The following is a 71,745-nucleotide window of genomic DNA, read 5'->3' as shown; positions in this document are numbered from 1 at the left end:
ACACACACACACACAGGGAGACAGACACACACACACACAGGGAGACAGACACACACACACAGGGAGACAGACACACACACACAGGGAGACAGACACACACACACACACACAGGGAGACAGACACACACACACACGGAGACAGACAGACACACACACAGGGATACACACACACAGGGAGACAGACACACACACAGGGATACAGACACACGCACACACACGGAGACACAGACACACATACACAAGGAGACACACACAGGGAAACAGACACACACACACCTTTCTTTCCCCCTCCTCCCCCCCCCCTCCCCCAACCCTCCCTCTTTCCTTCCCCTCCCTCTCTTTCCTCCCCCCCCCTCTCTTTCCTCACCCTCCCTCTTTTTCCTCACGCTTCCTCTTTCTCCCCTTTCTCCTTCAATCCCTTTCTACATTCCCTCCCCTGTCTCTCTTTGCCTCCATCCCTCCCTTTTTCTCTCTCTCTCTTTTCCCCCTCCCTCTCTTTCCCCAGCCGCCCAATGGGGAGTCTGGCGGGCACGGTGTAGTGTGGATTGGCGGCGCTGGCGCTGCCGTGTGAGTTGAAGGGCAGGAGGGAGGGAGGGATGGAGGGAGCGAGGTCGCCACGGTAGCCGGCAGCGCAACGCTCGCAGATGGCACACAAAAGCGCTGACACCCGCTGCCCGGGACCGACACGCTTCCCCAATCCGTGCAGATCGCTGTCATGTGGCACAAAGAGACAAACTGCAGCAAAGCTCCTATAGCTCCGCTATATAGCTCCGCTATAGGATCTTTGCTGTGCAGGGACTGAAGACAGCGTGTCAGCGTGAGAATTCTGTCTTCAGTGTGAGGGCGTGAGAATTGGCTGAAATGCGTGAGTGTCACGCTCTAAGCGTGAGAGTTGGCAGCCCTGGACTTTATTATACTTAAAAGTGTCTCCACTCCTTCTCTCCCCTTCTCTCTCCCCTACTGTCTCCCCTCCTCTCTCCCCTTCTCCCCCCTTCTCTCTCCTCCCTCCTTCTCTCTCCTTCTCTCCCCTCCCCCCACGCTCTCTAAAGGACTTACCTTACACTGTGGCAGCCGTTTTACCTTCCTCTTCATCGCGGGTGTGAATTTCAGACAGCGCTCCCCCGCTTTCCCTGGCCCCTGCCTTTGCGTTGTGTTTGTGCATGCGTGGACCCAATCATGTCCTCTGAGCAGGAGATCTGTTTGTTCTTGGTGTAAACACTCCCCAGGTCAGGTGAGTTTTTAAGAGCTGTCCATAGACCAAGGTGTCTGTAACTCCAGATAACACTGTTGGCTGACATCGCACCGGTAGATTACTTCCAGTCACACACCACGGTAACAGGCCCTTCGGCCCAACTTGCCCATGCCAACCAAGATTCACCATCAACGCTAATCCCACCTGCCCACATTTGGTCCATATCCCTTTAATCCTTCCCTATCCATGTACCTGTCCTAATGTATTTCAAGAGGAGTTATTGTAACTACCTCCTCTGAAGAAGGATCGTAACCCGAAACGTCACCTATTCCTTTTCTCCAGAGATGCTGCCTGACCCACTGAGTTACTCCAGCATTTTGTGTCTACCTCCACTAGCTGCTCGTTCCATACACCCACCACCCTCTGTGTGGAAGACGTTGCCCCTCAGGTTCCTATTAAATCTTTTCCCTCTCTATGCTATGCTATCTATGCTTACCTATGCTATCTGGTTCTTGATTCCCCGACCCTGGTAAAAGGCTGTATTAGCTACAGGTTAGTACGGATTTTAATTTAGATCTTAGTATTAGGTAATGAGTACAAATCTGTACTACAGGCTTCTATCATGGCAGACCATAGAACATATTCTACATCAGTGGCCTCCTCTGAAAAGGACTTTAGAAGCAGACCTTGAGCCTCTGTTCATGGCGGTGTCTTCCTTCTGCCACCAGTGGGTGACGCTTCGGGGTCGAGACCCTTCCTCCGACTCTCTGGAAAAGGGTCTTGACCCGAAACGTCACCCATTCCTTCTCTCCAGAGATGCTGCCTGTCCCGCTGAGTTACTCCAGCATTTTGTGTCTTTCTTTGGTATAAACCAGCATCTGCAGTTCCTTCCTAAAGTAAACTAATGTGGGTTGGGCAGCGAAGGTTGAGGCCTTGCATGAATGAATTGTCCTGTGCCACATTAACACAGAGAGACCTGCAGCCATCCAAGCGTAAAGCCAAACCAGATTCTAAAGGGGCTGCTCCTTGCCTTCTGGCTGCATTTCTCACCCACCATCCTCATCTTTGGATACCCTGTGTGTAGGGGAGAGGGTAGGGTTGAAGATGTCCTGGTTGGGTTGCTCCTGGGCCTGGCCAAGCCGGCCATCCACGAGTCACAGCGCCAGGTGGAAGAGGGCTCTGCCCGAGCCGGCTGCCCGCCCCTTTTCCGGGGTTATGTCCGCGCCTGGATGGTCCTAGAGAGGGACTTCGTGCTGTTCACGGGCACCCTGGGGGATTTCTGGGACCGCTGGGCACCACGGGGTGTGGAATGTATCCTGAATAAGGATGGGGAAATAGTTATTTGAGAATATTTGTTTTACTTGTACTATGGGTCATGCAGCATCTCTGGACCATGCAGCCCCTCAGCCATCAGGCTATTAAACCTGGCTCGGACAAAACTCTGATTATTAGCAACCACTTTCTGTTATTTGCACTACCAGTTTATTTATTCATGTGTGTATATATTTATATCATGGTATATGGACACATTTATCTGTTTTGTAGTAAATGTCTACTATTTTCTGTGTGCTTAAGCAAAGCAAGAATTTCATTGTCCTATACAGGGACACATGACAATAAACTCACTTGAACTTGAACTTGAACTTGGTGGTGGGATTGTATTGTAAATACTTGAATAAATCTATTTTTGGTTTAAAAAAAGCAGAAAATAATAAACACTGTTTGCTGTAACATTCTGTGCTAATTCACGGGTATCTCCCATCAACCACAAGCCTATTAAACACTGCAAACTACTAAACTCTGAATTACATAGACTTGGAGGGAATTGTTTTTATCTTTGTGCTATCATTGTTTGTTTTATATACTGTACTCTTTTTTTTGTTGTTTATTATGGTGTTTATAGAGTACTACATTTAAATCTCTACTAGAAACAAGGAAATGCAGATGCTGGTTTGTACCAAAGATAGACACACAAGTAACTCAGTGGATAGAAACATAGAAACATAGAAAATAGGTGCAGGAGTAGGTCATTCGGCCCTTCGAGCCTGCACCGCCATTCAATATGATCATGGCTGGTCAGGCAGCATCTCTGGAGAAAAAGGATAGACACTAGGTGCAGGAGGGGGTGGGAGATTGCAACCTTCACGTGGTCCACCCTGTTTCGACGAATGCAATCAACCCGGCGTGCACAATCAAGTAAGATCAAATAGAACAGGTTGCCCTACAACTTTAGGCTGTGCACGCCATACGCAAGAAGAAGATAGGTGCAGGTGTAGGCCATTTACCGCTTCGAGCCAGCACCGCCATTCAACGTGATCATGGCTGATCATCCACAACCAGTAACCTGTTCCTGCCTTTTCCCCATATCCCTTGACTCCGCTATCTTTAAGAGGTCTATCTAACTCTCTCTTGAAAGCGTCCAGAGAACCGGCCTCCGCCCTCTGAGGCAGAGAATTCCACACACTCACAACTCTCTGTGTGATAACGTTCAAGTTCAAGAGAGTTTATTGGCATGTGTCCCTGATAGGATAATGAACTTCTTGCTTTGCTTCAGCACACAGAACATAGTAGTCATTTACTACAAAACAGATCAGTGTGTCCATATACTGTAATATAAATATATTTATATTTGGTTATTAATAATCAGAGTTTCGTCCGAGCCAGGTTTAATAGCCTGATGGCTGTGGGGAAGTAGCTATTCCTGAACCTGGTTGTTGCAGTTGTCCTGTACCTTCTACCTGAAGGTAGCAGGGAGATGAGTGTGTGGCCAGGATGGTGTGGGTCTTTGATGATACTGCCAGCCTTTTTGAGGCAGCGACTGCGATAAATCCCCTCGATTGAAGGAAGGTCAGAGCCGATGATGGACTGGGCAGTTTTTACTACTTTTTGTAGTCTTTTCCTCTCCAGGGCGCTCAGGTTGCCGAACCAAGCCACGATGCAACCGGTCAGCATGCTCTCGACTGTGCACCTGTAGAAGTTAGAGAGAGTCCTCCTTGACAAACCGACTCTCTGTAATCTTCTCAGGAAGTAGAGGCGCTGATGAGCTTTCTTGATCATTGCATTAGTGTTCTCGGACCAGGAAAGATCTTCAGAGATGTGCACGCCCAGGAATTTGAAGCTCTTGACCCTTTCAACCATCGACCCGTTGATATAAACGGGACTGTGGGTCCCCATCCTACTCCTTCCAAAGTCCACAATCAGTTCCTTGGTTTTGCTGGTGTTGAGGGCCAGGTTATTGCACTGGCATCATATGGACAGTTGCTCGATCTCTCTTCTATACTCTGACTCATCCCCATCAGTGATATTGTATTGGTATTTCCTCGTCTCCGTATCGGGTGACGCTTTGGGTCGGGACCCTTCTTCAGTCCTGCTGTGTACGATACCATAGAACTTTATTTCTCCCAGGAAGGAAATTGGTCTGCCAACAGTCATAGAATACAACATGAAATTAAAGTGATGAGCGGAGAGTCCAGGATTGGGGATGTGAAAAGATTGGGGGGGGGGGGGGGGGTTGAGATGGGGGGTCAGTCTACCCCACGACAGAAGGGGGAGGAGTTGTACAGTTTGATAGCCACAGGGTAAAAGGATCTCCTGTGGCATTCCGTGCTGCATCTTGGTGGAACATCCTGTGGCTAAAGTTACTGCAAAGGTTGACCAGTGTGGAGGGTGAGCTGTATTGTCCAAGAGGCTCCGCAGTTTCAGAAGCATCCTCCCCTTCCAAGACCGCCTCCCATGAATCAAACTCTGCCGCCAGGACGCAGCCAACGTCCCTGATTGTTAATCCTATTGACGTCCGCGGCCTTCACTCTGCTGTCTCAGCACACGACAGGTATAGATCAAGGGTCGGCAACATGTGGCCCCAGGGCCGAATCCGGCCCATAACCCAAAATCATCCGGCCCGCAGGCGTTTTTGTTTCCTCAATCATCCGGCCCGCAGACATCTGTCATCTCCGGTACCTGGAATGTTTAAGAAAGATCTGCAGATGCTGGAAAAATCGACGGTAGAATAAAATGCTGGAGTGAGTGAGTTTCTCCAGCATTCTTTTCTGCCTCCAGTACCTGGAAGGTGATTTGGCTGTACGGCATCCTGTGCAAAGCCGCCGGCACGGCAGCGCACCTTCTGTGTCTGGGCTTCACTGTCGGGATCGGGGTTGTCATTAGGCCGGGGATGAGTGAGTGTGATATTTGTGTTCAGTGCTCCCGGTGGCATCCTCAAAGAGGCGGCATCTATGTGAACACGTGATTTGATGCCTGCCATCCGGCGCGGGATCCATGTGTACATGTGATAGATGTGGCCCGCCATCCGCTCACAGACATGCGTCCTGGCCCCTTTTGGAAGAAAAGGTTGCCGACCCCTGGCTTAGAAGATGGCACTGGCCACCACCGATTGATAGAACATCTGCAGCATCTTACTGCGGACGTTGAAAGAGCGGAGCCTCCTCAGAAAGTACAGCCATACATATTTGTGCAGGAAGGAGCTGTAGTTGGTGGTTTAAACCAAAGATAGGCACCACACATTGGAGTAACTCAGCAGGTTAGGCAGCATCTCTGGAGAAAAGGAGCAGGTGACGATTTGGGTTGAGACCCTTCTTCAGACTGAGAGTCGGGGGGAAAGGGAAATGAGAGATATGGACGGTGATGTAGAGAAAGAACAAAACAATGAAAGACGTGCAAAAAAGTAACGATGATCATGGAAAGGTGGAGCCCACAATGGTCCATTGTTGGCTGTGGGCTAGGCGATAACGAGTTATACAGACAATGAAACTCAACAGATGACAATGAAACTAGTACACTGGCCCGATCCCCAGACTCTATCTCCGCTTACACTGGACTCTAAGTTGGTGCAGCCACCCGCAGTTCACATGACTCCACACGCCAGTTGCAGCATTCACTCAATGTGTTGGCCTGCAGGATACACAGGCAAAGCCGGTCCAGCTACCGTGTGAGGCCACTTGCCAGAGGCCGCTGGGTCTCCTCCGCACCACGCCCAGACTACACCACCTCTGACAAGGGTGCAATTGTGCTCAACGCTGGAATCAAAACACAAAGTGGCTGCCTCTCGTGGTCAGTCCTGGGAGAAATCTTCCACTGGCCACACCTGGCCAACTGAACTGCTGTATTAACTCTTCACAGCAACTTGCTTTCACAACTCTGGAGGCAGGAAATGCTGGTTTAAACCAAAGATGGATATGGACACAGAGTGCTGGTGTAACTCAGCAGGTCAGGCAACATCTATGGAGAGCATGGATAGGTGACGTTTCACAGAGTGCTGGAGTAAGTCAGCAGGTCAGGTAGCATCTCTGGAGAACATGGATAGGTAAGGATTCACAGGGTGCTGGAGTAAGTCAGCGAGTCAGGAGCCATCTCTGGGGAACATGGATAGGTGACGTTTCTGGTCGGGACGCTTCATCAGACTGGCTGACATTACGGGTTGCGACCTATCTTCAGACTGATTCACCTAATTTCTGCTTCAGTGAGTGGTTCTTTGTTTTTAAAGAATGGGCCCTTGTTCTGGACTCACCCACAATGGGAAGCTTTGTCTCTCCATCTACCCTGCCCAGACCTGTCAGGGAGTTATTTGCGGATTAATGGGCTTAGAGAGTGTTAGCATTGTGCAGGAAAGGGTTAGCTGTGGAGTTGGAACAAGATTGAAAAGTGATCAATCTGCAGCAGCCAGGAATCTACAGGCTGCAAGTCCCGGCCTCACTGAGAGAGAAATAGGCTTTGTGGAATGGAATCAGAAGCTTTTGGAAAAGGTTAACAATTGCATGGTTAAATTATCTGTGAGTGACAGGGATTTCCCCACACATAAATAGTGCTGCGAGCTGAATAGTTGTTTACGCAGATGTAAACCAAAAGGAATTTAGCTTCACTTCAAAAATATGTCCCGATAATGAGCATGTCAAAGTTTTAAGTGTGCATTTTGACGTGTACGGGCCCAATTTGTATCTTTAACAAACCTGTGAAACCAAGTGTGGCAGGTCCAGGCACAATGTGTAGGAAGGAGCTGCAGAAGCTGGTTTAAACCAAAGATAGACACAAAATGCTGGAGTAACTCAGCGGGACAGGTAGCATCTCTGGATAGAAGGAATGGGGAAGAAGGGTCTCAACCAATTATTATTATTATTACTATTATTGTGCTATTATAGTTTTATTTTTGTTTGTTCTATGATCTATATATAAACTAGACTAAGTGGGACCCGTTGGGTCCCATGTTCACACGGGAGGGCTGGTCCCCCAACGCAATATTCCACCTCTCCACCAATTCCAATATTGGTGGCCAATGGGGGGGGTATGGGGCTGGTATGGGTGTTGTTGGCTGCAGGGACTACTGGTCTCCAGAGGGCTAGTATGGACATTGTGGGCCAAATGGATTCTTGGGGTGGCAGCTCAGTCCCTCAAGCCTGATGTGTTGGCAGCTCACTCACGGCTGGTGGGCTGGCAGTTGACTCACGGCTATTCCTTGAAATTCTATTTCAAGCGGAGTGAAAGGCCACCAAATTCAAATCCATTTCCCTACCATTTCAAGCAGGGTGCAAGGTCACCAAATTCAAGTGCAGTTTATTACCTCTTCGAGCAGGGTGCAAGGCCACCAAATTCAAGTGCAGTTTCCAACCACTTCAAGCAGGGTGCAAGACTACCAAATTCAAGTGCAGTTTCATACCACTTCAAGCAGGGTGCAAGGCCACCAAATTCAAGTGCAGTTTCATACCATTCAAGGAGGGTGCAAGGCCACCAAATTCAAATGCAGTTTCATATCGTTTCATACAGGGTGCAACAACACCACATTCAAATGCAGTTTGATACCATTTCATGCAAGGTGCAAGGCCACCATATTCAAATGCAGTTTCATGCCATTTCAAGCAAGGTGAAACTATCATAAAACCACCATAAAACCACACAAAACACCACACACAGTTCTGTAGACATTCAGTGTGTTCATTTGATTCACAGCTCAGACGGAGTTGTGACCTCTCCATCCCCCATCATACAGAGACTGAGCCACACCCACACTTCCGGATTTTATAATCCCTCACCCTTGAAAACGTGTGGCCTTCATGGTGTGATTGACAGGAGAGAGATTCTCAACATTTTTTAAACACTAACAACCATTAGCAGTGCATTTTACTTCACCCCAACCAACCATTAGCAGTGCATTTTTACTTCAACCCAAACAACCATTTGTAGTGCATTTTTACTTCATTAGCAGTGCATTTATTACTTCATTAGCAGTGCATTTTTTACTTCAACCTAAACAACCATTAGCAGTGCATTTTTACTTCATTAGCAGTGTATTTTTACTTCATCAGCAGTGCATTTTACTTCATTAGCAGTGCATTTTTACTTCATCAGCAGTACATTTTACTTCATTAGCAGTGTATTTTTACTTCATCAGCAGTGCATTTTACTTCATTAGCAGTGCATTTTTACTTCAACCCAAAGAACCATTAGCAGTGCATTTTTACTTCATAAGCTGTGCATTTTTACTTCATTAGCAGTGCATTTTTACTTCATTAGCAGTGCATTTTTACTTCATTAGCAGTGCATTTTTACTTCATTAGCAGTGCATTTTTACTTCATTAGCAGAGCATTTTTACTTCAAACCAACCATATTTTCATTTTAAAACCATATTAAGGGCACTCACAATTGAGTAGACATGTGTTCAGTGTTATTCAGAGCTCAGAGAGATGTGACCCTCTTGGTTCCTCCATCTTGCAGAGACTGAGTGAGGCACACCACTTCCGGGTATTATAGTCCCTCCCCCCTCCCACCAGCAGGGGCAGCTGAGAGAATGGCATTTTAAAAAAAAGCATTAATATCTCTCTGATTTTTCATTGATGGGAAAAATCTTCCGGTCCTGGAAGGCGGAGGGGGGCTCTGAGCGAGGTGGCCAAAAATGACAGCCGTTGGTGGCGGCGTTTTCTCGGAAATCACGCCACATCGAGCCAAAAGCGGTCAAGATCAGACTTTTAGTAATATAGATGTATTTGGAGTATGTGTATATATGCATTATATTACATTAAGTGGCTTTCACTCCAGCCTTTTAGGTTGAGTGGTGTCATCTGCATGTTGCAGTTTTGCTCAAGGGCAAGCTGGGTGGATGAGCAGTCCTCTCCCAGCAAGAAAGAAAGAACACTTAACACAGCAGATATTAAACATAAACATAAAACATCCACCACAGTGGGACCAGCACTTCCCGCTGTGATGGAAGGCACAAAAGTCCAGTCAGTCTTCCTCGTTCTGCGAACCCGTGGTCGGGGCCCTGAACCCTTCGCAGTCGCCGCTACGGGCGGCCCGATGTGCAGGCCCTCTCGCCGGGATGATGGAAACTCCGACCGGGAAGGATCGGAATACGCCTTCGGCTCGGAATTCCCGAATCGGCCACTTCCTACCGGAGTCCGCGGCTTCACGATACCACGTCCACAGGCCCAGCGGTCGGGGCACCTCTTCAGGCGATCCTCAGTGAAGGTCACAGGCAGCTCAACGATGGTAAAGTCCGTGCCGTGTCCACGGCTAGAAGCTCCATGGACCGAGCTCCACGATGTTAGAGCAGGCCCCCACGGTCGGAGATCCAACACTGGCGATCCTCGATGTTGAAGTCCAAGCTGCGCCTGCTTCTGAAGCCCTAGACTCTGGGCCGCTCTCTGGTTGGAAAGGCCTCATCAATCCAGTTGATAGGCCGCGAGGGGGGCGAAAATGCGACACGGAGAAAAGTCGTATCTCCAACGAGGTGGGTGACTGGAAACGGTTTCCCCCGTTCACACCGAGATATACTAGTACCTACATTAGCACACACAAAAATAACAATAGTGGATAAAAACACACGAGCTGCTGGTGGGGCTGCCGCACGCGGAGCCATCTTGGGAGGAGTTGGAAGTGTGTCTATATATACACACTGAATTTATTTTCTTTCTCTCGTTTATTATATTGTTTACAGTGTACTATGTTTACATATTCTGTTGTGCTGCTGCAAGTAAGAATGTCACTGTTCTATCTGAGACACATGACACTAAAACACTCTTGACTCATGAACCAGAAATGTCACCCATTCCTTCTCTCCAGAGATGCTGCCTGTCCCGCTGAGTTACTCCAGCATTTTGTGTCTATCTTCAGGGAATGGAGGGATACGAATCACGTGCAGGCAGAGGAGATCAGTTTGACTTGGTATCATGTTCGGCACAGTACATTGTGACATTTCGGGTCGAGACCCTTCTTCAGACCGAGAGTCCCCTATTCTTTTTCTCCAGGGATGCTGCCTGACCCGCTGAGTTGCTCCAGCTTTTTGTGGCAGGTCCAGCAACTAATGAACGGGGAGAAGGCTGAGATGTGCGTCGGCAACTCGATAAAGGCCCTTGGAGCAGAGTGACAAATGCAAAATCAAATGAGAAGTGGCCGGCGTCAGCTTTCTGGCAAGAAATACAAATAGACGAAAATCCATCGCATTATTCAAAACGTTGAATAAGTTAAAGACCTGGTTGGATCCATCTTTCTGCGGGTAAAGTTTACCAAAGATCCACATGTATTTATGTGTGTTTCTGATTTTTATTTTTAACTGGTTCATTTTCCGTGGATACAAAGAGCGAGCTAGCAGTTGGCGCTTATCCCAATGAGCTGGCAGCCTCTCTAACGTGCTACACTGACACGCCAGGACATTTGTGGGAAGGAACAGCAGATGCTGGTTTAAACAGAAGATAGACACAAATAGCTGGAGTAACCCAGCGGGTCACACCAGGACATGTGTCTGACACAGACCCTCAGTCATATTCTCACCCCTCCCACTCCCTCTCTCTCCCTCCCTCCATCCCTCCGCTCCCTCCCTCCCTCTTTTTCCCTCTCTCCCTTCCTCTCTCTCCCTCCCTCCATCCTGCTCCTTCCCTCCCTCTCTCCCTCCCTCTCTCCCTTCCTCCCGCTCCCTCTATCTCTCCCTCTCTCTCCTTCCCTCCCTCCCTCTCTCCCTCCCTCTCTCTTTCCCTCCCTCCCTCTCTCCGTCTCTCTCCCTCTCTTTCTCTCTCTTTCCCTCTTTCTCTCTCCCTCACTCTTTCTCCCTCCCTCCCTCCCTCCCTCTCTCCCTCCCTCTCTCCCTCCCTTTCTCTCTCCCTCCCTCCTTCTCCCTCCCTCCTTCTCCCTCCCTCTCCCTCCCTCCCTCCCGCTCTCTCGCTCTCTCCCCCTCCTTCCCTCCATCCCACACAGCTGCACCTGTGACCTCATCAGGAAGGCTGAGACTGTGCGCTGCTCAAACAGGGACAAGGCTCCACGATTGCACTTTGAGCGCCAGGGAATCATGGAGCTTTAGAGACCATAAACACTCTTAGGTTCAAACATTGCAGTCATGGAGCTGCAGAATGTGGAAACAGGCCCTGGAGGAACTCAGCAGGTCAGGCAACATCTGTGGAGGGCAACGTGTCTGAGCGTAGTTTAGACTTTAGAGAAACAGGCCCTTTGACTCACAGACCCTGTACACTAGCACTATCCTACACACTAGTGACAATTTACAATTTTAACAAAGCCAATTAACCTACAAACCGTACTATTTTTGGGGTGTGGGAGGAAACCGGAGCACCCGGAGAAAACCCACGCAGGTCACGGGGAGAACGTCCAAACTCCATACAGACAGCACCCGTAGATAGGATCGAACCTAGGTCTCTAGGGCTGTAAGTAGGTATGTTGCAAAGCCTACCTGAAGCGTCTTTGAAAATCTGTCGCTGAGGGTGTGCGCGATTTTGGCGCCGTTTAGAGGGGGCGGGTTTAAAACGCGATTTTCTCTAGGCTGTTCAAATCGAAGATGTTCAGCCTAGTTAATTATTAACGAAAAATCGCTGGAAGACCCCGTCGCAAAAGCTATTATTAGGTTTAAAGGCCTTGAATAATAGTTATAGTAGTTTAAAAATCAATCTTTAAACCCGCGACCGTCAGCAACCGCAGGGTCTCATAAAGAAAATAGCAGAAGGTAGGTTGTATATTTTTACATTCAAAAGGGCTTCTAAAGATCCTTTTATACAAAATTTAATATTGCGAGTAGCTCAATTTGGGCCCATTATATCGCGCAGTATTTTTCTCGGCATTTGAGGCACAAATCTACCGCAATGTGAACGTTCTAAACCAGCGCGTTCCACAGGGACCCACTGGAAAGCTGATTTAAATGGGCATTTATTTACAGCAATTAAACACTGAATTCCTTCCATTTGGCCTATAAATTAATGTAAATGAGATTTAAAAATCATGTTTTATTGTGAATTATTTGTGAATATTATTTGGACATTTAGGCTATTTAAAAATGTTAATCATTTATTAAGAAATGGATAGATGTTTAGATCTAGTAATTGAAGTCTGAAATTAGCTACAATTAGGTAACTAACTAATTATATGCTTTAATTTCAGGTCATCCAAGTAAGATTATTTTATATTTGTTTCAGAATGCTTCAATCTATGATAACTGAAAATTTCATTCAGTTCTCTTAATTTTTAAGAAAGTTATGGGCTTTTGACTGTTCACGATCACAACTTTTTTGTTATGTCCATAGAAAATCAATAGGGAACAAGATGCTCATTTCCGAGTATGAAAATGGCCATAACTTTTTAAATACTTGAGATATGAAAGTGAATTAGATGTCAAATTAAACTTATTTTTATGCTTTATCTGATGGGATAAATTACAGACTTGATTTTTAAAATCTCAAAATTTTGTAACATTGCTACTGTAAGGCAGCAACTCTACCGCTACGGCACTGTGCCTCGCCTAAGTTTAGTTTAGTTATTTATTATCACGTGAACCGAGGTACAGTGAACAGCTTTTTTGTTGCGTGCTAACCAATCAGCGGAAAGACTATAATGATCATAGACTATAAAGAATTACAATCGAGCCGACCACTAGAACGTGGGTAACATCACTTACTCCACCCATCTGCCAGACAACCCACCTCACCTGTATCCACCTATCACCTACCAGGCTTTGTCCCGCCCCCACCTCTCTTTGTCCCGCCCCCCCCCCCCCCCCCCCCTTCTCCATCAGACGACAGTCTTCATTTGTTTTGCCATCTGCAATTTTGTCCTGGCCAGAGTTCCTTTAGATTTCACTCACACAGCCCTAGATCTGAAGGGATGAACAAAGTTTCTGTGAGGCAATAAAGTTAGGGTGCACCGACAACTCTCCGCACCTCCGAGCTGGGGAAGGCTGAGGATGCCCACACTCGAAGCATCAACAGGGGGCGACACAGCGGGTAGACCCCTTGCCTCACAGCGCCAGAGACCCAGGTTCGATCCTGACTACAGGGGCTGTCTATACAGAGTTTGCACGTTCTCCCTGTGACCCCATGTGTTTTCTCCGGATGCTCCGGTTTTCTCCCACATTCCAAAGAGATGCGGGTTTGCAGGTTAATTGTCCCTCTGTGAATTCCCCCTGGATGAGAAAGTGGGATAACATGGAGTTAGTGTGGACGTGTGATCGATGGTCAGCGTGGACTCGGTGGGCCAAAGGGCCTGTTTCCATGCCGTAGCTCTGAACTAAACTGACAGCTTTCAGCACAACAACTATTCAGCCTGTTGCTGGAAAGATGGCACCACTCACTGTTGGATTGCTTAATCTTCCAAACTCTTAAATGACAGAAATGTTTCCCATTAAAGGAAATACAAGGAATGGCAGATGCTGATATTACCAAGGATAGACACAAAATTCTGGAGTAACTCAGCGGGTCAGGCAGTATCTCTGGAGAACATGGATAGGTGACGTTTCACAGAGTGCTGGAGTAACTCAGCGAGTCAGGCAGCATCTGTGGAGAACATGGATAGGTGATGTTTCGAGCCGGGACCCATCTTCAGACAGTTAAATTAAAGCAAAGGCTATAATCTATTCTTATTGGGAAGAGAGGCCGGGAGACAAGAGGGAGGTGGGGGAGGGGGAGCATCTGAAATTATTGTACAGTAACTGTTGTGGTGTGTTGAGCCATAAAAGACTCAGTGACTAGCGTTGTTACAAAACCTGCCATCAGTGGCGCTCCAGATCTGCCTGCTGCCTGTGCGTGTGATTCTGGAGGCTCTGTTGGGGGGGGGGGTGGATTAAAATGCAGGTTTATATTGGTTGTCGGAGAGGGATTTCCTCGGGCTGCTAGCTGATGAAGAAAAATCTATTTGCACTTCCGTTCCCGTTTTTTTTAAATTTGCTGGACAAATGCATCGCTGGATTGAAGTTAAACTCGACTTCTAACGCCTTCAACATCATGGATCTTCAACATCCATTCTCAAGATAATCAAATTCATTATTTTTTTTGTACAATCATGTCATAAGAACATCTAAATCATCTATATTTTGTGTTATTGTCTATCCATGATCAATATTTTCACACTAAATATCCACAGTACAGTTTTAGTCAGATGTGTTGTGCAAAAAATAATGATTTTGATTATCCTGAGAGTGGATGTTTCTGGATTAATTTATGGGAATTAAACATTAAATTCCTTCCATTTGGCATATAAATTCATGACAAAGTGAGATTTAAAAATCATGTCATATTGTGAATTCTTGTGTGAATGGGATCAGTTTGTTATTTGTTATTTGGAAATGGATAGATATTTAGATCTAGTAATTGAATTTAGATTAATTTAATTGATTAGATGAATTTAATTGATTTGATGAAACTGATGATTATGAATTTTTTGTTGGGTATTTACTATTGGTTTTAGCATTTAACTTTATCATTTCTACCTTTTTGTCTAAAACTGCAAATAATAACTTGTTTCTGTTAATGCTGTTCAGTGTTTTTTTCTTTACATTTTAAACGGATGTCTCCGAAGAAGAAATGCAAAATTGTCAATCCAAATGCCCAGCAAAAGGATTAGACAGCATTCGCAGAAATCATCCAGAAAAAGACCGATAAAAGATATTTGGAAGGTCGCCAATGAGGTAGATAGGAGGCGAGGAACGCTCTCTATTTGGTGCGAGGACAGTTCAGTTGCCTGATAACAGCTGGGCAGAAACTGTCCCTGAATCTGGTGGTATGTGACCAAGTTAGCCCAATGGGCTAGTCCCATTTGCCTGCATTTGTCCTATACCCCTCGAAACCCTTCCTATCCATATAAATGACCAAATGTCTATTAAAAATCATAATTGGTTCCTCTGGCAGTGCATTGCAGATACAGACAACCTTCTGAGTGAAAAAGTTGTCCCTGAGTTCCCTTTTAAATCTATCCCCTTTCGCCTTAATCCTGTGAGGTGTTGCCTTTGGCTTGCACCCCCTGGCTCTAAACACAACTTGATGCGGTCACACACAAATATAACCATCTGTAGGAAGACAACATTGGTCCCAATTCCATTCCTTTTCTCCGGAGGTTTGTACGTGGCTCCACTGTCGACACAGGCAGATATTTCTTTACAAAAGCTTGAACCTATCGGGTAAGGACCTTATTCCTTGCAGTGCAGGAGAATGAGAGGTGATCTTATCGAGGTGTACAAAATAGAGGAATAGATCGGGTTAATGCACAGTCTTTTGCCCAGAGTAGGGGAATCGAGAACCAGAGGATGTAGGTGTAAGGTGACGGGGGAAAGATTTAATAGGAACCCGAGGGGTAACTTTTTTTTTACACAAAGGCTGTTTTAAATTTTTTTTAAATTAAATTGCTGAAAACATTAGCAACGCAGTGGGGCTGGTTTCCGATGGACAAAAGGGTGGTGGGTGTATGGAACGAGCTGCCAGAGGAGGGAATTGAGACAGGGCCTATCATAACATTTAAAAGACATTTGGACAGGTACATGGATAGGACAAGTTTAGAAAGATATGGGCCAAACGCATGCAGGTGGGATTAATGTAGATGGGATGTGTTGGCATGGGTATGTTGGGCCAAAGGGCCTGCTTGAGTATGACTCTATGACTGTTGCAGCTTCCAATTGCCTTTGCTCTGCAGTTCTCAGTGCCTGCTGGGGATCAGTAAAGGGGGGTGAAGAATGGGGGTAGCCCAAGTGTCAACACACCCATATTTTTGCACTGATTAACGAGCTCACTAGGCTACTGAAAACTCGTCACAATGCTCATCGATTAGTGAAGTGGCGGTGCTGTTTTGCCTTCAGTTTTCGACCTGCAAACCCGCACGTCTTTGGGATGTGGGAGGAAACCCGGAGCACCCGGAGAAAACCCACGCGGTCACAGGGAGAACGTGCAAACAGATCGAACCTGGACTCTGGAGCAGTGAGGCAGCGGCTCTACCGACTGCACCACTGTGCCACCCGACTACAGTTTACGTCAGCGGACAAACCGGTATTTCTGCCTAAGCCGACCCTCCCTGTTACAACTTCAAATGGTATTTATGCACGGTCAACATTTTAATATGGTTAGAAAACCAAACTCAAACTAGAATAGTCGGTTTATTTCTCCCCAGAGGGAAAAGAATCACAAAAATAATAATTAGCGAAAGCAAGTCTTGCGCTTACTGTGTTTGTGGCAATCTGCAGTTAGAACCTAAATGAGTCCAGAAGTGCACTGACTAGACATTAAATTATGGTGCAGTGTGAGAGTGGTGATTTGTGCTGTGCTGGGATTGTTTGCTGCGTATCCAGTTCAGTGGGTGTGTTCCAATGGTCCCTCGCTGAAGCAACTCTTTGTACGCTTGCTGTGAAATCATCGCAGATACAGTAATTAATCTGATATGCAGAACAAGAAATCAGGAGCTGCATTTCAATTGAAGCCATTCAACTGACCACCTCACTGCTGTTTGCTCCCAGTCCCCACACAATGATGGCAATTTGGTTTCTGCTCACTCGACAAGGCCATTGTCAGGTTCTGCTGCTTTAGAATCACAGCAAAGTCCCCATGTTGTGGTTATAACAGGGAGGCCGAGTATGTGGGTCGGCTGAATGGAGACGGTGGCTGCATTCTTTGCTCTCCCATTGTCCAGTAAACTCGTTACTTGGCAAATGCTTCAAGAAGATTATCTTCAAATTATAGTTATTTTGTGAGGAGAAAAAAACTATTGTCCTGTGAAAATCATCGATACATATTCAACGGGTACAATTTAAAGAAGGCATTTCACGCGCACTCTCGCAGGTTTACAGAGGGTGATGTAGCGTATTGTGACTCATTAGTTTAGTTTAGCGATACAGCGTGGAAACAGGCCCTTCGGCCCACCGGGTCCGCGCCGACCAGTGATCCCCGCAAATTAACACTATCCTATACACACCAGGGATCATTTACATGTATACCAAGCCAATTAACCTACAAACCTGTACGTCTTTGGAGTGTGGGAGGAAACCGAAGATCTCAGAGAAAAACCCACGCAGGTCACAAGAACGTACAAACTCCGTAATCGGGTTTGAACCCGGGTCTCTGGCGCTGAGGCAGTAGCTCTACCTCTGCACCACCCGATAATAATGCAAATAGTCTCAAATATTCAGCAATCTGCCATTATGTTCCACGCCCTGATCAACTTACTTTTGGCCCAAGCCCAATTTTACTAATGTAAAAATATCAAATCCTCCCAATACTACCATCAGCTTGGTCTAATCTCCACTTCTGACAGTCTTGGGCTTAAAAATTCCTCGCAGAAATCGGCACAGTGCACTTGTAAGTAGCCTGACCCATGACAGAGCAACATTTCATCTCGGTTACGGCTGTCTTCACCTGCGTCGCTAACTAACTATCCTTAACTAACCCCAACTGACTATCCCTCACTAACTTGCCTGGTTGCAGGTTTGGTGGTTCTCTACTGGACTGTTTGAGAGGGAAATAATGTCACTGTGTTAAAAATTAATATATGTGATAATAAAAAGCACTGTTGGCACACTATTGACAATGGGAGCACATCCTAGCCTGAGGAATTCTCTCCAATAGTTTCCCTACCATTGATGTGAGGCTCACCGGCCTATAGTTCTCTGGATTCTCTCTACTACTCTTCCTCAACAAAGAAACAACACTAGCTGCTCTCCAGCCCTGTTGGACAATCCATAAGCCAATTTCTCTGAGTCTCAACATTCGTTTTTCTATCGTAACCCAGAACCTATCGTTCGACACACACTTGCTGTATGTAATTCTTTCAGTTCACTGAATAATCACCATCTATGACTAAGGACGGCACGATGGCGCAGCGGTAGAGTTGCTGCCTTACAGCATCAGAGACACGGGTTTGATCCCGACTACAGGTGCTGTCTGCACAGAGTTTTTACGTGAGATAGATAGATTCTTGATTAGTACGGGTGTCAGGGGTTATGTGGAGAATGCGGTTGGAGGGAGAGATAGATCAGCCATGATCGAATCAAGTCAAGTCAAGTCACATTTATTTATATAGCACATTTAAAAAAACAACTCTCGTTGGCCAAAATGCTTTACATTTGTTATAAGAATAGTATAAACAAGGAAACTACATATATCTATATTACTAAAAGTCTGTTCTTGACCGGTTTTGGCCATCTGTGCTGCGATTTCCGAGAGAACGCCGACACCTACAGCCGTAATTTTTGGCCACCTTGCTCAGAGCCCCCCTCCGCCGCATGTGTGCTGAGGATTTTTCCCGTCAATTAAACATGACAGAGATATTAATGTTTTTACAAAATTCCCCATTCTCTCTGCTGCCCCCGCTGGCGGCAGGGAGGAGGGACTATAAAACCAGGAAGTGGTGTGCTTCAAGATGCACATCTCTTCAAAATGGAGGAAGGCAGAGGGTCACGTTTCTCTGAGCTGTGAATAACACTGAACACATGTCTACTCAAATGTAAGTGCCCTTAATGGTTCTAAAATGCTTGCAGAATGTGTCTATTGGTTCTAAAGCTTGCAAAAAAGTGTCTATTGGTTCTAAAGCTTGCAAAAAAAATGTCTATTGGTTCTAAAGCTTGCAAAAAAATGTCTATTGGTTCTAAAGCTTTCAAAAAATGTCTATTGGTTCTAAAGCTTGCAAAAAGATGACTATTGGTTCTCAAGCTTGCAAAAAAATGTCTATTGGTTCTCAAGCTTGCAAAAAAAATGTCTATTGGTTCTAAAGCTTGCAAAAAAATGTCTATTGGTTCTAAAGCTTGCAAAAAAATGTCTATTGGTTCTAAAGCTTGCAAAAAATGACTATTGGTTCTAAAATGGTTCATACTAGCGCTCCAGAAAGCCCCCCCCCCCCTTCCCCCTTCCCTGGTTGGATTGGCTTGGGTGTGTCTTGAAATTGAACGGCACTACTTACTGCAAATGGTGGCATGAAGTTGAAAGGCACTACTTACTGCAAATGGTGGCTTGGGAGCTTTGGCTTGAAGTTGAAAGGCACAACTTACTGCAAATGGTGGCTTGGTTGCTTTGGCTTGAAGTTGAAAGGCACTACTTACTGCAAATGGTGGCTTGGGTGTGGCTTGAAGTTGAAAGACACCACTTACTGCAAATGGTGGCATGAAGTTGAAAGGCACTACTTACTGCAAATGGTGGATTGGTTGCTTTGGCTTGAAGTTGAAAGGCACTACTTACTGCAAATTGTGGCTTGGGAGCTTTGGCTTGAAGTTGAAAGGCACTACTTACTGCAAATGGTGGCTTGGTTGCTTTGGCTTGAAGTTGAAAGGCACTACTTACTGCAAATGGTGGCTTGGGTGTGGCTTGAAGTTGAAAGACACCACTTACTGCAAATGGTGGCATGAAGTTGAAAGGCACTACTTACTGCAAATGGTGGCTTAGTTGCTTTGGCTTGAAGTTGAAAGGCACTACTTACTGCAAATGGTGGCTTGGGAGCTTTGGCTTGAAGTTGAAAGGCACTACTTACTGCAAATGGTGGCATGAGGTCGACAGGCACTACTTACTGCAAATGGTGGCTTGGTTGCTTTGGCTTGAAGTTGAAAGGCACTACTTACTGCAAATGGTGGCTTGGGAGCTTTGAAGTTGAAAGGCACTACTTCCTGCAAATGATACTTGGGTGCTTTGGCTTGAAGTTGAAAGGCACTACTTACTGCAAATGGTGGGATGAGGTTGACAGGCACTACTTACTGCAAATGGTGGCTTGGGTGCATTGGCTTGAAGTTGAAAGGCACTATTTACTGCTAATGGTAGCATGAAGTTGAAAGGCACTATTACTGCAAATGGTGGCTTGGTTGCTTTGGCTTGAAGTTGAAAGGCACTACTTACTGCAAATGGTGGCTTGGGAGCTTTGACTTGAAATTGAAAGGCACCTCTTAAGCTAATGGTGGCTTGGGTGTGGCTTGGGTATGGCTTGAAGTTGAAAGGCACTACTTACTGCAAATGGTGGCTTGGATGCAATGGCTTGAAGTTGAAAGGCACCACTTACTGCAAATGGTGTCATGAAGTTGAAATGCACTACTTACTGCAAATGGTGGCTTGGGTGCTTTGGCTTGAAGTTAAAAGGCACTACTGTAAATGCACTTACTTCCTGTTTGCACATGTATATTGATTTTAGATAAAACGCTATCACTTACGGCTGTGATTTTTGGCCATCTTACTCAGTCCCCCTCCGCTGAGCAGGTGCAGAGAATTATTCCCATCAATGAAAAATAAAAGTGTTATAAGTTTTTTAAAAAACGTTGAGAATCTCTCTCCTGTCAATCACTCCATGAAAGCCACACCTTTTCCGGTGGGGGGGAGGGGTTATAAAACCCGGAAATGTGGTTGTGGCTCAGTCTCTGCAAGATGGAGGAGGGAGAGGTCACGACTCGCTGTCTTTAGTGGCTTTGCACCCTACTTCAAATGGTATGAAACTGCACTTGAATTTGGTGGCCTTGCACCCTGCTAGAAGTGGTAAGAAACTGCACTTGAATTTGGTGGCCTTATACCCTGCTTGAAATAGAATTTCAAGGATTAGCCGTGAGTCAACTACCAGCCCACCAGACGTGAGTGAGTGAGTTGCCAGCACAACAGGCTTGATTGACTGAGATTCCAGCCCAAGAATCCATTTGGCGCACAATTTGCATACTAGCCCTCTGGAAACCAGTCCCTTCAGCCCACAACACCCATAATAGCGCTCCAGAAAGCCCACCCCCCCCCCCAACTGGCCACCAATATTAGAATTGGTGGAGAGGTGGAATATTGCGTTGGATGACCAGCCCTCCTGTGTGATGCTGGGACCCAACGGGTCCCACTTAGTCTAGTATATACATATAGCCCTCGCTCAGTGGATGTCAGGAAAGGCTTGGGAGTATAGATACGATTTTAGTCTTGACTTAAAGGAGTCGATGGAGGGGGCAGTTCTGATGGGAAGAGGGATGCTGTTCCACAGTCTAGGAGCTGCAACCGCAAAGGCGCGGTCGCCCCTAAGCTTATGCCTAGACCGCGGGATATTCAGCAGCCCCAAGTCGGCCGATCTAAGCGACCTGGAGGTGGAGTGATGGGTGAGAAGACTTTGAATGTAGGAGGGGGCAAGCCCATTGAGGGCCTTGTAGACATAGAGGAGGGTCTTGAAATGTATACGGAACCGCACAGGGAGCCAGTGGAGAGAGGCCAGGATCGGGGTGATGTGGTCCCTTTTTCGGGTGTCAGGAGTCTCGCTGCGGCGTTTTGGACCAGTTGCAGGCGGGACAGGGAAGATTGGCTGATGCCAGTGTAAAGGGAGTTGCAGTAATCTAGGCGGGAGGAGATAAATGTGTGGATGATCTTTTCCAGGTCATCAAACTGGAGGAATTGTTTTATTTTAGCTATCGTCCGAAGCTGAAAGAAGCTAGCTTTTACCACGGCATTGACTTGTTTGTCAAATTTCAGTGCAATGGCAAAGTAGACTTGATGGGCCGAATGGCCTAATTCTACTCCTATCTCTTATGATCTTATGTTCTGATGACCAGCGTGGATTTTCTCCAAGATCTTCAGTTTCCTCCTACACTCCAAAGACGTACAGGTTTGTGGGTTAATTTGCTTGGTTATAAATGTAAAATAATAGTCCCTTGTGTGTGTGGGATAGTGTTCATGTGCGGGGATCCCTGGTCGGTGCGGACTCGGTGGGCCGAAGGGCCTGTTTCCATGCTGTATCTTGAAACTAAACTAATGGAATATATACTGTATCTAGTCGATGATGAATACCATGAAATGTTTATTGTTGTTGCTAGCTGGAAAAATACAAGTCATATCACTGGTAAACCAGGAGGACCCTGTAATGGTTCCATGGCACCATCGTGTGGGAGAAAGAGGAACTGCAATCCCACTGCAAATACGCTGCAATGGGCTTCAGATACAAAATTTGACTGTGTGAAAAAAGTAATAAAGGGGTAAACAGATATCCAAGAGAAAATTTTAAAATAAAAACAAGACAAAAAGTAGTGGATTAACTCAGCTGATCAGGCAGTATCCGTGGAGAACATGGATAGGTGACATTTTGGTTTGGGACCCTTCTTCAGACTGATTTTTTTGTCTTCACAATCAGTCTGAAGATGGGTCTCGACTTGAAACGTCACCTATCCATGTTCTCCACGGATACTGCCTGATCAGCTGAGTTACTCCAGCACTCTGTGAAACGTCACCTATCCATGTTCTCCAGAGATGCTGCCTGACCCGCTGAGTTACTCCAGCATTCTGTGAAACGTCACCTATCCATGTTCTCCAGAGATGCTGCCTGACCCGCTGAGTTACTCCAGCACTCGGTGAAACGTCACCTATCCATGTTCTCCAGAGATGCTGCCTGACCCGCTGAGTTACTCATTGTTCCGTTTCGGTACAAGCAACAATGGAATCCTCACTCTAGCATTTTGTGTCTTTGTTTGTAAGTTCCCCGTGTCTATATGCTACATTGCTTCATCTGATCTTAGAGCAAGACACCATTGTCTTGGCCTGCAGATTCAGGGATAGTTTATTCCAGGTGTTAGCAGGCAACTAAACCATCCTATCTAACTCTAGAGCGGTCCTGATCTCCCATCATTGGAGATGCTCAGACTATCTTTAATCGGACCTTATTTGCACTAAACGTTATGCTCCTTACACTTAATCTGTACACTGTGTATGAGTTGATTGTAACCGTGTATAATCTTTCCGTTAACTGGAGAGCATGCAACAAAAAGCTTTTCCGTGTACCTCAGTATAGGAGGCAATAATAAATGAAACTAATAAAATCATGGTGGTAAAGGGGAAGGCAAAGATACGAGCAGCAGCAGTGAGGGTTGATAGACCATTAGATTATTATGCCATGGTGCATTTTGGTAGGTAACCCTTTGGAACCAAACCCCAACCTGTTTCCCTGTCCCCAGAATGTGGCTCTGCTGCTATTAGTCCCCAGCAAACAGTCTAAACAGTCGCCATCTGAACCATGAGACGGTTCTTAAACATTCTCACTCAGTTATGCCGAGTAGATAGGTACATGGATAGGACAGGTTTGGAGGGATATAGACCAAATGCGGTCAGGTGGGACTAGTACAGCTGGGACATGTTGGCCGGTGTGGGCAAGTTGGGCCGAAGGGCCTGTTTCCACACTGTATCACTCTGTGACTCTATGAGTTCCCAGTTCTCACAGCTAAGTGAGACTAACTGCCTGCACTGCTGTTGAAGGCACAAGGAACTGCAGGTGCTGGAATCTTGAACAAAACACAAAGTGCTGGAGGAACTCAGCGGGTCAGGTGGTGTGTCTGTGGATGGAATGGACACTACCCCAACTGTGAAAAAGAGTGGATGAGAAAATGGGATAATATAGAACTGGGGTGAACAGATAATCGATGGTCGGCGTGGACTCGATGGTCCGAAGGGCCTGTTGCCGTGCTGTATCTTTAAACCCAGTCCTGGAACCAGAACAGAGATGCCATGAAAAACACTCCTCAGCAGATGTACGGCAAAACCATCTAAACCACACGGCAAACAATCTAATCCATTCTGAGGACAAAGTGTTCCTCGGATTAAATACAGAAGAGGGAAAAGAAACAGCGAATAACAATGCTACAGAGAGGCACGCCACTGAATATTTCCTCACAAGTTTGAAACTACCACTCTCCCAATCACATTTGACTGGAGATAGACACAAAAAGCTGGAGTAACTCAGCGGGGCAGGCAGCATCTCTAGAGAGAAGGAATGGGTGACGTTTCGACCCGAAACGTCACCCATTCCTTCTCTCCAGAGATGCCGCCTGTCCCGCTGAGTTACTCCGGCTTTTTGTGCCTATCTTCGGTTTAAACCAGCATCTGCAGTTCCTTCTTACTCAGTTGAATGGAGCTGTTATCTGAAGCAATGTGACAAGCATCATTCCAAGATAGTTTAGAGATTAGTAAAATAAAACTCTGATTTGAACAGCTCCTTCACTGTAACATTTCTGAGTGAACCATTTCTCAGCCCAGGGAAAGCCAAGGTCATAATGCATGTTATAAATATCTCCAGGCTTGAAATTAATTTCATTCGGGTATTTTCAGCTTGTTTGACACAGGATATTGTTGAAGTTGGGCTGCCTGTGTGAGAGGTTAACTCTGGTCCAAACTGCAGCTGATAGGAATGTATACAGTGCTGCAGAGCCAGATAAACAATTGAACGTGTGAGGTCATGTAAGCACAGCTTGTAGTCTTGAGTCTTTGTATAGTTAATATAACACAGCTAAAAGGAAGCACAATATTTTACATCTGGACCACGCTCTGGTCCGACATATGTCAGTTCTACATGTGCCTCAGTTTACCGTCCACTTGGTGCATGCAGTCGACTCTCTAGGGTCCCGGATGGCATCTCTGGGAGCTGTTATCGTTAAGCATGTACATCGTTACGCATGTACATCATTAAGCGTGTACATATTCAAGTGCGTACATTGTTAAGTATGTACATCGTTAGTGTGTATATAATTAAGCATGTAAATAGTTAGGTGTGTACATCGTTAAGTGTGTACATAGTTACGTGTACATAGTTACGTGTGTACATAGTTAGGTGTGTACATCAAGTGTATACATAGTTATGTGTGTACATAGTTAGGTGTGTACATCGTTAAGTGTGTACATAGTTAGGTGTGTACATCGTTAAGTGTGTACATAGTTAGGTGTGTACATCGTTAAGTGTGTACATAGTTAGGTGTGTACATCGTTAAGTGTGTACATAGTTAGGTGTGTACATCATTGAGTGTACATCGTTAAGTGTGTACATAGTTACGTGTGTACATAGTTAGGTGTGTATCGTTAAGCGTTTATATCATTAAGCGTGTATCATTAAGCATGTATCAATAAGTGTACATCATTCAGCGTGTATATAGTTAAGTGTGTATATAGTTAACTGTGTATATCGTTAAGGTGTACATCGTTAAGTGTGTATATAGTTAAGTGTGTATATAGTTAGGTGTGTATAGTTAAAATTTATAGGTAGGTATACATAGTTAGGTGTACATATTTAGGTGTATATGATTAAGTGTGTATATCGTGAATATATATATATCTAGTGTTTTTACGATGGCGCAGCGGTAGAGTTGCTGCCTTACAGCGAATGCAGTGCCGGGTTCGATCCTGACTACCGGTGCTCTGTACGGAGTGTGTACGTTCTCCCCGTGACCGCGTGGGTTTTCGCCAACATCTTCGATTTCCTTCCACTCCAAAGACGTACAGGTATGTAGGTTAATTGGCTTGGTAAATTAAAAATTGTCCCTAGTGGGCATAGGATAGTGTTTGTGTGCGGGGATTGCTGGTCAGCGTGGACCCAGTGGGCTGAGGGGCCTGTTTCCGCGCTGTATCGCTAAACTAAACTATGTTAAGTGTGTATATAGTGAAGTGTGTATATAGTGAAGTGTGTATATAGTGAAGTATGTATATAGTGAAGTGTATATATAGTGAAGTGTATATATAGTGAAGTGTGTATATAGTGAAGTGTGTATATAGTGAAGTGTGTATATAGTGAAGTGTGTATATTGTTAAGTGTGTATATAGTTACGTGTGAAAAAAGTTAAGTGTGCATATAATTAAGTGTGTATATAGTTAGGTTACATGTATATAGTTAAGTGTAACACAGCTAAAAGGAAGAACGATATTTTACATCTGAACTACGTTCTATTCAAGCGGGTCGGACAGTATCTCTGGAAAAAAGGAATGGGTGACGTTTCGGGTCGAGACCCTTCTTCAGACTGAGAGTCAGGGGAAAGGGAAACGAGAGATATAGATGGTGATATAGAGAGATACAGAACAAATTAATGAAAGACATGCAAAAGAGTAACATTGCTAAAGGAAACAGGCCATTGTTAGCTGTGGGGTAGGTAAAAACGAGTTATAGACAATGGGAATCAACAACACGACTTTGAACACAGTACGATGACTTGGGTGAGGGATGGAGAGAGAGAGAGGGGATGCAAGAGTTACTTGAAATTAGAGAAATCAATATCTCCAGGGCCTGATCAGATATATCCGAGGACATTGTGGGAAACTAGAGAGGAAATTGCGGGAGCCCTGGTTGAAATTTACGAGTCGCCCTTAAATACAGGAGAGGTGCCGGAAGACTGGAGGGTGGCAGATGTTGTGCCTCCATTCAAAAAGGGCTGCAGGGAAAATACTGGGAACTATAGGCCGGTGAGCTTAACATCTGAGGTTGGAAAGTTGCTGGAGACTATTCTGAGGGAAAGGATATACAGGCATTTGGATGGGCAAGGCTGATGAGGGGGAGTCAGCATGATTTTGTACGTGGAAGATTGTGTCTCACAAATCTGATTGATATTTATGAAGATGTGACCAAAAAGGTTGATGAAGGCAGAGCTGTAGATGTTGTATACATGGACTTCAGTAAGGCGTTCAACAAGGTTCAACGTGATAGGCTGCTCAGGAAGGTTAGGTTGCATGGAGAGATAGCTGAATGGATAGCAAATTGGCTCCATGCAAGGATGATGGTGGAAGGTTGCTTCTCCGACTGGAGGCCTGTGACTAGTGGTGTGCCTCAGGGTTCGGTGCTGGGCCCGCTACTGTTTGTCATCTACATCAATGATTTGGATGAGAACATACAGGGCAAGATTAGCAAGTTTGCTGATGATACAAAAGTTAGTGGTTTTGCAGATAGTGAAGATGGTTGTGAACGATTGCAGCAGGATCTGGATCAATTGGCCAAGTGGGCAGAGGAATGGTTGAAAGTATTTAATACAGAGAAGTGTGAGGTGTTGCATTTTGGGCTGTCTAACAAGGGCAGGACCTACACAGTGAATGGTAGGCCTCTGGGTAGTGTTGTAGAACAGAGGGATCTAGGAGTACAGGTGCATGGTTCCTTGAAGTTCATGTTGCAGGTAGATAAGGTGGTCAAAAAATATTTTGGCACTTTGGCCTTCATCAGTCAGAGTATTGAGTATAGAAGTTGGGAGGTCATGTTGCAGTTGTATAAGACGTTGGTGAGACCGCATTTAGAATATTGCGTTCAGTTCTGGGCACCATGTTATGGGAAAGATATTGTCAAGTTTGAAAGGGTTCAGAAAAGATTTACGAGGATGTTGCCAGAACTAGAGGGTGTGAGCTAAAGGGAGAGACTGAGTCTCTATTCCATCGAGCGCAGGAGGATAAGGGGTGATCTTATAGAGGTGTATAAGATCATGAGAGGAATAGATTGTGTATTTGCACAGAGTCTTTTGCCCAGAGTAGGGGAATTGAGGACCAGAGGACATAGGTAGGATTTAATAGGAATCCGAGGTGTAACTTTTTCACACAGAGGGTGGTGGGTGTATGGAATAAGCTGCCAGAGGAGGTAGTTGAGGCCAGGACTATCCCATCGTTTAAGAAACAGTTGGACAGGTACATGGATAGGACAGGTTTGGAGGGTTATGGACCAAGCGCAGGCAAGTGGGACATTGTTGGCTGATGTGGGCGAGTTGTGCTGAAGGGCCTGCTTCCACACTGTATCACTCTATGACTCTATACCGCAGGTGTGTAAGCTGCCCAAGCCAAATATGAGATGCTGTTCCTCCAATTTGCGTTTGGCCTTTCTCTGACAGTGGAAGAGGCCCAGGACAGAAAAGGCAGTGTGGGAATTGGTAGGGATAAAGTGTTAAGGGGATAATGATAAGGTGTTTGGCATCCGGGAGATCATGTAGGTCCAGGCGGACTGAACGAAGGTGTACAGCAAAAGAATCGCCCTGTCTACATTTGGTGTCGCCGATGTATAAGAATCCACACCTTGAACAATGGATACAGTAGATGAGGTTGGAGGAGGTGCAAGTGAACCTCTGCCTCACCTGAAAGGACTGTTGGGGTCCCTGGACACAGTCGAGGGAGGAGGTATAGGGACAGGTTTGCACCTCCTGCTGTTGCAGGGATGCAGGTATCTGGGAAGGGGGTGATTTGGATGGGAAGGGATGATGTTAACCAAGGAGTTGCGGAGGGAGTTGTCTCTGAGGAAGGTGGAAAGGGGTTGAGATGGGAAGATGTGAATAGTGGGGAGATCCCGTTGGAGGTGGCGAAAATTTCGGAGGATTATCTGTTGTATGCGACGGCTGATGAGGTGAAAGGTGAGGACTAGGTGGACTGTCTCTGTTGCGACTGAGGGGAAGGGGAGCAAGAGCGGAGCTGCGGGATACCGAGGAGACACGAGTGAGGGCCTCATCTATGATGGAAGAGGGGAACTCCCGTTCCTTAATGAATGAGGACATCTCCGATGCCTTGGTATGGAACACCTCATCTTGGACGCAGATGCGGCGTAGACAGAGGAATTGGGAGTAGAGGATAGAGCCTTTACAGGAGACAGGGTGGGAAGAAGAGTAGTCTAGATAGTTATGGGAGTCAGTATGTTTATAATAGACACCAGTCAATAGTCTATCTCCTGTGACGGTGAGATCAAGAAAGGGGAGGGAGGTGTCGGAGATGGCCCAAGTAAATTTGAGTGCAGGATTGAAATTGGTGGTGAAGTTAATGGTCCATGAGTTCTGCATGGGTGCAGGAAGTAGCATGGGTGCAGGAGGTAGCATGGGTGCAGGAGGTAGCACCGATGCAGTCGTTAATGTAACAGAGATAGAATTTGGGGATAGGGCCAAAGTACACCTAGAACAGGGATTGTTCGACGTATCCTACAAAGAGGCAGGCATAGCTGGGGCCCACGCGAGTGCCCATAGCTACACCTTGGATTTGGAGGAAGTGGGAGGAGTTGAAGGAGATGTTGTTGAGGGTGAGGACCAGCTCCACTCAGCGGAGGAGAGTGTTGGACGAGGGAAATTGGCTGGTTCTGCGGTCGAGGAAGAAACGATGGGCTTTAAGACCTTCCTGGTGGGGGATGAGATGTAGAGTGACTGAACATCCATCGTAAAGATGAGGGAGTGGGGACCCGGAAAGCAGAAGTCATTAAAGAGACAAAGGGCATGTGAGGAGTCTTGGTCATAAGTCGGGAGGGATTGGACTGGGGGGGATAGGATGGAGTCGAGGTATGTGGAAATTATATCAGTGGGACAGGAGCAAGCAGAAACAATGGGTCTGCTGGAGAGTTGTGTTTATGGATTTTGGGGAGAAGGTAAAACCGGGCCGTGCGGGGCTGGGGAACTGTGGTGGGCAGACAGCCGGAAGTGATAAAATCTGAGACATTATGGCTGATGTCATGCCGGCAGTTAGAAATGAAGAGGTCTAAAGAGGGTTGAGGCCGTTCGGGTGAGTCCAAGAGGAGGGGGTCAGGTGGAGATGGAAGACTGCTTAATTGGCTTCTGTGAATTGTTCCTCGTGTGTAGTCTAAAACATGTGTACGGAGGTAGCTGGTCGGCGTGAACTCGTTGGCCTGAAAGTCCTGTTTCCACACTGTATCTCTAAACTAAACTCAACTAAAATGGTTCACAAAACACTACTCAAATGTGGAATTCTTCAAAGTATTCAAAACACTTCTATTAGTAGCAAGGATAGCAGAAAAATACAAAGCAACATCAATGTTCATGACCTGTATCACTCCCTCTTCTCCCCTCTCCCATTAGGCACAAGGTGTGAAAACGCACACCTCCAGATTCAGGGACAGTTTCTTCCCAGCTGTTATCAGACACTGAATCATCCTACCACACCCAGAGAGCAGTGCTGAACTACTATCTACCTCATTGGTGACCCTCAGACTGTCCTTGATCAGAAGGTACAAAAAATCAGACTTGATCAGACTTAGCTGGATTTACCTTGCACTAAACGTTATTCCCTTATCATGTATCTGCACACTATAAATGGTTCAATTGTAATTATGTATTGTCTTTCTGCTGACTGGATAGCACTCGGTACACTTCACAATAAACTAAACTGAAACTAATGGCCCTGTCCCATGGTAAAAGTTCATTCAAAAGCTCTCCCGAGTTTAAAAAAGAAATCAAACTCGTGGTAAACTCGTAGAATGTACGTAGCGGGTACATCGGAGCTCGGGACGCCTCTTAGCGGCTCGTAACGCTAACGGCAGGTACTCGGGAAGACTCGTGAAGATTTTTCAACATGATGAAAAATATCCACGAGTGCCCCGAGTACCGACGAGCGGCCATTACCGTAAATCTCCGAGTTCGAATCAGAAACTCGGGAGAACTCTTTGAATGAACTCGTACCGTGGGATAGGGCTTTAAGACTAACACAAACCAAGATTTGCTTCATCCACCTGGCGCTCATTCCGTGAGACAACAAACTCGGTCTACAACGGTACTATGGTCCGCGGTACATAGAGCGGCACGGTGGCGCAGCGGTAGAGTTGCTGCCTTACAGCGCCAGAGACCCGGGCTCGATCCTGACTACGGGTGTTGTCTGTAGATAAGGGAGTTTGTACGTTCTCCCCGTAAATCACCGACCGCTGGCCTGCGGCCTACACAAATCTGAAGCCACGGTCTCCGGTGGGGGAGGCACCGATTCAGGACTTACCTTGACTTTTATCATCTGGACGCCCGCAGCGGTGACTGCGGAGGGTTGAGGACCCGACCACGGGGGGAAATGGAGGAGAACTGGCCAAATTTTGTGCCTTCCACCACAGTGATGAATGCTGTGGTGGATGTTTGTGTTAAAATGTTATTGTGTTTTTGTGTGTTCTTTCTCATTGTACCGCTGCTGGCAAATTCATTTCACTTGCACTTTATGTGCAATGTGACGAATAAAACTGATTGATTGATTGATGATTGATTGATTGACAGCGTGGGTTTTCTCCGAGATCTTCAGTTTCCTCCCACACTCCAAAGACGTACAGGTTTGTAGGTTAATTGGCTTGGTATAAATGCAAAAAAAAATTGTCCCTAGTGTGTGTAGGGAAGTGTTAATGTGCAGGGATCGCTGGTCAGTGCGGACTCGATGGGACAAGCTCACCCCACAGCTGGGAGGATCTTAGCTGGTCAGGCAGAATCTATGGAGGGAATGGACAGATGATGTTTCGGGTCAGGACCCTTCTTCAGATGATGGAGTGGGGGGGGGGGGGGGCGGGGGGGCACAAAGGTGGAAAAGAGAGGTGGAGGCGGGACAAAGCCTGGCAAGTGGTAGGTGGAGACAGGTGGTTGATTGGAAGATGGGTGGAGTGACAATGACTGGAGGTGAAAAGGAGACAAAAGGGTGGGGCAGTGGTGTCGGTGTGGTCTCACAGCGCCTGAGACCTGGGTTCAATCCTGACTGGGTGCCATTTGTGTGGAGTGTTTTCTCCCTGTCACCGCATGGATCTCCTTCAGTTTCCTCCCACATCCCAAGATGTGTGGGTTTGTAGGTTAGAAGAAACAAGGAACTGCTGATTGTGATTTATAACAAGGATAAATACAAAATGCTGGAGTAACTCAGCAGGCCAGTCAGCATCAGGGAGAAAAAGAATGGGTGACATTTGGATCGGGATCCTTTTTCAGTAAGTTAATTGGCCTCTATAAATTGTCCCTAGTGTGTAGGGACAATGAACATATAACTACTGTGAATGGTGATCAATGGTCAGCATGACTCAGTGGGCCGATGGGCCTGTTTCCATGGAGTATCTCTAAACCAAACATTTATCTATTAATTTAATGTTTTGATATTTTGCTATTTATATTGTAATCTATGAATGCTGTACTCCAGGCCTGCAATGGTGCAGCAGGTAAGAATTTCATTGTTCTGTTGTCAATTCATATGACAATTAAACATTCTTGACTCTTAGAAGAAATGAAATCTCTGAAGAAGGCTCCTGACCTGAAATGTTACCTATCCATGATCTCCACCAATGCTGCCTGGTCCACTGAGTTACTCCAGCACTTTGTGCTAACTTCGGTTCAAAGCATCATCTGCAATTCCTTCCTACACCGATGTTCACAGCGTTGCCACGCGGTTGTCTGGGAGTTGTAGTCCCCCGCCCTGCGGGTTAACCTGGGAATACAGGGCCGCGCGGTCCTCTGGGAGTTGTAGTCACCCGCCCTGCGGATTAACCTGGAATACAGGGCCGCGCGGTCCTCTGGGAGTTGTAGTCTCCCAATGTGGGTTAGCCTGGGAATACGAGGCCGCGCGGTCCTCTGGGAGATGTAGTCCACCGCCCTGCGGGGGAACCTGGGAATACAGGGCCGCGCGGTCCTCTGGGAGTTGTAGTCACCCGCCCTGCGGATTAACCTGGAATACAGGGCCGCGCGGTCCTCTGGGAGTTGTAGTCTCCCAATGTGGGTTAGCCTGGGAATACGGGGCATTTGGACTACACGTCCCAGCGGGCAGCGCGGGCGCCTGCGCACTGGCGTTCCCCAGGGTTGATATATATAGACGTCGGCAGCTCCGCGCCCCGTCTTGTCCTTGGCCGCGTCTGATTCCGCCATGTTGGGAGCTGTTGCCCGGTGCAGCCGGAGCGCACTGCAGGCCCTGCGGCCCGGCCACCCCCTCCCTGCTGCCGCCGCCGGCCTACACTCGCGTACGTACCGCACCGCACCGCGCTACCCACGACTCGCTACCTACGGCGGGCGGGGGCGGACTGTGCGGCCTCGGGAATCGGGCTCCGGACTGGCCGGGTAGCGGGCGGGACGCCCGGGTCACCCCCATCCCCCCCGCCCGGGCCGCAGCCGACGGGAGCTCCGCGGGTAGGGCCCGGGCCTCGGTGCAGCTGCTGGAGGAGGAGGGAGGAGGCGCGGTAACTTTGACCTCTGCCCGTCCTCGGCTCCGAGGCCTGGAGCGGTGGAGGCCGCAGCCCCGGCCTCTCCTCTTCCCTTACTCAGCCCGCAGTCGCTGTGTGCCGGGGCCGGGCCGGGCTTCTCTGCCGTCCCCATGCTCGGGCCTCTCACCTTAGGAGCCAACAGATTGTGACCTCAACCTCACAGTTCGACCTCTTGTCCACAAACATTTGCTAGTGATCAGATCTGACCATTATTTTTCGTACTGTGTGTGTGTGTGTGGCATTTGCGTATTGTAATCTTCGCTTGTCTGTTATATTGTGGAAAGCAAATCCTAAATTTTATGAGGTAACCTTCCCATGACAACCGGATAGAAACCCAGAATAAAATTAACTATCGGCTAAAGAGCAAGCAGTATCTGCATAATCGTGAATGCACAGGACGCCATTTGGCCCTCAGTATGTGCCAGGTCTTTATTATTGCTGTTAGCCCCGTTCTCCTGCTCCAGAAACCATTCCATTAGTTGCTTTTTGGGTGAAGTGCAAGAGTGGGCCCATCTTTCTGAATTTGTAGTCGGCAGGGCAGTACTCTGCATATCGTGCCTTTGCAGAAGGTCATGGGTTTTAACAGGCAAACAGAACAGAGCTTTAGACTGGAAGGTATTTTACAGTCGGGAGGAAATTGGGTAATGAACTATTTTTGATGTGCATTATTGGGCTGTGGACACTTTCAAAATAAGAAAGTGAGACTTGACTCTCTAGGTGGCAAAGATATTGGACAAAAAGGATGGGGGAATGGCCATCCTTTTAGTCAGCGAGGCTAACAAGTTTTTTTTTAATTCAGCAAGTTGCTGATTATCTGGCATCCTTTGGCATTTAGCATTAGTAGATGGGAAGATATTCCAGACCTGGATGTGTGGGAAGGAACTGCATATGCTGGTTTCAACCGAAGACGGCCTCAAAAAATTGCAGTAACTCAGCGGGTCCGACAGCATCTGGAGAAAACGAGTAGGTGACATTTCAGTCAAGAACTTGGTTATTGCTTCTATTAATACCCAGACATTTATTTCTATTTTTTGTTAACACCATATTGCAATTTTCCAGTCAGTTGAAAGGGAGGGGTGAATACACAAGCGCTCTAGGATTTGTCTGCTTTTGACACCTTTTACACAGGCACATGGATATGCAGGAAATGGAAGGATGTTAGTCATGTGCTGGCAGAGGGGATTAGTTTGACTTGGCATATGTTTTGCTGTGGACATTGTAGGTCAAAGGGCCTATTCTTGTGTGGTACTGCCCTATGTATGATGTAGTTCAAGGTTTGGTTCATGTGGCTATCTGCAGTTTTCTAAAATGTGGAATGATTGCTAAGCCTGGTGTTTTGCATTTTATTATCCACTACAGGACGAAACTATGTCGCTCAAGCAAATCCATCCGCCAAGGCAGGCCTGCCGAAGGGGCGGATTGTTGCAGTTATTGGAGCGGTTGTGGATGTCAAGTTTGATGAAGGGCTTCCCCCAATCCTGAACGCTCTGGATGTGTTGGGTCGCGAGAGCAGGCTGGTGCTGGAAGTGGCCCAGCATCTTGGTGAGCATGGCTTGGTTTAAACTATTCATGTTGGAACTCAGTGAGGAGAGATCATTGACTTTCGTTCTTCTGAAATGTCTGAAGACAAATTACTATCTGAGAGAGAAAACCACATAGAATCAAATCAGATTTTCCCTATGTTGTGACTAACAGACTTCACTCTCTGTAGGTGAGAGCACAGTGCGGACAATCGCTATGGATGGCACTGAGGGGTTGGTGCGTGGGCAACAGGTTCTCGACACGGGCGCGCCCATCAGGATTCCAGTCGGGCCAGAAACTCTCGGCCGAATTATGAATGTCATTGGTGCTCCCATTGATGAGAGGGGGCCAATCACCACAAAGCAGTAAGTAGGCTTATGCTGGTGTATAGGGTGATTTCACGAAAGGTCACTGGAGCGTAGATCCGCACCCACGTGACCGCAAAATTTAACTGGGGGACAAGCGTCACTTCCGGTACATGTTAGTGAATGGGAAAACACGCACTTTCACACCCGTTAAAAACATCGAAAACGGCACAGTTTTTGAGCTGCAATTAACTACCAGTCGGGGTGACCGTGAGGCACAGCTACCTAAATTTACAGTTTAAAAAAATATATATATTTCTCAATGTTTCTTGTTTAAAGCCTGCACAATCACCCAAACTACTTATTTATTTATGTCGCAATGTGAGTACAAACTTCCCCAAGCCCTGCCTTGCAATCACAGTGGGCACTACATTGAGAAATATATTTTGGCAAATAATAAAATCTCCTGATTTTGTCCAACTAACAGCTGACAATTATCCCATTCCTTAGCTTGCATCTGAGTAAAATTTATTTCCAAACGCATTGAGAGTTTACGATTATTTAAATGGTAAATGGAGCTTCAGAAGCGTTTTCATTTTGCATGTTAAAACCCACCTGAGAACAATGGGCGATTTTGCAATTTTACTGAAGGATTTCTAACTTTTAATACTTTTCATCTAACAAATAAATAAAGATAACAAAGCCAATAATGCCTTACTTTTGATGAAATGCAGCGAGCAAACGTGATAATTCCCGATATTTTAGATCTTTAAATCTCCATGACAAATGTCCGCTATCAACTTCCGCTGTTTTTGCACCTTCAGCTCCCTCTTGAATTTACCTTAGTTTCTATCTATTTTTTTACTGTAAATTTAGGTAGCTGTGCCTCACGGTCACCCCGACTGGTAGTTAATTGCAGCTCAAAAACTGGCCGTTTTCGATGTTTTTAATGGGTGTGAAAGTGCGTGTTTTCCCATTCACTAACATGTACCGGAAGCGACGCTTGTCCCCCAGTTAAATTTTGCGGTCACGTGGGTGCGGATCTACGCTCCAGTGACCTTTCGTGAAATCACCCTATGTGCTTGTGACTGTCTCTGGCTTTGTCCTTTAATTTCAATTTAGATTTGTGTGAATCCAGGTGCAGAACATATATATTAATGCATGTTTTTTGTTAAAGATGGACTAACTACTCCAAGAACTAAAGCTGAACCCAATTTTGAATTTTAACTTTGCATGCCAGAAATTGTCCTTGTCTACTCACTTAACATCTCAGTCTGGCTTAGAGCTAGCGAATAGTTCACTTTGATTACTGGCATTAAATTGAACATTAAATTGTCCCAAGTGATTGAGTAAATTGCACTGGTGCCTTGTTCTGTATTTTGGGTTTCACTTGCTTTGTGAAGCCAGGTTTAAAACTTGTTCATTGTCTGTTATCATTCCCCACAATGGCTGACTACACTAAAATGAAATCTGAAATCTAGTTATAGTACAAAAGTTAATTGCCCAAGAAGCAACATGAAAGATAAGTGCAAGTGACTGGATGTTTTTCATTTGGAATGATTGTGTTAATCCATCCACTGGTTTATATTAAAGATTGACATAAAGGTTTGGAGTAACTCAGCTGGTCTGGAGCATCTGGTGAACGTGGATAGGTGACGTTTAGGGTCGGTACCCTTCAGTCTGCCTATCAAATCACCTGTGTTCACCTATTGCCAGTCATGCTCTGCTCTTCTTTTCTCTCTTCTCCCTTCCCCACATCAGTCTGAAAAGGGTTCTGACCTGAATCGTCACCTGTCCATGTTCTCCAGGGATGCTGAGTTACTCTGGCATTTTGTGTCTATCTTTGGTATAAACCGGCATTTGCATTTCTTTTTTCTCACTCGTTTATATTGGTGTGTATTCTGTTTTTAATTCAGTGGATGGGTTTCATAGACATTTTTGACTCGTAGATATGCTGCAATTCATGCTGAAGCTCCTGCATTTGTGGAGATGAGTGTTGAGCAGGAGATCTTGGTGACTGGCATCAAAGTTGTGGACCTGTTGGCTCCCTATGCCAAAGGTGGAAAAATTGGTAAGTATGGTCTGAAAATGTAGCCTCACTTTTGGGCTCAATTTTTACTTTTTTAAAATGTTGGAGTCTTCTCCAAACCTGCAATCCCCTGAAATCTGTGCCCTTCCTTTGCATGGCCTTTGGATCACCCCAGTTTTAAATCAGTTTTTATTGACTACGTTCAACTCCAAGTTCTGGAGTTCCATTCAAACTCTTGCTGTTACCCAGCTGGTGTAATATCTCATGCTCTGGAAAGGTTTATTTCTGAGAAGCTTTTAGTTATTTTGGTCTGCTAATTTTTTTAATTGACCTAATTACTATTTAAACATTGCATACAAGGATGCAAGGAGTTACTAGCATGTATGTGCATATAACTAAATACATTAAGTGAAATGCTGATAGCCCTGTTTCTTGTTTGCATTAGCACTCCGGGTCTGCAATAATAAGTGTGCCTGGAGTATTAATCCATAGGATTTAGGAACCCAGTTAATTACATTGGAACAAATAATCTTAGTTTATTTTGGATTTATAAGGCTTCATAATTTAAAATGAACCTAGACAAGTAATATAACTTGTATTTTGCTGCAAATGGTATGGGTGAAAGATGATCAACAATATAAAAACGCATCTCCTTCCGTCTATTTGAAAATCTCCCTCCTGCTCTCTTCTTGCTTATTTCTGTTGCTCATTATCTCTTTTCCCTTTTTATTTACACACTACACTTTTCTCTATTCTTTACTATCTCTTTCTTTCTTATTTCTCTCTTTAAAAAAAATAAAAAATGAAGTTGTACAGAGAATGTATTATGTTAACATATATTTGGCACCTGTAAAAAGGTACCACTATTGTACTTCTAATAGAATAAATAAATAAAGTAATGTGACTTGTATTTTGCTGCAAAAAATTAGTATAGTCTTGGGCCTACCACTGTCCCTCCCTAGGTCTCTTTGGCGGTGCTGGTGTCGGGAAGACCGTACTGATCATGGAACTCATTAACAACGTGGCCAAAGCCCATGGTGGTTACTCTGTGTTTGCTGGAGTGGGGGAACGTACCCGTGAAGGAAACGATTTGTACCATGAAATGATTGAGTCCGGTGTCATCAATCTGAAGGACGCGACGTCCAAGGTAATCCGGTTCACAGTTGTACTAACATGTTGAGTCATAACTGTCCTTTGCTTTCAGGCTTCCTGCATGGGTATCAAAATGGAGATGTCTACCAGAGCTTTATGGATACCCAAAAACTAAGTGCTGCTGAAAAATCTTAAAAAATGTAGGGCCTTCTGGAAATACAGTTAGTGCAGCTCGTGTGAAGTTGAAAATGTTTAATGTCTCATCAAAACTGAATACTTGAGATATGTTAAAACCTGATGTGTGGAAAGTACTATGAACGTGTGGAGGTAAGTGTAATAAAATAGTGCAAGGAAGAAGGGGGTTTAAAGTGAGGCAAATAGCATAAATAACTGGAAACTTTGGTCTAGAATGCTATAAAGTGTCAAATTGCAACATGAGATGTTCCTTGCCCTTCTGAATTGGATCTGAACGTTATTAAGAGATAGAGGAAATAGAGTGGCTAGTGGGGTAGAGATTAAAGTCATGCTTTTACCATTAATATAGATGCTCTTAAATTAAGGAACTATAGGAACTATTTCTAAGTACAAGTGACACCATAGTTCCAGTAACAGAAGAAGACCCTTATGGAATTCATAAATCACCACCAAATACATCTGAGCGTTGGAATGCAAATTTGCTCTAAATTTGTGGAGAAAAAGCAAAACTACAGCACTTTGACTTCTAGCATTTCATGACGCATGCACAGATAGGGCTTGTGTTATGGACGTGTAGGGTTGAACTTGAGATTAAAGGAATATGGGTCGAGGGTACATGATACAAGGAAGAGAATTATGTATTAGCTAGCAAGAGATGAGGTGGGGGCTCGTGTTGAATATTGTTTTGCTGAATGGCCAGAACCGTAACAGAGTACAAACTTACCGTAAAATCTTGTGGTTTTGATTTCTTTGATAGTCATGCAAGTCTGTGCCTCACTTTTCCTGTTCCCATTAGGTAGCGCTGGTGTATGGGCAGATGAACGAGCCGCCTGGTGCCCGTGCTAGAGTGGCACTGTCTGGGCTAACAGTGGCTGAATATTTCCGTGATCAGGAAGGTCAGGATGTGTTGTTGTTCATTGACAACATCTTTAGGTTTACTCAGGCCGGTTCAGAGGTAAGCCTGCTACTAGTCGCTAGCAAGAGATGTTTTATTGTAACATACTTTACAGCTTTTGAGTGGTGTTTGAGCAAGTAGTACCATGTTCTCTTGTGCTGTGTAGGTATCTGCTCTGCTTGGACGTATTCCTTCTGCTGTCGGCTATCAGCCAACTCTGGCGACTGACATGGGTACCATGCAAGAACGGATCACCACCACAAAGAAAGGGTCGATCACATCAGTGCAGGTAGCTATAAAACCAGTGAACACCTGATCTATCTCATCAATTCCCCATGATGATGGAAAATTGACTTTCGTTCTACTGAGCGTAATGAAGCAAAATATAACTAATCTGAGGTGGTTTTGTAGATACCAGGACTTTTTTTTCCCTCCAGTAAATTAAGCTTCATACAGCCTGGCTGTTGTGTTCTTGCAGGCTATCTATGTGCCAGCTGATGACTTGACTGACCCTGCCCCTGCTACAACCTTTGCCCATTTGGATGCCACAACTGTGCTGTCACGTGCGATTGCTGAACTGGGCATTTACCCAGCTGTGGACCCTCTGGATTCGACTTCACGTATCATGGATCCCAACATTGTAGGAAATGAACACTATGAAGTGGCTCGTGGAGTGCAGAAAATCCTGCAGGTTGGTGTCCTTTTCTCTGAAGAAACAATTTAAATTTTACTGGTAATATTGGCCAGTTTGATTTTGGAGTTTAGATCTGGTTAAATGGGCTGAAAACTGCTAGAGGAACATGACCTGGCAGCATCTGTAAAGGGAAATGGACAGATGATTTTGCATTGGGACCCTTGAAGCTGACGAAGGGTGCCTGCAACTCATGAGTTCCAGTTTTTGCTTGATCTAGCATCTGCTGTCTCTTATCTCTAGTTGGGTCAGATTAATTTGAAACGGTCATGGAAGTATTGGTTTTGTTTGATATTTGAGTGACAAAGAATATTTGATCAGTGGAAAGTAAGGAGACAAGGCAGATTAATGGCATCTTTTGAGGAATATAGTAGGTGATAATTTAAGAAATTAGATGGGGGAAGCAGCCAGGAATTATCCTTGGCAAATAAAGTTGGAGAGAATGCCAGGGCATTCAGTATCCGGAGCAAGAGTGGGTCCTTTCCAGCACTAAAGGGTGACTGGTCCTAAAATCATTTTTCTCAACTTCAGACATGAAAAATGGTCGCGCAGCGGTAGAGTTGCTGCCTTACAGCATCAGAGACGTGGGTTCGATCCTGACTACAGGTGCTGCCTGTGAGGAGTTTGTACGTTCTCCCTGTGTCCTGCGTGGGTGATCCCTGGGAGCTCCGGTTCCTCCCACACTCCAAAGACGTACAGGTTTGTAGGCTAATTGGCTTGGTAAAATTGTGAATTGTCCCTAATGTGCGTAAGATAGTCTTAATGTGCGGGATCACTGTTCGGCGCGCATTCAATGGGCCGAATGGCCTGTCTCCACGCTGTATTTCCAAACTATACTAAAGGGATATGGAAAGTAGAAAATTCAGGGGGGGGGGGGGGATGCTGGGATAATTTGAAGCAGGGCAATTTCTTATGTCTTAGTTGTGCTGGTAATCCCCAAGAGCGGGTGAGGTCTATTCCTGGTGGATGTGAGAAACAAGGGAGGGGGTAGCAGGGTCTGTGACAGATTTTTGCATCTGTGTTAGCTACGTTGTGGAGCTGTAGTACTGGACAGACAGCAAGGTAGGGAATGCCTTGTGACTAACTGGTGTAAAAAGCTGTCAAAGCTGGATTTCAACCTAACCTAATATTCCACTTTTTTGTGATTGAGATGTAAAAAGAGATTACATTAATTTAGCTGCATTGGTAATGCCAAACGTAGAATCTCCCTTTGGTTTTAAATGTCACTAAGAAACATTCTTGAATTAATGTTGCATATTTTATTTCTCCAGTAATGGTATTTGACGAGGGCTGTGTTAGATGGCATGATTAGTTCAACACTTCTGTTAAGGTCTTAAGATTTCTTATGATAGTTAATTCCTAGCCTGCATGCAATAACTTAGTGAGATGCATTAATCAGAATTTCCCTACAGAGATCAGAAGCTGATGGGTAAACAATAATACTCCCCTTCAAACCAATTATTCATCAACATATATTGTGTTTTATTCTACCTGATCTGACTATTTGCAGCATTCATTTTACTTCTGTGTGTTTTTATTTGCTTTTTAATGAATGTTGTATCTTCATAACATTAGTTCTTCCTCATTAAAGTGATAGTACAGTGTTTATTTCCTTGACATGAAGTAAACTAAAAGCAGTATTTGTTTATCTTCAGGACTACAAGTCTCTGCAGGATATCATTGCCATCCTGGGCATGGATGAGTTGTCTGAGGAAGACAGGTTGACTGTGGCTCGTGCTCGTAAGATCCAGCGTTTCCTTTCTCAGCCTTTCCAGGTTGCTGAGGTGTTCACTGGACATCTGGGGAAACTTGTGCCCCTCAAAGAGACCATTAAGGGATTTCAGGATATCCTGAAAGGTAACCGCTTTGCTTGTTTGAATTACATTTTTAGTTGTTTGCCTCATTACTGTGGTGTAAATACTTGTTACGAGCTTTCCTTTTCACACTTTGCTTCGCCCATTTGCAGGTGAATATGATAATTTGCCCGAGCAATCCTTCTACATGGTTGGAGCTATTGAAGAAGCAGTTGCCAAGGCACAGAAGTTGGCTGAGGAACACTCGTAATGCTGTAACAATCATCTGGCTTTATTGTAACTTGTATGGAATGTCTTCAGATGTATTGTCTTCATAACATAGATTCAAAAGCTATTTAATGTTTCTACATCGGAAGAATAATAAAACTGTTCTGTCTGAATCTGAAATACATGTCTGAAGGAGTCATCATAAAAAGATAGTGATCACAGCACATGACCAAAATAAACTTATCAGCTGTAATACTTTTGTTATGGATCTTCTGTTGGCAAGTAAATTTAGCAGGTAGAATCTTACTGGTTTTGAATGCTTTGATTTTGGCCAATTCTGACCTGAAAATAAACAGATTATTTTGAACAAAAATCCAAATTGGATAGAATCTCCATTTAGATAAGCTGCATTCTGATTCTTACTGAAGTGCATGACCTCGCACTTGGGTGAACAAGAGGGGCTAAAGATGTACAAATGCCTTGGCCTGGGTGATTTACTTCCTTGAATCCTACTAAGTGGCTATTAAGGTAGTAGATCACCTTAAAAACCCTTAGATTCTGGAGATGTGTCTGGGAATTGTAAGAGTGAGTTAAAAAAAATGGGGGGGCTATATGCTAGTCAACCTGTTATTGGTTCAAACAAGTGTGTAGGATGGGACTGCAGATGCTGATTTAAACCAAAGACACAAAATGCTGGATGAGGAAGGTGACAACAAGGCATACAATCACTCAGATTAATCAGGAGGACAGTGAACCCAGTGGGAGAACTAGAACTGGGGAGGGAGAGAGAAAGCAAGGGCTACTTAAAGTTAGAGAAATCAATATATTGCTGGGTTGAAAGCTTGCTAAGCGAAATATAAATCTACTGCACGGAGGCCAGACTGCAGCTCATCTGCACTATGGATGTTCAGTCACTACACCTCCATCCCCCATCAGGAAGGGCTTAACCCCCTCTTATTTCTTCCTCGATCTCAGAACCAGCCAATTTCTTTCTACCAACACTCGCCTCTGCCATGGTCATCATCTGCTTTGATCTGTTGTTTTCACACTTTGCCTTACAATATCTCTAGAATCCCTCTCCTCTGAAGAAGGGTCATGACCTGAAATGTCTTCTATACCTTTTGCCTAATGGGAGTGGGGAAAAGTAGTGATACAGGTACTGAACATTGATGTTGCTTTGTTTTTTTCTGCTGTCCTTGCTACTAATGGAAGTGTTTTGAACACTGAAGAATTGCACATTTGAGTAGTGTTTTGTAAACCATTTTAGTTGAGTTTAGTTTAGAGATAGTGTGGCAACAGGACCAACATGCCACTGAGTTCACCCCGACCAGCTACCTCCGTACACAAGTTTTAGACGACACACGAGGAACAATTCACAGAAGCCAATTAACCTACAAATCTGTATGTCCTTTTGTGGTCTGTTATAGCCAGGGTTCACTGTAAGTAAAATTATGAGAGGCAATAGTAGAACAGGGGTAATGGACAACTGGAGGTTGTTATGAGGTAGTCCTTGGACGAGGTTTGTAGGTTTTAAAATGAGGAAGGCGGTGTCCTCCCAAACTCCAAAGATGTACAGGTTTGTATATTAATTGGCTTCTGTAAATTAATACAGAATTTATTGTAAATTGTCCCTAGTGTGTACGAAAGTGCTAGTGTGCAGGGTGATTGCTGGTCGGTGTAGAATCAGTGGGCCAAAAGGGATTGTTTTCATGCTGTATCTCTAAACTCCAGCGTGTGCAGGCCCAGTGCCGTCAAACACTCATCTTACGTTAACCCAATCCTTCCCGGGATCATTCTCGTAAACTTCTGGACCCTCTCCAACACCAGCACATCCTTCCTCAGATATGAATACACACAAAGTGCTTGAGTAACTCGGTGTTTAAGAAAGAACTGCAGATGCTGGAAAAATCAAAGATAGACAAATGCTGGCGAAACTCAGCGGGTGAGGCAGCATCTATAGAGTGAAGAACCTAAACGTCACCTATTCCTTCGCTCCATAGATGCTGTCTCACCCGTTGAGTAACTCAGTGGGTCAGGCAAAATGTAATAGCAAAACTGCAGATGCTGGTTTACACCGAAGATAGACACAAAATGGGAGTAAGAGGTCACCAACCCCCCCCCCCCGCTCTGATACGGAACGGTCTGTCCTCAACAGAGGCCTCACCTTCCTTCACCTCCACCCCCACCTCAACGAGTTCTGCTTCTGCCACGATGTAGAGCTTTTCTTCAGTCACCTCTGCCTCCGTGCCTTTTTCTATGGGAAGGAGTCCTCACCACCCAGTGATGACCCCTTCTTCCATCTCCACCGGACCCCCTCATCTTGGACTCACCTGAACGGCCTCTACCCTCTTTCGACCTTAATTTCTCACTGTCCGCATGACATCAACCATCTCAACTTCTCCACTCACTTACCCTAACCTCAAGGAGGGTCTCGACCCAAAACAAGATCAGCCTTGTTGCCATGATTTCTCCTTCTTTCCTTAATGGCCTGAGCACTTTTGATGAAAGTGATAAATTACCGGTACTTCAAAAGGAGGTGATTATAAATTCCTTTTATTTGCATCTTGATATAAAATCTTTTTTTGCAAATGTACAATACTAAATGCATACTGAAATTTGGCATCACTTAGTTAGGTGGCGCAGTTTGCCATTCAGTTCCCTCTCTTTTGTTAGTAGGTTATTGCTGTGCTTCTTAAATGCTTCAAATTCCTAGTAATGGGAAAAAATAGTTAGAAAGATAAAATAAGATTTTTAATGAACTACTTTTTGTATTCATACATGATGGAAGCTATGGATGGTTTGAGCAAGTAAACGGTTTGTGGAGGAGACCCATGTTAGTTGAAAATATATATTTGAGGCTCATTCAAGAGTTTGCATCTATTCAAGTGCATACCAGGTTTGTCAAGTGAGAAATGATGTGAAATAATGGGGCCCTACAGTGAAGGTTTGTTCCTGCCATGATTGTTAAAATGAGCTAACTGCATATTGTTACATGCATGTGCTTATTTACCATTTTCTGTAGAACGTTTAACTTCGCCATAGCATCTCAAAACCGTCCTTATTTATGTTTAAAAATTGCACACAAGTGTGTTTTTGCAAAAACTTGACTTGATTTGTGGATGGTTTGATTGTAATCATGCAGTCTTTCCGCTGACTGGTTAGCATACAACATAAAAGCTTTTCACTGTACCTCAGTACACGTGTCAATAAACTAAACTGCTTATTGCTGCAATTTAGCTTGAGATACAACAGGGATACAGACAGTATCTGGTACAAGTTCAAAGAAATGTCCAAAGGTTCTGCAGAGCCTTCTACCTGTAGAATAGAAATTAGTGAAGGGAGAAGAAAAACTACCAGTACCTTCCATTCATTCAAATTTTCAATTTCAGCAACGGAAAGAGAATATTGATTTGTTTGAAGCTATGTATAAATCATTTTATTCAACAGTTTAACAAGTTTGATGGCTAGAGGATGTCGTTTCATTTCTGCTTTAACAAGATCTGCTTTATCATACGTGTGCAAGCAGGAAAAACTGTTTGAATAGTGCATGATGCATCATAGCTCAAACGACAGAAGTGTGTTGTATTGATGGTCAGAATGAGAACTACTTACCATTTCCAAATCAGTGTAACCCTTTTGATATCTGTGATACTGCTGCTGTAACTCCTTGACCTTGGCACTTTCATTTACCATTGCAGCTTCATATTGAAATCTGAAATACAAAGCACATTCTGCATGAAATCTCCAAAGTACAAAACGGGTCTTGACCTGAAACGTCACCCATTCCTTCTCTCCGGAGATGATGCCCGTCCCGCTGAGTTACTCCAGCATTTTTGTGTCTACTGTACATCTAGAGGTTAGAAACATGAACTAATCACAACTGTTCCAAGGTTATCTTTATCCTGATACCCGAATCATGCCTGACACATCTGGTCTGGTTTAAGACAGCTAACATGGCTGTATTACCATTTACTGGCTACAGGTGCTTCTCGTTGCTTCTTGTCAGCCAGCTAAAGGAGATCATCTTCAAATAGCCCAGCTATCAGTGCCTGTATCCTTAATGCAACTACTCCAAGACTAAAATAGCCGCCTGCACGGGATTAACTGAGCTGACCACAGCTCAATGTAAGCAAAAGAAGCAGGTGGAGGAGGGGAAATGCACTAGGATCAAGGTAGGGCGAGAGAAACAAAGAAGCAGGATGCAGAAATTTATGTGGGAAGGAACTGCAGATGCTGGTTTACACCGAAGATAGACACTCAGCGGGACAGACAGACAGACAAATGTAGAATAGATCATTGTTAGCTTGCAAAAGGTGACAACAAAGCAAACAGGTTGCAGCTCCATGCAAAGTGCAGATTTAAAAAATGTGCAAGGACTGCAACAAGGCAGATTGGGATATCAGGAATTTATCCTAGGCATGCAAGAGTTCCGCTCAGTAGTCTGATAATAGCGGGGAAGAAGCAGTTCTTAAATCTAGTGGCTTTCAAGCAGGAGAAGGGAGCAGAGGGAATGAGCAGGGTGTGAATAAATGGTCCTTGATTATGTTGACTGCTTTCCTGAGGCAGAATGAAGTGTGGATGGTCGAGGGTGGGGAGGCTGCTCGGTGCGCTAGACTGGGCTGTGTTCACAACTCTGCGATTTCTTCATATATGAAATGTTTGCAAACTGATTTATTCAACTTCTGGGATAAGTTGAGTTAACATTTATAACTATTTCTTGAAGAGTTGCAGCTTTAAACTTTGGATGTCAATGATCGAATATTTGCACTAGAGATCCACTTTGTCTGTATCGACAATAAACAATAGGTGCAGGAGTAGGCCATTCGGCCCCTCGAGCCAACACCGCCATTCAATGTGATCATTGCTGATCATCCCCAATCAGTGCCCCGTTCCTGCCTTCTCCCCATATCCCCTGACTCCGCTATTTTTAAGAGCCCTATCTAACTCTCTTGAAAGCATCCAGAGAACCCGCCTCCACCGCCCTCTGAGGCAGAGAATTACACAGTCCAATTGATATATCGATGCTTGCATCTCCAATTGCAAGAAGCAAATGCAAAGCTGCACCATATTTCATTCTGAAGGGCCTCGACCCGAAACGTTGCCTATTTCCTTCTTTCCATAGATGCTGCCTCACCCGCTGAGTTTCTCCAGCAATTTTGTCTACCTTCCATTTTACAGCATCTGCAGATCCTTCTTAAATATTTAATGAACTGTTCTCCTTTTTTGTTTTACCTGTCTTCTGCATCTTTCTTTGCTTTCTCTGTTAATTTTAGTTTCTCCTCCACAAGCTGTATCTCTTTTTGTTTGTCCTACATTTTAAAAAGTCATAGAAGTCATAGTTAGGAATTTGCAAACAATAGAACTCTTCACTGTATCCACAATATAATTGAAAACGTTATACCTAGAGCCAAGAAAATTTGGTGAATTGATTAGTTAAAAACCCTTGACTGCCGCTAAAATGACCAACGCTGCCTTACGTGGTATAGAAGCATGAATCCAATTCAAATAGACACAGTGGTGGAGTAAATCACCGGGACAGGCAGCATCTCCGAAGAAAACGGATGGGTGATGTTTCAGTTTGGGACCCTTCTTCAGACTGAAGGGTAGGGGAAGGTGAAGAGCTGGTATAAATCAGGACCTGATCTTTTCTCACCTCCAGCTCTTCACCGACCCCTCTCTCCCCTACCCCCTACTTTCAGACTGAAGGGTCCCGACCTGAAACGTTTCTCCATCCTTTTTTTCCAAAGATGCTGCCTGACCCACTGAGTTAATTCCAGCACTTTGTGTCTAGCTTTGGTATAAACCAGCATCTGCAATTCCTTGTTTCTACAATCCAACTCTGAGGTTGGTGGCACAAGTGGTGAGTTCTGCTGTAAGATATTCATTCCGCCGGTATAATTGCCATTTTTACCCATGGATATTGCCTGGTCTACTCGGAGTGTTTTCCTTTGTATCAGTTTTCCAGCAAATAGAACATAGAAACATAGAAAATAGGTGCAGGAGGAGGCCATTCGGCCCTTCGAGCCAGCACCGCCATTCATTGTGATCATGGCTGATCGTCCCCTATCAATAACCCGTGCCTGCCTTCTCCCCATATCCCTTAACTCCACTAGCCCCTAGAGCTCTATCTAACATGTTCCAACATGTTATTTATTTTTCCTCAGTAATTACCCTCGCTCATTTTATCAACACAGCTCAGATGCAATGCACAAAATTTAGCAGCGTAGTGAACTGCAAACATGATAGTGATAAATCAGAGCTGGGTGTGTGCACACTGGTAGTATGGGCAGGTGACGTTTAATGCAGAGAAATATGAGGTGATGAAATTTGGTTGGAGACACAATGAAAAATAAAGGACATTGTTCTAAAAGTGGTACAACATCATAGGGGAGACCCAAGGGACCACAAATGTTAGTTTACAAAAAAAGGCACAAAATGCTGGAGTCGGACAGAAAGTCTGAAGAAAGGTCCTGAGGTAAAATGTCACCTATTCATGTAGTTCTGAACTACTGTTTGACCTGCTGAGTTACTTTGCGCCTTTTTTTAGAACTAAAGGAATAAAACAGGAACTTTTGGGCACAGAGAAGAGAATATGATAAATAATTTAGAAAGTAGAGAATTAAAAGGCACACGAAGGGGCAATGTTATCACACAGAGAGTGGTTGGAACAAGGAACGAGCTGCCAGAGGAGGTAGATGAGAAAGGTACAATAACAACATTTACAAAACATTTGTACAGGTATGTGTAAGAAAGAACTGCAGATGTTGGTTTAAATTGAAGGTAGACACAAAATACTGGAGTAACTCAGCAGGACAGGCAGCATCTCTGGAGATAAGGAATAGAAACATAGAAAATAGGTGCAGGAGTAGGCCATTCGGCCCTTCGAGCCTGCACCGCCATTCAATATGATCATGGCTGATCATCCAACTCAGTATCCTGTACCTGCCTTCTCTCCATACCCCTGATCCCTTTAGCCACAAGGGCCACATCTAACTCCCTCTTAAATATAGCCAATGAACTACCTTCTGCGGGAGAGAATTCCACAGATTCACCACTCTCTGTGTGAAAAAAGTTTTCCTCATCTCGGTCCTAAAAGATTTCCCCTTTATCCTTAAACTGTGACCCCTTGTTCTGGACTTCCCCAACATCGGGAACAATCTTCCTGCATCTAGCCTGTCCAACCCCTTAAGAATTTTGTACGTTTCTATAAGATCCCCCCTCAACCTTCTAAATTCTAGCGAGTATGGGTGATGTTTCGGGTCGAGTCTGAAAAAGAGTCTCGGCCCGAAATGTCACCGATTCCTTCTCTGCAAGTACATGAATATGAAAAGTTTAGAGGGATACGGGCTAAATGTGGGCAATGGGAGTAGCTTAGATGGGGCATCTTGGTCGGCATTGACGAGTTGGGCCGAAGGGTTTGCTGCCATGTTGTATGTCTCTATAATTTGGTTTGAGGGAAAAGACAAATTTAGTAATCTAGATGATGAGGTTGAGTACAAAGAAAATACATTGCAGATTTCTGTGAATGAGAAAATAACTGCTCATGAGTGATTTAAAAAAAAAGCAATGTCATTGTGAAAGGAGCAATGCTCAACTCCACAATGGGCAGAATGGAGATGGTGAACAGTTAACCTGAACAATGGGAAATTGAAAAAAATAACTCTCCTGTTGCAGATGTGAAGATATCTAACTTTGGAGGTGGGCTTAATAAGACCAACTTGTACAAGTGTGCACCATGTTACTGCTATAGGAGAATCCACATGTATTTTATTGCTGTTTATACTGTTTGTTTCTCCTAAATTGACTCACATCTGTTAATATAGTCGTTGATTCATGCAGCACAAAAACAGGCCCCACGGCCCAACTCAATCACACCAACCAAGATGCCCCATCCAAGCTAGTCTCATTTGCCCGATTTTGATACATATCCTGCCAAACCTTTCCTATCCATATACCTGTCCAAGCGTCTTTTAAATGTAGTCATAGTAGCGGCCCCAACTACCTCCTCTGGCAGGCATTTATTCTTTATAAGGTCCTTAGTGATAAGAGCAGAATTAGGCCATTCGACTCATCAAGTCTGCTCTGCAATTAAATCATGGCTGATCCTCCTCACCCCATCTCCTGCCTTCTCCCCATAACAGGGCTCTCACTTAACTTTTTTTCTCTGTTTCCAGCCGGGCAACCTAGGCAGCTTTTTAGGTTGCCAAATGACAGTTTAGGTGGTCATTTAAGACGGCTTGCATGACGTGTGCGATAATGTGCTCAGACGAAGTGCGTAGTTACCAGTCAGAATTATGCTCAATGAAACATTCACATATTATTTCTGCTTCAAATAAAGTCACAAACTAAACATATTCACCAATGATATATACCACAATGACATGCAGCAAAATTATAATACAGTATATACAGTATCTCAACTCCAATTACACGTTGCAATGAATGCAATTTCTATTATTTCTTTCCACTTCCAAAGAAAAATGAGACCAAGCGTAGGCTTGGCGATCGCTTCGCCGAACACCTCCACTCGGTTCGCAATAACCAACCTGATCTCCTGGTGGCTCTGCACTTCAACTCCCCCTCCCATTCCGAATCCGACCTGTCTGTCCTGGGCCTCCTCCATGGCCAGAGTGAGGACCACCGTAAATTGGAGGAGCAGCACCTCATATTTTGCTTGGGCAGTCTGCACCCTAGCGGTATGCACATTGACTTCTCCAATTTCAGCTAGTCCCTGCTTTCTCCTCCCCTTTCCTGCTCTCCCTCAGCTCACTGTCTCCGCCTCTTCCTTTCTTCTTCCCACCACCCACCCTCACATCAGTCTGAAGAAGGGTCTCGACCCGAAACGTCGCCTATTTCCTTCGCTCCATAGATGCTGCCTCACCCGCTGAGTTTTCTACCCATTCACACAAGTTCTGTTATCCCACTTTCCTCGCCCACTCCCGACACATTAGGGGCAATTTTACAGAGCCAACCTACAAAGCCAATGCGTCTTTTGGATGTAGGAGGAAACCCACACGCTTACAGGGCGAATGTGCAAATTCAACACAGACAGTGCCCGAGGACAGGTTCAAACACAGATCTCTGGCATGCGAGGCAGCAAGTCCACCAGCTGTGTCACTATATTTTGTTTTCCAACACACAAAAATTATACGTTGATAACTTTGGTTACGAAAAAAAAGTATCCATTTTCAGTCTTAAATCTCTAAGTGATGCTATGTCCCTCATTACAGCTATTGTATGTTTTAATTCAGTTCAAGACTATGGGGCAGTACATTGGCCATAAACTTGCTGCCTAAAAGTGTCAGACCGAGAATTGATCCTGAATATGGGTGCTGTCTGTATGGAGTTTCCTCCTTTTCCCTTGGGTTTTCGAATGGGTTTTCTCCAGGTGCTCTTGTTTCCTTCCACATTACAAAGGTGTGCAGGAATCTTTTTCAGACTCAACCCAAAACGTAATATTTTCCTTTTGTCCAGAGATTCTGTCTGACCTGTTGAGTTACTCCAGCTTTTTGTGTCTATCTTCAGTTTAAACCAGCATCTGCAGTTCCTTCCTACACACACAATTGAACTTTATTAATCCCAGGAGGGAAATTGTGTGTGTATGTGTGGGTATATATATTATACATACACACGCACACACAATATTTATATAGTTATATATTCATATATAAATATACACAGTTTTGTTTTCTTGTTTATAACATTGTTTACAGAGTACTATGTTTACATATTCTGTTGTGCTGCTGCAAGTAAGGATTTCATTGTTCTAACTGGGACATGAGAGAATAAAACACTCTTGATTCTTGACTTGCGTCGCTAATGTGTGGGATAGAACTAATGTACGGGTGATCGGTGGTCGGCGTGGACTCGGTGGGCTGAAGGGCCTGTATCCACGCTGTATCTTTAAAAAAACTAAAACACTAAAACCAGAGGAAATGTAAAGAAGGGTCTCTACCCGAAACGTCACCCAATTTCTTCTATCCAGAGATGCTGGCTGCTCCATGGAGTTCCCCCGCACAATTAAAGCATGGAATAGTCTTCACCCTACCATGGTTACCCAACCAGACACAACTAAATTTAAGGTAGCTCTTTTTTCCCAAGAACCCTTTTTTGCTGAAGTCCAAGTCAACACTCAAGTGAGTTTTATTATCATGTGTCCCAGATAGGACAATGAAATTCTTGCTTGCTGCAGCACAACAGAATATGTAAACATAATACAGAACAGGACATAAAAGTTCAGTGTGTTCATATACCATAAATATACACAATAAATAAACAGATAAAGTGCAATAGGCTGTTATTTTTCAGAGTTTGGAGTTTGGTGGTGGAGGGTTCACTCCAGTTTAAATACCATTTGGAATATTTTTGGAGTACAGAAAACTGTTTTAATTTTCTTGTAAAAAAAAAACATTGGTTATTTGCCTTCCTTTGTTTGTAATTTCTGTAACGTTTCTCTCCCTGCCCTAACTGTAAAACATTTGCATGTATAGTGGGTAGAGTTAGTCCGTTACTTTCTTTCATTATCATCTTGTCATTGTTTTCCTTTGCATTTGAGAAGATTGGTGTAACAAGTTGCATGTGGCTTTTTCTTGCGGTGCATCAAAGCTCTTCTCCACATTCAAAGCTACAAAAGGACATGTGGTTTAACGAGGGATCATCTGGATATGTTGCTATGAGGAAATGGCTGACACATGATGCATTGCTGTTAAAATGCAGAGTTATCACTGCATGGAATGAGGACAAAGCTTAAAATCTCTCAGCATTGCACTGCTGCAAAACGGGTGTATCATCCAGGTACTCGTACACTAAAACCTATTTTGTATTTGCTGTTCCATACAAGGAAGCATTCATGTTTTCTTACTATGCTTTCAAAATTTTGTTTAGCCATTGAGTTCTCTCTGAAATCTGCTTTGGCACAAAACATGCCTGAAATCCATTCCAAGTTGTATAATGTTTTCCAATAAAACTACAATTTACCCACAAAAAAAAATCCAAAAAAATCAGGCAATATGGGGAGGAGGCAGGAACGGGGTACTGATTGGGGATGATCAGCCATGATCACATTGAATGGTGGTGCTGGCTCAAAGGGCCAAATGGCCTGCTCTTGCACCTTTTGTCTACTGACCAGGAAACCAAGAAGGAAGAGTTACTCCAGCACCAGGGAGTGATTCTGCGTTGGTTTTCAGCGGTCGCGGCGAGGCGAGGCGGCGACCGTACAACAATGGTGGCCAGATCTCCCACAATGCAAAGGTAGGAAGAAAGTGCCTGGCGCCAACCATTTGCCATGGCAGTGCGCATGTGCAGGGCGGCACATGCGCACAACCACGGCCGATGATGTGCTGGCTGTGATTGTGCGCATGTGCAGGGGAGAATGTGCAAGCCGCGGCAGTGCGCATGTGCAAGGCGGCCGGCGGAGAGCGGAGAACCGGCGGCCCGCACACGGATATGGATGGCGGACGGAGACGGAGAGTGACAGAGAGAGAGAGATAGAGAGGGGGGCCCACTCAGAGTTGAACGATAGGTGTCCCGGGTGCTTGCCAAGCCGGGCAAAATGGCATGGCTTTTAGGTTACCCGGCGGGACTTTAGGTCACCATTGGTACCCGGGCAACCGTTAATTTCGAGCCCTGCATTACCCCTGACAACCGTACTAATCAAGAATCTATCTCTGCCTTACAAATATCCATTGATGGCATCCACAGCATTCTGAGGCAAAGAGTTCCACAGATCCACCACCCTCCTAAAGGAATGTCATTTAATTCTGAGGCTATGACCTCTACTCCTAGACTCTCCCACTAGTGGAAACATCCTCTCCTTATCCACTCTTTCCAAGCCTTTCACTATTTGGTAAGTTTCAATGAGGTCCCCCCTCATTCTTCTGCACTCCAGCGAGTACAGGCCCAGCGCCGTCAAACGCTCATCATATGTTAAACCACTCAATCCTGGAATCGTTCTTGTAAACCTCCTCCGGACCCTCTTCAGAGCCAGCACATCCTTCCTCAGATATGGTGCCCAAAATTGCTCACAATACTCCAATGCGGCCTTATTAGAGCCTCAACATGACAGCCCTGTTTTTGTATTTTAGCCCTGTTGGAAATAAATGTTAGCATTGCGTTTGCCTTCTTTACTACCGATTAGACTTGTAGATTAACCTTTTTGGAAATCATGCACTAGCACTCCCAAGTCCCTTTGTACCTCCGATTTCTGGATTCTCTCCCCAGTTAGATAATAGTTTACTTATATAGTGAATTGTTTATATTTCTCAACATAACCTGTATAATTTTCCCTCTCTCCATGGAAAGATGACAAAGCTCTTCCTTCTCTCGTGTCAGCAGAAGTATTTTATTCTGGGATTCTGTTTCCTCGTGATTTCTCACTTCTGTGGCTTCTTTCTGCTTCTTTACAGCAACTAAACAAAGGGGCAAGATATCTGATTTAGAAAGGAATGAATATTTAGTCACATTTCCAATCTAGCATCTAGATAGCAAGTACAAATGCACTGTACTTGCTGATAATATATCAATGAGAAATAATATTTTGAGTATAAAAATAACATCTTTTAATATTACCAGCAACATTTAAATCAATTGCTCAATTTTTAATCATTTGCTCAGATCTTAATAAAATTACTTTAGATTGTTATCCAATGTTATAACTTTGCTGTGGAATTTTCACTACGTGAACTATTACAAGTCTTTAAAATTAAGGAACTCCTAACCATGTGACGAAACCAATATTTTTAATTTACTAATGTTTAATTAATATCAGAAATATTGTTTATAATCTTTCATTCGATTGGAAATTGCTAGTGCTACTAAAGTGGACCTTTATTTGAATACATACCATTACGCCTATCCTCCGATTCTTTCAGTTTTACCTTCAGATGAAGCACTTCATCCTTATAAAGCTTTTCAGCGTTTGCTTGCTTTTCTAAAAACTCGCTCTCTTTTTGTCGTAGCTTCTGTGTTATTTGCCTGAAATAAAGGAATAAACAAATATTAAAGTGAGAACTAGCAGAAACATTACATGGTGCCTGAAGTAAAGGGCCTGTCCCACTTTCACGACCTTTTTTACTCGTGGACATTTTTCATCCGGCTAGAAAAACGCCCCGACCACTTGATGCCACGAGTACCTACAACTAGCATCACAACCTACCCACGACCTAGGTAGACAAAAGTGCTGGAGAAACTCAGCGGGTGCGGCAGCATCTATGGAACGAAGGAAATAGGCAACGTTTTTTGGGCCGAAGCCCTTCTACCTACGACCTACCTATGACCTCGTGATGATCATGCTGCGAGTATGAGTCAAGGGCAAACTCGGCAGAGGTTGTGAAAGTGGGACAGGCCCTTAACACTAATAGTAGATACAAAATGCTGCAGTAACTCAGCGGGACAGGCAGCATCTCTGGAGAGAAGGAATGGGTGACATTATGGGTTGAGACCCTTCTTCAAACTGATGTCAGGGGAGTGGGGGGGGGGGGGGGGCAGAGATAGAATGTAGTCAGAGACAGTAAGACTGGTGGGAGAACTGGGAAGGGGGAGGGGATGGAGACAGAGGGAATGCGAGGGCTATTTAAGGAAAGCAACACTTGTAGATATGTGTAGTACGTCCATTCCCTGCTGTTCATTATCAGCAATCATTAAATCATGATTCCAGGGATAGGGTGCTTGTGGGCAGGGGTATAATCCCTCTAGTGCTCACTGTTTTCACTGCTGAGATTCATGGGAGACCTTCATCCAAATCCACTTTGTCCAAATTAGGCTCCACATTTTCTCATTGTCTTAGCCTTCATCATAATGGGGATTCAATCTGGCTTTAGAACCACAGAATCATGTTTAATGAAGGACACAAGATGGCGATAGCACTGTGTTGGGGTTATGGTTAGGGATGCAGACACAAAAACTGCAGATGCTGGTTTACAAAAAGAGACGCAAAGTGCTGGAGTAACTCAGCGGGTCACGGGGCCACAGTTTAAGAATAAGAGGTCAGCCATTTAGAACGGAGACGAGGAAACACTTTTTCTCACAGAGAGTTGTGAGTGTGTGGAATTCTCTGCCTCAGAGGGCGGTGGAGGCCGGTTCTATGGATACTTTCAAGAGAGAGCTAGATAGGGCTCTTAAAGATAGCGGAGTCAGGGGATATGGGGGGAAGGCAGGAACGGGGTACTGATTGGGGATGATCAGCCATGATCACATTGATTATCGGTGCTGGCTCGAAGGGCCGAATGGTCTACTCCTGCACCTGTTGTCTATTGTTGGGACCCTTCTTTGGGCTGATTGTGGTAGGGGGGAGAAATCTGACCCTCTGAATTAATCCAGTTATGATTAGGGATTATGTTGTACAATTTGGGTCTAAAAATATTACACTAACAAATTGAATACTTGTTTGGTTGAATTGTTCGCCATTTTGGATTGTAAATATGTAATTTGTGTTGCTTACTTGCAATCTTGTTCAAGCATGTCGCGTTGTTTCAGATATTCTCCTAATTCACTGGACAGCTTCAGTATTTGAACTTCTTTTTCCTGCAGGGCTTTACTAAAGAGATTTTCGTTTTCTCTCTGAAGTTTTTCATTTTCTTCAATAAGCTCTGAATTCTGTCTCTTATATTCATCCTTAAATTTGATGATTTCTTGGTGATTGAATGCCAGATCCATGAAGCGTTCCTCCAGCCGGGCTGACAACTTCATTTCACCCTCGAGTTGTTGCCTCAAGTCCTCGCACTGGTTCTCCACCTCCTCGTTAATTGATTCCAAAGTTTGGCAGCGTCGGATGAAGTCATCAGCTCGCTGTTTGAGTACACAGATGAGCTGTGACTGCTCATCTATTCTAGATCGCAACAAGGCACCCTCTGTTTTATCTTCTTGGGACAATCCACGTAACTTCTCCAAAGTGACAGATAAAGAATCACTTTCCTGAACAATGCAAAGAAGCTCTGAATCAATTCGGCACAGTGATAGAACATACAACACAGAGCAGTAAAGCACAGGAACAGGCCCTTTGGCCCACTATATCCATGCTGAATATGATGCCACGTTAAACTAATCTCCTCTGCCAACACATGATCCAGATTCAGATTAGGGACAGTTTCGCCCCAGCTGTTATCAGGCACTGAACCATCCTCCTCCAACCTCATCTATTGCATCCGCTGCTCTAGATGTCAGCTGGCCCTCAACACCAGCAAAACCAAGGAACTGATTGTGGACTTTGGAAGGAGTAGGAGGGGGACCCACAGCCCCATCTATATCAACGGGTCGATGGTTGAAAGGGTCAAGAGCTTCAAATTCCTGGGCGTGCACATCTCTGAAGATCTCTCCTGTTCCGAGAACACTAATGCAATTATCAAGAAAGCTCATCAGCTCCTCTACATCCTGAGAAGATTACGGAGAGTCGGTTTGTCAAGGAAGACTCTCTCTAACTTCTACAGGTGCACAGTAGAGAGCATGCTGACTGGTTGCATCATGGCTTGGTTCGGCAATTTGAGCGCCCTGGAGAGGAAAAGACTACAAAAAGTAGTAAACACTGCCCAGTCCATCATTGGCTCTGACCTTCCTTCCATCGAGGGGCTTTATCGCAGTCGCTGCCTCAAAAAGGCTGGCAGCATCATCAAAGACCCACACCATCCTGGCCACACACTCATCTCCCTGCTACCTTCAGGTAGAAGGTACAGGAGCCTGAAGACTGCAACAACCAGGTTCAGGAATAGCTACTTCCCCACAGCCAACAGGCTATTAAACCTGGCTCAGACAAAACTCTGATTATTAAGTAACCCATTTTCTGTTATTTGCACTTTATCAGTTTATTTATTCATGTGTGTATATATTTATATTATGGTATATGGACACACTTATCTGTTTTGTAGTAAATGCCTACTATGTTCTGTGTGCTGAAGCAAAGCAAGAATTTCATTGTCCTATACAGGGACACATGACAATAAACTCACTTGAACTTGAACTTGATCTATATCGGTGAGACCAAGCGTAGGCTTGGCGATCATTTCGCCGAACACCTCCGCTCGGTCCGCACTAACCAACCAGACCTCCCGGTGGCTCAGCACTTCAAATCCCCCTCCCATTCCGTATCTGACCTCTCTGTCCTGGGCCTCCTCCACGGCCAGAGTGAGCAACACCGGAAATTGGAGGAACAGCTCCTCATATTCCGCTTGGGGAGTCTGCATCCTGGTGGCATGAACATTGAATTCTCCCAATTCTGTTAACCCTTGCTGTCTCCTCCCCTTCCTACCTCAGCCCTCGGGCTCCTCCTCCTCCTTTTTCCTTTCTTCTCCCCGCCTCCCCCCACCCCCTATCAGTCTGAAGAAGGGGTTTGGCCCGAAATGTTGCCTATCTTCTTCGCTCCATAGATGCTGTTGCACCCACTGAGTTTCTCCAGCATTTTTGTGTACATCCTACCAACAACTAGAGAGCAGTCCTGATCTACTATCTGCCTCATTGGAGACCCTCGGATTATCTTTGATTGGACTTTACTATCTTTATCTTGCACTAAACATTATTCCCTTCATTATGTATCTGTACACTTGGATGGCTCGATTATAATCATGTATTGTCTTTCTGCTGACTGATTAGCATGCAAACTAAACTCAAGTTCATATCCCTCCATTCCCCACATTTCCATGTGCCTTTTAAACGCCATTATCCTATCTGCCTCCACCACCACCCCTGGCCTGGGTTTTCTGATCATTATGGACACACTGATTCAGGTTAAGTTACCTATGTGAGTCCAGTGTCTCAGGTTAGTGCTCTGAATTCAGTAACCATTTCTTTCAGCTTCACTGAGCATTATGAGCACAATACCTTGGGCTAGACCCTGAATTAAGGATCATTGTGAACATATCTATCTGCAGGGGGCTGACTTTTATGATCGCTGCATGCACGATCATTGCATTCTCCCCATTCAAAGGTTATGGGGTGTAGGCAGGAGAATGGGGTTGAGAGGGAAAGATAAATCAGCCATGATTGAATGGCGGAATAGAGTTGATGGGCCGAATGGCCTAATTCCCGATCCTATGACGTGTCAGGTTAGAGCGCCAAGCTGTAATCAGTGTGAAGGCATGATCTCGGGAGCAGACACCATAGTGAGCACACTGTTTCGTATTTGGGCTCCAAGTGAAGCAATAATGGCTTGCAATCCAAGCCCAGTTCAGCGATCAGAATGAACACGCTGTCTCAAGTCACAGTTGTGAGTCCGCTGCAGACAGTGTTATACACTGGCATTGTGAGCCCTGTGCCTACGGGTCGGTGCCATGAGGTTAGGGAGTACCGTCCACATGTGGACCCGGCCTTGGGATCCCTGTGGACACATGGCCCAGCCCTGGCACAGGTTGTCGCGGTGAGCCAGGATCCATGCCAGGACGTGGTGACCACTCCCCCTTCACTGACACTGACAGGCTGGGCCCTGAGGACCCTGAGGTTCTTGACCCCTGAGAACCCTAGTCCCTGTCCCTGAGGTCCCAGTCCCTGACGCCTAAGGACCCTGAGATTCTTGACCCCTGAGAACCCTAGTCCCTGACCCTGAGGGTCTTGACCCCTGAGGACCCTAGTCCCTGAGGTTCTTGACCCCTGAGGAGCCTAGTCCCTGACCCCTGAAGCCCCAGTCCCTGACGCCTAAGGACTCTGAGATCCTTGACTCCTGAGGACCCTGACCCCTGAAGACCCCAACCCCAGTCCCTGAGGTCCCTGACCATGATGCCAGTCACTGAGTTCCTATACCCCAGTCTCTAATATCCCTGACCCCCAAGGACCCTGTTCCTGACTCCTGAGTTGACCCCAGTTCCTGTAGTATCTGACCCATGAGGACCCAGACCTCAGTTACTGACCCCTGAGGTCCTTAAACCCTGTCCTTGATGTCCCTGACCTCAGTCCCTGGAGACCCTGACCCCAGTCCCTGATGTCCCTAGACCCTGAGGTCGCTGACCATGACGCCAGTCTGTGATTTCCCTGTCCATAGTCCCACAGAGGACCCTGACCCGGGTCCGTGCCCCAGTGCTGAGGCCCCTGACCCCGCTCCTCACCTGCCGGCTCTGCTCCACCATCTGCCGCGGGGCCCGCTCCCGCCGCTCCATGGCCGCCGCCGCCGCCCGTTGCCAGTGGCGACCGAGAGAGAGGGAGAGGGAGAGGGAGCTACGGCGGCTCCCAGCGTCAAACACGGGGCGGCGGAGAGCGATTGGGGGGGGGGGGGGGTAGTAGGGGGTGGGAGGGGAGAGGAAAAGATAGAGGAGAGGGGGAAGGAGGAGAGAGAGGGAAGGATGGAGGAGAGAGGAGGAAGGATGGAGGAGGGAGGGAGAAGGAGGGTGGAGAGAGGGGGAAGGAGGGAGAAGGATGGAGGAGAGAGGGAAGGAGGGTGCAGAGGGAGGGAGGGAGGAGAGAGGGGAAAGGGTGGAGAAGAGAAAGTAGGAGGGAGGAGAGGGAGGGAGGATGGAGGAGAGAGAGGGAAGGAGGGAGGGAGAGAGGGAAGGAGGGAGGAGAGAGGGAAGGAAGGAGGGAGGAGAGAGGGGAGGAGGGGGAAGGATGGAGGAGAGAGGGAAGCAGAGAGGAGAGGGAAGGAGGGAGTTGAGAGGGAAGGAAGGAGGGAGAGAGGGAAGGATGGAGGAGAGAGGGAAGGTGGGAGGCAGGGGAAGAATTGTGAGAAGGGAAGGAGAGGTGGAGAGGGAGGGAGCAGGAGAAAGCGAGAGAAGAGAGAGGTAGGGAGGGAGAGGGCTCCTGCAACAGCTCTAGACTGGTAGACAAGTACACCTCCAAGCCGGTAGACCAAGACCAGTGAGTGTGTAGGAAGAAACTGCAGTTACTGGTTTACACCAAAGACAGGCACAAAGTGCTGGAGTAACGCAGCAGGTCAGGCAGCATCTCTGGAGAACATGGGTAGGTGTTGTTTCGGTCGGGACCCCTCTTCAGAGTGTGGTGTGAGTGGTGGTGTCATGGCAATGAGGTGGGGTGGGGAGAGGCTGGGCCTGCAGTCAGAGGCCCGTCCTCCACTCACCTGGCCATTATTTACTTCTCAAGAAATGATTTACTTTATTTTCCCCATTACAATTAGCCTCCGGTTAGTGTACCACATCTTGTCATCGACATTTTTCAATTGTGTCTTTCAGGTCATACTGACCATGCACATTGGGTACTCCAATTCTTTATAAGGTTGTGAGCATAATAACCAGACAAGCCCAGGCAGCGAGAGGTTGGCCCCTCAGTCACAATGTGGTCAGGAACTCTATACATGCCTGTACTTGCTTTTGCTTCTGTGGGGAGGTGAAGTCCATATGTGTGACCTTGTTGATGTATAGTTTGTACCTGGGTTGGCCTAAGTGTTATGTAGTTTGTTTACCTAAACCAATAACACATAATCTATCATTTCAAATACTTATGGTCAATATATGTGTTAGTTTTGTTTCCTTTTAATTGCAGCCCAAGAATAAACTGCATGTTTGACAGGGAGTTTCCATGAATTTCCTGCCCCCTTGGCAAATTTTGTGTTAGCTTTGCCATTTGGAGCCAACCACAACATCCAGCACCGTTTCATGAGGTAAAGTGCAGAATTAGATGTGGTAAGGGATCTGGCATTGCATTTTGGGACGTTTGTGCCACATTTGCTGCTATAGTGACATGAATGTGATTTATCTAATGGCGGTGCAGTTACCGAAGTGGAATGCGCTGCCAGAGGAAGTATTTGAGGCAGGTACTGTAGCAACATTTAAAGGACATTTGGACAGGCACATGGATAGGAAACATTCAGAGGGATATGGGCCTAACATGGGCAGGTGGGATTAGTGTAGATGGAGCATCTTGGCCGGCATGGGCAAGTTGGGCCAAGGACCTGTTTCCATGCTGTATGACTCCTAGTCAGAGGGTGGTGAATCTGTGGAATTCATTGCCAGAAGGCAATGGAGGAGAAGGCAATGGATATTTTCAAAACTGAGAAGTGCAGGTAGCTCTGGTGTAGTGGTATAGAATAAAGTATTCTGTTGTTCAAGGGATGTGGGTATGGCTGCACAGAACATTGTAGGTTGAGAAAATGATCAGTAAGGAATGCAACATTCTGGGCTTTATTAGTAATGCATTGAGGGTAACAAATAAGGGAATTAATGCTGAGGTTTTATAAATATCTGGAATATTGTGCTCAATTTGGATCACTACAGTACAAGAAGAATATGAAGGTTTTTGAGAAGGTCCAGACAAAAAAAACTGGGAATTGCTCTTAGTCATAGTCATACAGCGTGGAACAGGCCATTTGGCTAACTTGCCCTGTTGACCAACATGCCCTGTCAGCCAACATGCCCCGTCTACTCACCTGCCTGCCTTTGGCCCATATCCCTCTAAACCTGTCCTATCCATGTACATATGTAAATTCCTCTTAAATGTGTGATAGTACCTGCCTCACCTACCTCTGGCAGTTTATTCCATATTCCCACCATCCTTTGTGTGAAAAAGTTATCCCTCAGGTTCATTTTAAATCTTTCTCCCTTCACCTTAAACCTATGTCCTCTGGTTCTCAATTCCCCTCATTTTGGAAAAAAAATATCCGTTTACTTAAAGATAAACACAAATTGCTGGAGTAACTCAGCAGGGCAGGCAGCATCTCTGGAGAGAATGAATGGGTGATGTTTTGGGGGAGTCCCTACTTCAGACTGAGAGGAGAAAGGAAATGAGAGATATAGATGGCGATATAGAACAAAGAAATGAAAGATATGAAAAAAAGTAACGCTGATCAAGGGAGTGGTCCATTGTTGGCTGTTGGCTAGGTGATATGCAGACAATGAAACTCACCAGGAAGGGTCTCGACCCGAAACGTCACCCATTCCTTCTCTCCAGGGATGCTGCCTTTCCCGCTGAGTTACTCCAGCATTTCGGGTCTATCTTCGGTGTAGACCAGCATCTGCAGTTCCTTCCTACACTGTGTTTACCTGATCTATTCCTCTCATGATTTTGTACACCTCTTGTGATAAGAGTTGAAGTTACAATGATAAATGGAGAGTCTGGGGCTGTTTAGTTTGGATAAGAGAAGGTTGAAGAGAGGTATGATAGAAGTGAAGTCAAGAGAGAGTGGACCGTGGGAGAGTGTTCTCTCAGGCAGTGAAATTTAGGACCAGAGGTCACAGGTGTAAAATAAAGTGGAAGCAAGTTAATCTTGGTACAAGGAAAAAACATCTTTGCGCAGCAATTTTTTTTGGAATCTGGAATGCACAGCCTGCAGATAGACAAAATGCTGGAGTAACTCAGGAGGACAGGCAGCATCTCTGAATGGTGGAGGCAGATTTCTGTTAGTCTTCCAGCGCATGGGTCAAATATGTGCTCAAAACATTGTATGGATACGGAGAAAACGCCGGTGGGGGAAACTCAAGAGTTGTCCTGGTGGTGAGCTAATGTAATGGGCCGAGCTGTCTCTTTCTGTGCTCTAATTCTGTGACTGTTCATAAATAGCATAATGCTTTTAGTTCTAATTAAAAATCAGATAAAGCCAAGTAAATGTTATTAACAGATCAATAGAAACATTGTTTTAAGAAACAGTAAGATAGGTAGGTGGATACGATAGTTTTAGAGGATATGGGCCAAGCGCGAGCAGGTGGGACTAGTGTAGATGGGGCATGCAGGTCGACGTTGGTAAGTTGGGCCGAAGGGCCTGTTTCCATGCTGTATGACTTTATCAAGCTCCATGACCTTATTTATGTTTGTACAATCGTGGCTTTGATTTTCAGTTGCCTTTACAATGAGATGGCTACATAATATTTCAAATTGGAAAGTTGTCCGCTGGTTCGTAACATTGCACCAGTAAAAATATTTTCAACAGCAGCAAGTAGTTTCAAGGCAATAAGCAAGGAAGTTGTATAACCTCTGAAGCAGACCACGAAAGAAAAAAACATGGATCAGAAATTTTAAAAGTGGATATATTGTTCCTGGTTATTAGAAACTCTAGAAATACTGCCCCCATTTCTATAAAATGTTGATACAGAAATTAGTTACGTAATACTCACTAACCTAACTGTCTGCGAGGAACAACATTGCACAGTCGGTGAGCAGTCCAGGTGAGTGCAGAACAAACATTACCAGACTGGATTAAATTTACCAACTCGCAAGACTCTCAAACTGCAACAAGTAATTTTCTTGGCCACACCTCTCACATATTGGTACTATAGATCCTAGCATGATTTGACTTGTCACTTCTTTTATTTATTGCGTGAAAGGTCCCGACTCTTTACTTTTCGCAGCACATACCTCATTCTTAACTGTCAGTGTCCATGAGCTTATCAGTTTAAAAAAAAAAGAGAAGAGTTTACATAACACAGAGCAGTTACTCATGCAGCCTTTAAAACTAGGTAGCCCTCATCTGCGGACAATTTGGAGCACAGTTCTTGTTCTGTATATTACTACTTAACCTTGTTCATTTCACTGGCGGAGATGCCTGCTGAGGACCATTGTTCAAACCAAAACTATCCATTATAGGACCATAGGCCATATACAGTACATGTAAATGTGTGTGTGATAGGTCTTTCATGCTGTATATATAAGACAATCACATTAAAAGGACAGAAACTGTATTGGACCCTCATTTTAAATCTCTTTTACTCTTGCAAGGTTGTGCTCTTGACATTACAATTGGTATAAAAAGCTAGATTGTGAAACGTAATACGATCAACAGAGAAAGCAAACGTGCCTGTGTGGCAGGTGATTGAAGGCTGATGCTTGAGACAGAGGCTAAGAACTGTCGTAGAGTGAGGCCTGGTGTGAGGATGTTACACAGACCCTCCATTCTTTATCAGGAGCATCATTCTCAGACCCTCTGACTCCTCTTTGGCTTTTGAAAGCTCTTTATCTGCGTACACCACTCATTTCAGTTGTGTGAGCGGGGCATTAGTAACCCAGGAAGAATAGAGGGGGAATGGTTATAAGTTGACTGAAGGGTGATTTTCGCTGACGAGAAACAGGGAATTTGTTTTATTTGTTTAATTTAGTTTATTATTGTCACGTGTACAGAGGTAAAGTGAAAAGCCTTTTTGCTGCATGCTCAGTGAAAAGACAGCACATGATTACAATCTTGCCATCCACGGTACACAGATACAGGATAAGTGTAATCATGTTTAGTGCAAGTCCAATTAAAGATAGTTCAAAGGTCTCCACTGAGGTGGTTGAGAGGTCAGGACAGCACTCTAGCCGGTGAGAGGATGGTTCACTTGCCTGATAACAGCTAGGAAGAAAATGTCCCTGAATCTGGAGGTGTGTGTTTTCAAACTTCTGTACCCCTTGCTTAATGGGAGAGAGGAGAAGAGAGAGTGAACGGGGTGAGAGTGGTCCTTGATTATGCTGCTGGCCTTGCTGTGGCAGCGTGCAGTATAGATGGAGTCAATGGTGGCTTATATATTGTCGCCCCACCAAGAATAAACTTGATGTAGCAACTGCGTTAGTAAATAATAAACCGAAACAATTACAATAGACAATAGGTGCAGGAGTAGGCCATTCGGCCCTTCGTGCCAGCACCGCCATTCAATGTGATCATGGCTGATCATCCCCAATCAGTACGCCGTTCCTGCCTTCTCCCCCATCCCCTGACTCCGCTATTCTTAAGAGCCCTATCCAGCTCTCTCTTGAAAGCATCCAGAGAACCGGCCTCCACTGAGGCAGAGAATTCCACAGACTCACAACTCTCTGTGAGAAAAAGTGTTTCCTCGTCTCCGTTCTAAATGGCTTACCCCTTATTCTTAAACTGTGGCCCCTGGTTCTGGACTTCCCCAACATCGGGAACAAGTTTCCTGCCTCTAGCGTGTCCAAACCCTTAACAATCTTATATGTTTCAAGAAGATGACCTCTCATCCTTCTAAACTCCAGAGTGTACAAGCCCAGCTGCTCCATTCTCTCAGCATATGACAGTCCCGCCATTCCGGGAATTAACCTTGTAAACTTACGCTGCACTCCCTCAATAGCAAGAATGTCCTTCCTCAAATTAGGGGACCAAAACTGCACACAATACTCCAGGTGTGGTCTCACTAGGGCTCTGTACAACTGCAGAAGGACCTCTTTGCTACTACACTCGACTCCTCCTGTTATGAAGGCCAACATGCCATTTGCTTACAATTATTCGTTGCTGACTTACAAAATAAATATGCCAGTTTAGTTTAGAGAGAATGCCGTCATTTCTTCTTGGGATCTATCTTTATTAAAATACATACAATAAATATTGCAATACAGTGAGGTCGGCTTTTAGTTATTGTCAGGGATGATATAATATTTCGGGAGTCAACAGCAAATATATTAAGGGGATAGGATTATGGTGAGAGGGGAAAGATTTAATGGGAACCTGAGGGGTAACGTTTACACAGTGTATGGTGGGTGTATGGAACGGGCTGCCAAAGGAAGTGGGCAAAGCATGTAGAATATTAACATTTAAAAGATATTTTGACAGGCACTTGGATAGGAAAAACTTGGAGGGATATGGTTGAACACGGGCAAGTGGGGCGAGTTTAGATGGGGCATCTTGGTCGCTTGCCCCATATCCCTCTAAACCTATCCAATTCAGGTACTGTCAAAATGTTTCTTAAACATTTTGACAGTATCTGCCTCAGCTACCTCCTCCGGCAGCTTGTTCCATATACCTACCACCCTTTGTGTAAAAAAGTTGCCCCTGGGGTTCCTCGTAAACCCCCCCTGTACCTAATTGTATTGCTGCTGGCAAATTCATTTCACTGCACCTTCGGGTATATGTGACGAATAATATTGACTCACCTTAAACCTATGCCCTATTGGTTCTTGATTCCCCTTCTCTGGGTAAAGGACTCCGGGCATTTCCACGAACTATTCCACTCATAATCTTATACAACTATAAGATCACCCCTCGTCCTCCTGTGCTCCAAGGAATAAAGTCCTAGTTTGCTCTCTCTATAGCTCAGGCCCTCAAGTCCTGGCATCATCATCGTAAATCTTTTCTGCACCTTTTCCCAGTTAACAACATCTTTCCTATCTCAGAGTGACCAAAACTGAACACAATACTCTGAATGTGGCCTCGCCAATGTTTTGCACAACTGTAACATGACCACCCAACTTCTATACTCAGTACTCTGTCTAATGAAGGTCAATGTAGGCCGTTTTACCTGCCTCGGGAGTTTACTGTAGTTATCATCATGGCCATATACATCCCACCACAGGCTAATGCTAACCTAGCGCTAGCACAGCTGCACTCAGCCATCAGTAAACAGCAGGATGCTCACCCCGACGGTGCCCTCATTGTTGCAGGAGACTTTAATCAGGTCGACCTACGAGCTGCACTCCGCAAATTCCACCAGCATGTGCAGTGCCCTACCAGGGGCTCAAACATGCTGGATAAAGTGTACACCAACATCAAGGACGCTTACAGAGCTCTCCCCTGCCCATCCCTGGGACAATCCGATCACCTCTCACTGTTTCTACTGCCTGCATACAAACCCCTCATCTGCAAGACCAAACCTGTAATAAGGACGGTCAAAATATGGCCCGAGGACGCCACCCTACAACTCCAGGACTGCTTTGATCGCACCGACTGGGACCTGTTTGCACAACAGGCAACCAGTGGTACAGAGGTAGACTTGGAGGAGTACACATCCACTGTGCTCTCCTACATCAACTGCTGTGTGGAGACTGTCACAATGGACAAGCAAATAAAGATGTTCCCAAACCGGAAACCCAGGATGAACAAGGAGGTTCAGAATCTGCTAAGGGCACGCAACAATGCCTTTAAATCCAGGGACACTTCTGCCTACAGTGCTGCCAGGTCGAACCTGAACAAAGGTATAAAAAAGGCCAAAGACATCCACAGGCAAAGGGTGGAAGACCACTTCAATACCGCGGACACCAGAAGCATGTGGCAGGGTGTCAGGGACATCACTGACTACAAGAGCAGCCCAGCCTGCCCCCACAGTGATATCACACTGGCCAATGAACTAAACACCTTCTTTGCCCGCTTCGAAACTGGCAACACCACCAGGAGTGGAATTACCCCGGCCATGGCGGAGGGACAGGCCTTAACACTGAGCACTCAGGAGGTACAGTGCGCCCTGCGTGGGATCAATCCACGCAAGGCTGCAGGCCCGGATGGAGTCCAGGGAAGGGTACTAAAGAACTGTGCTGTACAGCTGGCGGAGGTATTCACGAGAATCTTTAATCAGTCTCTATCTCTGGCAACGGTCCCCAAGTGCCTGAAAACAGCTACCATAGTGCCGGTGCCGAAAAAGTCTAAAGTCACCAACCTGAATGACTACCGCCCGGTTGCCCTAACTCCAATACCAATGAAGTGCTTCGAAAGGCTGGTCCTCTCCCACAACATATCCAGCATCCCTGCCTCACTGGACTCTCATCAATTTGCATACAGGGCAAATAGATCCACAGAGGATGCCATCTCTCTGGCCCTTCACACTGTCCTGACTCACCTGGAAAGACAGGGCACGTACGTGAGGATGCTCTTCATAGACAATAGCTCTGCATTCAATACGGTCATCCCCACCAAGCTCACCACCAAACTCCACCAGCTAGGCCTCAGCTCGCCGATATGCGATTGGATCCTGAACTTTCTGACGGAGCGACCGCAGGCAGTGAGGGCCCGCACCTGTCCTCCACTATCACCCTGAGCACTGGCACACCACAGGGCTGTGTACTAAGCCCCATGCTCTACTCCCTCTTCACTCACGACTGTGTTCCTGCATTCGACACCAACACCATCGTGAAGTTTGCAGACGACACAACAGTGATTGGGCTGATCACCAACGGTGATGAAACAAAATACAGAGCGGAGGTGCAGAACCTGGCAGACTGGTGTGCACGTAACAACTTGTCTCTAAACACCTCCAAGACCAAGGAGCTGATTATTGACTTCAGGAGGTCCCATAATGGAGAATACGCCCCAATCTCCATCTACGGGGAAAGTGTGGAGAGAGTGTCCAGCTTTAAGTTTCTGGGCACTCATATTTTAGAGGACCTCACATGGTCCACCAACACCGCTGCGCTGGTCAAGAAGGCACAGCAACGACTGTTCTTCCTGAGGACATTAAAAAAGACTGGTCTGCCCCAACAGCTGCTGACAACCTTCTACCGCTGCACCACAGAGAGCATATTAACGTATGGCATCTCTGTGTGGTCTCTCAGCTGCACAGAGGCGGAGAGGAGAGCTCTTCAGCGCGTCGTCCACAGAGCGCAGAGGATTATTGGGACACAGCTACCAGCCTTGGAGGGCATCTACCACACACGGTGCCTCAGGAAGGCCGTCAGCATCCATAAAGACTCCTCACACCCTTGTAATGGACTGTTCGAGCTACTTCCCTCCGGCAGACGTTACAAGGTCTTCTACGCCAGAACCTCCAGACTCAGGAACAGCTTCATTCCCAGAGCTATAGCGGCTCTGAACCGGCCCTGCTGAGTGCCCCCCATCCCCCCTGGACTGTCTCCCTCGGATGGTCAAGTCGCACAGACACATCTGCACTTTAGTCTGTTGAACTGTTTTGACTGTTTTACTGTTCTATTTGCAATCCATGTTCTCGGGATATCAATATCTAAATCCAAATTTTATTAGTTATTTATGTTATGACATCGGTTGGAAGCTGCATACCAAATCTCGTTGCGCTTATGTGCAATGACAATAAAATATATTATTATTATTATTATTATGTGCCGAAAGCCTTCTTGACTACCTTAGCTACCTGTGATACTGCGCATTTCGAGATCTCTCTGCTCTGCAACACTCCCCAGAGCCCTGTGAAGGTGCTACCCTGTGAAAGTGCTGCCCAAAGATCATAGAAGGCGCTAGTATCTTTGGCGCTGCCCTGTTCTGACTTCCCAAAATGCAACACGTCGCACTTCTCTATTTTAGACTCCATTAATCATTACTCAGCCCACCTGCCCAATACATATTTTACATTATATGTGTAGTGCTCAAACATTCTAGATTATACAATTGTTGCCTCCATTTTGATTTCCACAGTAACTCAAGTATTGCTACATTTGTGCTTCAATGTTTGAGGACTTTTAACTCTAGGAGCTCCCTGTCCCAAAAGATATCCCTATCCGGATATCTTCTCACCCCCTTTAAACAATCAAGGCACTTATGACTGGTTGTTTAAGAAGGAACTGCAGATGCTGGAAAATCGAAGGTACACAAAAATGCTGGAGAAACTCAGCGGGTGCAGCAGCATCTATGGAGCGAAGGAAATAGGCAACGCTTCGGGCCGAAACCCCAAGGATTTCGGCTCGAAACGTTGCCTAGTTCCTTCGCTCCATAGATGCTGCTGCGCCCGCTGAGTTTCTCCTGCATTTTTGGGTACTTATGGCTGGTTATTCTGTTTACTCCCTTGAGAAAAGTTCTCTCCTTTCTTATAAGGACGTGATAAAAATGTTTCTTGGAAACCATGTTTTGCGTTAGTTGCTCCGTGTAAACAAACATATCAGGCTATCAGACAAATGGCCCCTGCAGTGGTAAGGAAGGGTCATGTTGTGTGGCTCCATGGTGCTATTGTGCCCATGATGACTAACAGGAACTACCAATTTGCTCAGCTTCATTTTATAATTGGATTTGAGGTCTTCGTCTTCAATCATTCTTTTCCTCAGATGGCCAAAGGCTGTGCATGTACATTGAAGATTCAACTGATTAGGAAGACATCATCATTCATCAGTACAAAAGAGAAAGGTGCATAGGGAAGCCACTCAGCCCATTGTGATAATTATTTTGTTCAGTTACTCGATGGGCCTAACACATACAATTTAATTTAACATTTTCTGGAAACAATTGGATTTTTTCTGGGGATCAATCCATGAAAACATTATTATTGTGCCATTTGTAGGAAACACAAGGTAGTGGTGAGGGGAAACACACTTCCACTGCTGCCCACAGTGCAGCTAGAAGTTCAATGATCTGGTGAATCTGATATCCTTCCCTGCTGTGGACCTCTGGATCCCAACATGCTGTTCACTCTCTCAACTAAAGGGGGCAACTAATCCCTCAATCTATAATGCCCCTGTCCCACTTAGGAAACCTGAAGCGGTTTCTGGAGGTTTTTGTCAGTCTCCCTACCTGCTTCCACTACCTGCAACCGCACGGAAACCTTGGGTGGGGCGCAAAGTCTTCAGAGGTTTCCGTTCAGGTTTCCTAAGTGGGACAGGGGCATAAGGGCACACTTATTCAGGCACTATCTCGCAGAGTCGTACAGAATGGAAACAAGCCCGACTTGCCCACACTGACCAACATACCCCATCAACACTAGTCCCATCTGTCCACGTTTGGCCCATACCCCTTTAAACCTGTCCTATCTATGTACCTGTCTAAATGTATTTTAATTGAAAGACCTTGAAATATATTTAGTTCGAAACAAAACAGACGCGGATTTGTTCTCTCATGTCTGGGCCACGCTTTATCCTTTAAAACGTATGAACACCGTCAGATAGTTGTCTCTGGCACCTTAATGTGAGGACGCCGGCGGTCCCAGCTAACTATCCAAAATGACCACAATTCAAGAGCACTTTGGTGCCCGTGAAATACACGAATAGCAATCTCACTTTCTAACTCGTGATAATAATGAGCATGAGCTTCATGGAGAAGCTCTGCTGACTGGGAATGTTTGCAATGGAATAAACAAAGTTCAAGGGAGTATTTAACGGTGCAAGTAAATTGTTTGATTCAGCCAAACTCAATTTCAGAAGCGAGGTAAACTCGGGCAGGCTGTGAAGGAACGCAGAGAGCCGAGGCGGTGGTGGTGGTGGAGTCCTTGCCAGCCAACGCCGAGGAAAGATGTCTTCCAGCACTCCCAGAGAACCTGTCCCGATCCGCCTGAAGAAGGGCCCCGACCCGCAACGTCGTATGTCCACTCTCTCCACAGATGCTGCCTGACCCGCTGAGTTACTCCAGCACTTTGTGTTTCGCTCAGGATTCCAGCACCTGCACATTCCGATCAATTCATTCCTTCTCCGACAGCTGAATTGTCTTCCTTGAATAACTTT

General features: G+C 45.3%; 2 protein-coding genes and 1 non-coding gene across 3 annotated transcripts; 2 read left to right on the top strand and 1 right to left on the bottom strand.

The window, feature by feature from the left end:
- Positions 1-32,633: 32,633 nt before the first annotated feature.
- atp5f1b (ATP synthase F1 subunit beta) lies at positions 32,634-42,052 on the top strand. Its single transcript, XM_033023671.1, has 10 exons — positions 32,634-32,810; positions 34,410-34,592; positions 34,762-34,936; positions 36,826-36,947; positions 37,868-38,052; positions 38,989-39,147; positions 39,254-39,376; positions 39,566-39,778; positions 41,434-41,635; positions 41,745-42,052. The coding sequence occupies exons 1-10, from the start codon at positions 32,717-32,719 to the stop codon at positions 41,840-41,842; spliced, it is 1,554 nt and encodes a 517-aa protein (XP_032879562.1). The 5' UTR covers positions 32,634-32,716; the 3' UTR covers positions 41,843-42,052.
- On the top strand, positions 39,418-39,490 carry LOC116975709. The gene has a single exon (XR_004412712.1). It is a non-coding gene; the product is annotated as a small nucleolar RNA SNORD59 (small nucleolar RNA).
- A 2,283-nt stretch (positions 42,053-44,335) lies between the features above and the next one.
- Positions 44,336-59,953, bottom strand: ccdc89 (coiled-coil domain containing 89). Its single transcript, XM_033023670.1, has 7 exons — positions 59,823-59,953; positions 56,237-56,709; positions 54,641-54,771; positions 54,070-54,206; positions 47,032-47,108; positions 45,412-45,511; positions 44,336-44,508 (listed from the first exon to the last, which is right to left on the bottom strand). The coding sequence occupies exons 1-7, from the start codon at positions 59,871-59,873 to the stop codon at positions 44,422-44,424; spliced, it is 1,056 nt and encodes a 351-aa protein (XP_032879561.1). The 5' UTR covers positions 59,874-59,953; the 3' UTR covers positions 44,336-44,421.
- Between the last annotated feature and the right edge of the window lie 11,792 nt (positions 59,954-71,745).

The sequence above is a fragment of the Amblyraja radiata genome, chromosome 7 (assembly GCF_010909765.2).
Source record: "Amblyraja radiata isolate CabotCenter1 chromosome 7, sAmbRad1.1.pri, whole genome shotgun sequence".
Taxonomy (NCBI): Eukaryota; Metazoa; Chordata; class Chondrichthyes; order Rajiformes; family Rajidae; genus Amblyraja; species Amblyraja radiata.
The sequence above is the reverse complement of the archived record's forward strand: the minus strand, read 5'-3'. Positions and strand labels throughout refer to the sequence as shown.

What these genes read in the sequence shown, in the direction of transcription:
- atp5f1b (XM_033023671.1), top strand. Translation starts at nt 32,717, where the DNA reads ATGTTGGGAGCTGTTGCCCGGTGCAGCCGGAGCGCACTGCAGGCCCTG. An exon ending in TGCCAAAGGTGGAAAAATTG is followed by an intron (nt 36,948 to 37,867) that starts GTAAGTATGGTC and finishes GTCCCTCCCTAG; the next exon opens with GTCTCTTTGGCGGTGCTGGT. An exon ending in ATTTCAGGATATCCTGAAAG is followed by an intron (nt 41,636 to 41,744) that starts GTAACCGCTTTG and finishes GCCCATTTGCAG; the next exon opens with GTGAATATGATAATTTGCCC.
- ccdc89 (XM_033023670.1), bottom strand. Translation starts at nt 59,873, where the DNA reads ATGGAGCGGCGGGAGCGGGCCCCGCGGCAGATGGTGGAGCAGAGCCGG. An exon ending in ATGCTTGAACAAGATTGCAA is followed by an intron (nt 54,772 to 56,236) that starts GTAAGCAACACA and finishes CCTTTATTTCAG; the next exon opens with GCAAATAACACAGAAGCTAC. An exon ending in AGAGAGGGAAAATTATACAG is followed by an intron (nt 47,109 to 54,069) that starts GTTATGTTGAGA and finishes TTTAAAATGTAG; the next exon opens with GACAAACAAAAAGAGATACA.